The sequence below is a fragment of the Pyxicephalus adspersus genome, chromosome 1 (genome assembly GCF_032062135.1).
Source record: "Pyxicephalus adspersus chromosome 1, UCB_Pads_2.0, whole genome shotgun sequence".
NCBI lineage: Eukaryota > Metazoa > Chordata > Amphibia > Anura > Pyxicephalidae > Pyxicephalus > Pyxicephalus adspersus.
Genome location: NC_092858.1, coordinates 14,548,455 through 14,609,460, shown reverse-complemented (window position 1 = coordinate 14,609,460; position 61,006 = coordinate 14,548,455). Strand labels below are relative to the sequence as shown.

Sequence of the window (61,006 nt, the reverse complement as noted above, 5' to 3'; positions counted from 1 at the left end):
AGGGTGCACTGCAAGGTGCAAGCCACTCATAAGCCTCAAGAATAGAAAGGCTGGATTGGACTTTGCTCAAAAACATCTAAAAACCCAGCACAGTTCTGGACAAACATTTTTTTTGGACAGGTGAAACCAAGATCAACCTTTACCAGAATGATGGCAAGAAAAAAAAAAAAAAAAAAAGTATGGAGAAGGCGTGGAACAACTCATAAGCCAGTGTGATGGCTTGGGCGTGCATATCTGCCATGGCACTGGGACACTAGTGTTTATCCATGATGTTACACAGGACAGAAGCAGCCAAAATAATTCTGAGGTGTTCAGAGACAGTCTGCTCAAATCCAGCTAAATGCAGTCACATTGATTGGGAGGCATTTCATAATACAGATGGACAATGACCCAAACATACAGCCAAAGCAACCCAGGAGTTTATTACAGCAAAGAAGTGGAATATTCTTGAATGGCCAAGTCAGTCACCTGATCTGAACCCAATTGAGCAAGGCACATGTTGAAGACTAAACTTCAGACAGAAAGGCCCACAAACAAACGGCAACTGAAATCCACTGCAGTAAAGGCCTGGCAGAGCATTAAAAAGGAGGAAACCCAGCATCTGGTGATGTCCATGAGTTCAAGATTACAGGCTGTCATTACCAGCAAAGGGGTTTTCATCCAAGTATTAGAAATGAAAATTTTATTTTCAGCTTTATATTTGTCCAATTACTTTTGAGTCACTGAAATGTGATTGTGTTTAAAAAATACATTTTTATGCAATCTTTTTGTTCAACCCAAAATGTATGTCTTTTGTCTGTCCAAAAATTTATGGACCTAACTATTAATCTAAACAATATTTATGATTGATATTACATTTGAAGAGGCATAATGTAGGCCTAGCAAGCTCCATCTCACCTGTTAGCGTTCAGTTGTCTTTGGAACAGAAAGCAAATTAACTGCTGACCAATAATTTCATAGCATAACAAAACTGTCAGCAAAAACAAAAGGCCAATTACCAGAAAGTATGAAGAGTAATAAAATGCATAGAGAGTGGAACCTAAAAATGTACAATATTTACCATCTGGTCATCATTTCATAAAAACAAATATTGCCAAGTTTCTGAAAGATTAAGTCCAATATTCTGTCATGTCAAAAAGGTAATGAATCAATCTCCTTAGCTCTTTCTCCCACTTGGTTTGTCAGATGAGTGTTAAAGGAGCAGTTCATGAGAAGATCTAGGATCTGGCGGCTATCATGGTTGCAGCAGCCAGGTGAGGAGGTGCCAGACAGCCTTAAGTTTGTGCAATGATGATATCCTGTCTATGCTGGAATCTGAATTTGCTCTCTTTGCAATCACCTCCCACAGGACATCTCATTGAGCGTTCTAGGAGACCCTGTACATGGTGTATACACATCTTCATTAGTAACGTACACAAGATCTGGGTGAGTTTGCAAGAACTTTCTGGCCAAAGCTGGAGGAGGGAATCAAACATGAATAGGAGAGATGCAAATTGTGGAAAATTTATTTTTACTGGTTATGGTTATCTGTATTGTTGGAAAATTAAGATAACCTCTATCTTAAACTAGGATTAGAGGAAATAACCAAACCCTGGCATTTAGCAACCATACAAGCAATCCAGCCACCAGTGGTACCACTCCCTAGTTTCATCTTCATCACTTCAGGCCACTGGCTCTGGGTACCAGTTGGAATCAAGTGTCTGTGGGTTTCCAAAGTTTCAGATGATTGATGTCATCAGGGGAGTTTCTCCTGGGCTTCAAGGTCTGGATGCTGTTGCTTTGCCTGGGTGGAGGTGACAATCTCCCAGCTAGCTGGCGAAGAAAAAACAAAATAGGACTTGATAATGCATTTCTAAAGGTCTAAAACGGACCATACACAGAAATTAGATGGCTCAATATAAAATAAATGGGCATATATTTAGTTTGTACACCTAACAGACAATTGCTTGTGCAAGGATTTAGCAAAGCAAATCATTCAATTTACGTCTACAAAGTCATTATTGGTAAATTAAAGACTACTAAACAATGGTGGATATTACACAACAGTAACATAATACAAGGAAACCACACTACAATGGGGACTCTTAATAAATTTCACACTCTACAGCAACCAGGGTTCCTCTATAGAGTTTTCTAAGGATTCCTTGATGTTTTTGGCAAGTTACCATTATTTGAGGATGCCTACATCAGTCTGCAGCCACGTTAGTACAAACACCACATGTTAGTACCAGCCGCATAACCCTAACAATGTTATTAAAGGTTTTATTTTAGGCACCACTGTAGCATGGCATCCATTCCACTGGCCCTGTTTCAAACTAACCCCCAAACACTTAGCTTTATTAAGTCTTGCATACAAGAACAAAGTCTTACTACTTTAGGATCAGATTCAGCACCATAGGGCTTCAATGTTGGATTTAGGTGAACTAACACAAGCTGAGGCTATGATGAGCATCAAGTCAGATTATATTGTAATACAATTCTTACCTGTTCTTAGATTTGTTGGTAGTCTTCTCACAAATGTTAACAATTTGAAAGGTGGCTTTCAGATACCTAGGTCAAGATTTTGGCATCATGCAACTGGAATATCGATTTTTCACACAGCATTTCATCCCTAAAAACAATAAGACATTAATGCAACTAATGGTTGAGGCCTAAAGTTTCTTACAATCAGCACTATGCAACGGGCTCTTTACAAAAGACCCTAAACTTAAGCAGTGAACCCGAGACCAAAACATCAGTAAACACGGTGGGCCCCTGTGCAGAACTGACTTGGGTTCCAAAGCTTCTGTTTTTGATCCCCCACAGCAAACAAATTAGTAAATCATTTTCCAAGGTTAATAAAAAAATTGAACATTTGTACAAATTATTCAAAACATCACTACATGGATGTAACATGATAATGAATGATTTTCCTCTAAAACAAACTACATAACAGCTTTCTGCATGTTATATTATGTAATGAAGTTTTGAATAATTTGTACAACATGTGCTCAATTTTAATATTAAAGCCGTTTTTAAGGTTTGTAAATTTTGCCTCAAAAGTCCTTTTCCCCGCTCCTATTGTTCAGTTACATTGTAATATGGGATGTGGCAAGTGGTCATTGTATTTGGGAAACTGATATTTATTTTCATTGAATGATGTAGTAGTATGTGGCCCTTATTAGGCTGGAGCATTATTTAATAAACATTAGACTTCTCCATTCTGATAGGTTGCACAGTACATGAGTTTAACATGTTGTAATGTCATTTATTTTACACAAAAGCATATAAAAAGGTGTATTGTTAGATGCTGTGCTGCAAAAATGCTTCATAACCATTTTATTCTGACATTGCTGTGGATTGTTCTACCTCAATTCTACTCACTAGAACAGCAAGGTGAGAATGGGCTCCAAAAGTGAACATTCTATAAAATTTATACCATGTTAGAATAACTGTTGCAAGTAATATTGCAGAATACATACAAATGTACATAGAACAAAAATACATATTGGAAAGAAAGAAAAACATCAAAGGCTGCTATTTCCCTTCTAAGGGCTGGGTGTATGGGGGGAAAGGTTTGGTTTTACTTGGCTGCTGATTGCTCCATTTCTCAGACATTTTCATGATTTTGTCTAAGACTTGAAAGTGTATAAAAACCATTACCGATAAACATGTCCCAAATCTCTCATATTCTTTTAAATAAACTACTCAGTGTTATGTATTTTAAATAATGCCAATAATTGATGATCCTGCTAAAAAATGCAATGAGTTGATAGCTTTTAGAGCTCTTCTGCTGACTTATGGTGTAAATGCACAAAAACTGATAACTGTTGGGTTGCCTTGCACAAGGAAGGTTCAACACATTGATATCCTGAAACTACACCAACTTATCACATTAACCCCCCTAGCATTCCAATTCTGTCCAAATTTCCATGCAAAAAGCATTACAATTTTTTTGCATTGAAATTTTACATTGTAGGATATAATTTTTAGGCAACACTCCCCAAAATATGTCAAATAGTAATAAATTGAAATATTTAATTTAATAAACTTTAAAAAACTGAAAAAAAAAAGTTGAAAAATGTAATACACGTGTACAGTAGCATATATAAAATTACATATATTAAGATTTCTTCGTATTGGACTCAATACAGCTATTTTGTATTGAATCCAACACAAAATGACTTTTTTTTTAAATTTCCCACCACTCCGCCCACACCATTGTCATGGGAAACCCTGTTGATCTCAGCTCTACACTTTGCGGCTGGAGATTGGAGGAGCAAGATGTGTCCCCAGGATGACGGGAAATGAAAACTGAGGAAGGTAAATGGGTTTTAGCTTTAGGCGACCCTGAGTGTGACTTGGGATTACCGCTTTTGGTATCTAAAATCCACCTTGAGTCACTCAGGATTACTGCTAAGGGGGTTAATGTGCACTGAGTAAAAATGGTAAGTGTTGCCTTTAAACTAGGTGCAGCAACATTTTAATGTATCAGTGCAGTGCACTTTAGGGAAATTAAAAATATTTTGGTTTCTGCTCGTGGACATTACCAATAAATGCAACACAAGCAAGATGAGGAAGGTCATTATTGCAGAAAAAGATAGGTGATGTGCCTTCTGCCTGATGGCTCCAGGAAACTGTCAAAAAGCTGCGCATTTTTACATTAGCGTTGGTTGCCAGACTACTCGGCCATCTCGTCTTTCCACTTGCCCGTACTGAATTAACTCCTGCACACTTGCTTGGGAGTTGGTCATACTAACTCGACCAATCAGGATGGCTCAATGACATGTATAGCGTACCACTATGACTGCAGACTGAATTGCCCAAACAGTTAACAGCCAATCCAGCCACCAGAATGTAACAGCTGTCAAACACCTGGGCTGGTGGAACAATTACAAAATCTCATCTGGGCAGAGCTCCTGTCAATGGGCCCGTTTTAATAAGGCTTTCTAAGGCTGGAGGGGATACACTTTCAGTGAAGCTTGGCAATCAATCAAATCTGGAATTAAGTAATTTGCCATTTGTTAGCAAATGTTTCAAGCCTGTACCAGATCCGTTCCAGGTTTGCTGGTTAGTTAGGACAGTTACATTAAAGACATCTCTTGTCAACAAATAACCCGTTTGATACACTGAGTTGAGAAAGGGGAAATGGTTGTGGATTAGTGAGCTGACCCCGGGTCCCAAGTAAGTTCAAAGATGTAAAGTGTATCACGAAGAGTGCGCGTAAACTTATCGTTAATAATCCAGTTCAGTTAAGCCTTTACTGGGGCTAGCGGAATAGATGGCGATTTCCAAGACTTTGGCAAAGCAATTTTAACTGCCATCAGCACATAATTGCAAAATTTCTTAGTATGTTTTGACTAAAAGGTATGTCAATACTACTGAGAAGAGCACTGTACATTGGGGGAGATGGGAGTTTGAATTATTTGGGAAATGAGATCAAAGATTTTTCCCCAAGACTTCTTGTGCAACCGGGCAAGACCACCAAATAGGTTTCATGTCTCCTGTATACGTGCAACCTCTGAAACTATGAAGATCCGGACTGGTACCAAGTAGCAGCGCATTAAAGTTTTTAGGCTTACATTGAGGGAAAGTTCATTTAGGCTTACATTGAGGGAAATCTTCAATAGGTTATGAGCTACTTCGATCCACTCCTCCAGATCCCATGGTTAGATATAGATAATTTCCCCAAGCTTTCATGTATGGTAGCTTGAAGGAGGGGATGATAGGGCAGAGTAGAAAATTAAATCTGCCCAGGGGACTGCACAAATGTTTTACAAGCATTTTCAGAAGTCGTTTCGCAATAAGGGGGTTTACCTTGGGACATTTTAGAAGTTATGAATGAATGGTTTCTGGACATAATGAAGTATTCAGAGGGGAGTAATTACTTAATTTAAGATGGGGTGACAGACACGGCCAGAAAGCAAGGAGCATGTAAGGCGAGCTAATGTTTATATATTTTTTTTTATTCTGTCCCACAGTGACAGAATATTGGAGAGGGGCATGTAATCCTAGATCTTTTACCAGAGGACACCCACATTAGAGCATTTATGTCTACCCATTGGGGTTTGTGATAAAGCAGCATGGTGCAGGAAAAGTTGTGTAACCTGGGCAGCCCTGTGATCATGTCTGAAGTTAAGAACTCCTGGTCCTCCATGAGCTTGGTGGGTTAGCATTGTGGTAGATTTTTAGATTGGAGTATATCCAAGGATATACATGGTACTTGGATTAGAAGTGTTCTGAACAAGTGCAGGATCCTAGGCAAAATTTTTTTTTTTTTTTTTTTTTTTAAATTTAGGCAACCCTTCCCATCCAGGATGGTGGGGAGGATGACCATCTGCCAAAATCTGCAAAATTTTGTTTAAACAGAAGGCCAGAATTCAGGGGTGTCCAACAGGTGGATTGTGATCTACCGGTAGATTGCAAAGGCAACTCGAGTAGATTGCGGAGACCTGCATTTTAAAATAACTCCTGTTTGTGGTAGAGTTTAAGTCCCAAGCTTTTATTGTTGGTAGATGATTTTTACTCGGTCATTTTAAAAGTAGCTCGCAAGCCAAAAAATTGTGGGCACCCCTGCCATAATTCTTATTAGAGAGCTGGAGAGGATTGGGAGTCAGCCTAATCCCCAGATATGGTAAAGTCTCACTTTGCCACTCCAATGTAAAAGCTTGTTGCAGGGTAAAAACAGTAGTTTGACCTGTAAACCAAGGAGGTGAGCAAACAGTTTGAAGAGTTTAAATAAATTTGGGATCGAGGTTAATAGGAAGGTGATGTACATCAAGATATCATTTGTGAAGAGGGCGCACTTATGTTCCACCTCTCCACAAATGATACCCTTAATATTAGTACTAGACTGTATGGCAATTGCTAAGGGCTCAATTGCCAGAGCAAATAGTAAAGGGGGAGAGGGCAATGCTACCTTGTGCCTTTGATAGCGAATTTATCTGATTGGAAGCCTCCCAAGGAAACTTTTGCCATAGGGACAGTGCATAGGGTAGCCAGGAGTTGCAGAAAGATAACCACCAAAAAGTTTATCCATTTAAGAATATAGAACATATAGTCCCAGGAACCGCTGTCAAATGCTTTCTGGAAGTCTATGAAGAGAAGCATGGCTCTCCTGTTTGGATTACGGTCCCAATGGGTTAAGACTGCCAAGATCAAGTCGATGGATCTCCTTTTCATTGGAACGACAAAAAAGCCAGAGTGGCAAAGACTGAACAAGATCACACTAACCTAAAGGCTATAATTTAGCTTGATTAGTATTTTTATGTATAGATGTTTCCTAAAAGCTACTTTGTCCTCTATTCAGTTAGGAGAATTGAACCGTTTCATAATACACCTTGGTACAATACTCAAATCCTACCAAGTCAACATACTTCTTGTTAATAGGAGATTTTTTTAAATTTCTCACTTAATATATGCCATAGTACACTTATGTAAGATTTAGCTCCATAATCATTTCACAACTATTGTTTGAATCGTTGTCTGCCCCCCCCCCCCCCCCATTTCTTATGCTAAATATCTGTTCCACCTCAGCAGTCAACAATCACATTGGAAAGTGAGAATGGATTATACAATCTTTAATTCTAAATTACATAACCCATTTGGTTGTAGAAAAGGCTTTTGGTATTTTTTTGGAAATTGTATGCTTATCATCCTTTTTGCTTTACACCCTTTAGAGCCAATGTATTAGGATAAGTATGAACCCAACAACAACGGACAGGCACATTTTTCAAGTTGGGGACCCTACTACATATCTGTAAATCTTCCCCAAATCCTAATAGAAAAGAGTCCATTTAAAATTGTAGTGTAACCATGTTCATATATTAAGTTTCAAAATTGTCACATTAAACTCCAATATCTAGTGTCTATCCCCAGAAGAAAACTGAAACCTTATCCACCACCATCAGCCACTCATCAAGATCTCCGCTGCTAGGAATTTGTATGCATTCTGCATTCCCATCTTAGTCCAATGGAGACCGAGCATTTGACACTCCATTAAAACAAGTTGGAAATTCAGCTTACATGGATGAATGGCCCAGACAAGGAGTGTGAAGACCACCAGAAAACAGCAAATCTGTGATATCAATGGTATTTAGTGTTAATAAAATTAGTTAAGGTTTTATAATTTTTTTTTTTTTTTTTTTTAATGCAAATACCTGTTGATTTTGCTGAAAATGCAGTGAGCTAATATCTTTCAATGCTTTCTGCCAGCTGACTTGTTTTACACCCATAAATGCTGAATTAAAACAAGTCCAAGCACTCCAACACATCACAATGCATAAAACAGTGGACTTTGTGTAATTCAAGTATTTTGGTTTCTGCCGTGGGGAGTCCAACACACCATGTTAATTTTTATAATCATTAAACCCAACATCAATGGTGTAAATCTAGATGTTGGATTGTCCCCAGATCTCTTTGAAACTGAATCAGTCCCTTAGTTACAGAGAAGAGGTTGGTGTTCTACAGTCCTACAGTGACACCACTGTAAATGCATGTTATATCTCACTGTACTTTATTACTGGCACGATTATAAGATGAAAAGGTTGAAAAGGGTAAACTGATGCAGCAACCATATTTTAGTACTGGTAAGCTGTGAAAAGTTAAATTTTGACAATTTAAGCTATGGATTTTGAAGCTTTTTATTTTCTTAAGGTTCGTAAATGGCTATTCTCCATTTCTTTCAGGGGTCATACATGCAGGCTCTGGGCACATAAGGTCTCCTGTACTGCCACAACAGCTGGCAGAAATCTCCTTTGCTAGGAATTTGCATGCACTCTGCACTTCCAGTTCAGTCCAATGGATACTGAGCATTGGACACTCCATTGGAATGAGCTGGAACGAGCTGGAAATGCAGCTTACATGGAAACGGCAGTGAAAAACTACTAAATGGCTGTATGGCCCAGACAAAGCCAAACAGCCCAGAAAACCACAGAAATTATGAAATCTGTGATAATGAAAATTTAACAAAAATTCAGGTACCCTTTAAACCGTACTCTGAGGAACAAAGACACGCTAACATAGAATAGGCATACTAAATCCTTAACTCTACAAGCATTCTTCCCTTGTCTCTGAAAGACCACATACATTCTCCATAGCACACTGCACATCCAGGTGTTCCTTATATATGGTCATCACACCACATATTCCAGCAATTGCACAGTAAGTAAAGAACTAGATCCCCAAACCACATGGTGCCCTTCATCCCAACAGCCACCTGGTCTCATATTAGGAGTGGGTTTGGGAGAGATATGCAGAACTTGACTGCTGCAACAAGCCAAGGAGCAAATAGTTCTCAGAGGGCTCTTTAGGAGGAAGGTTTCCCCATCTGAGATGGTGGTAGTATGTGGCTATTCTCTTTGGGCTGAAGCATAGTTTATTAAAAGGGTCAGTTTATATTTCCATATTGTGATCTCCTGTACAGTACATTTACATGCTTTGAAGTCATTAATTTACATGAACAGTTATGCAGCGTCATCAAAAATGCTGCATGCCCATTGTTGTAGATCAGTCAAATAATTCCACTCACTAGAACAGCAAGGTGAAAATGAGCTCTAAATGTGATCATCATATATATTTTATACCATTTTAGAACAATGCAAGTAAAATTTTATAGCAACCAATTAAACTCGTTGGAAAATGATAAAGGCACTAAACATACTGCTTTTTTCTAACATTCCAAGTCTGGCTTGATTTGGTTGACGATTGCTCCATTTCCCATCCCTCATTTTTTAGTCTTGTTTTGAGTTAAAGTGTATGAAAACCTTAAAGATACACATCTTATTCTGGCACTTATATTCTGTTTAAGTTACCCTTTATAGTGTTCATAAAGTTGTTTAATACATGCAAATACCTGGTGAATTTGTTGGAAATGCAGTGAGTGGATATCTTTAATGCTCTCTGCCAGCTGACTTATTTCACACTAGAACTGTTGAGATGCATTGCTCAAGGAAGGCTCAACACCATAAAATGCTAAAACCCATTGTTTCCCCATTTTACAACAACATACCCTGATGCACTGACTGAAAATAGAACATGTTACATTTCAAAGTCCAAGCTCTGCAACACAAAACAAAGCATAACAAAACATAAGTGCACATTAGGGAAAGTATTTTGTCTGTTGTGAGAAAAAAAAAAAAAAGTTGATGTGCATTTGTATAAGCAATAAACTCAACATCCATGGTGTAAATCCAGACGTTAGATTGCCTCCAGATCTCCCACAGTAACTGACAAGAGGGTGGTGTTCTACCCTACCTACCATGACACCCCTGTAGATACAGTACAGTGAATTACATGACATGTGTTACTGGCAGGATTAAAAGGTGACAAAGGAAAAGCCACCACATCTTAGTACTGGTAAGCTTTAATCATTTTTGGTTGAATTTGAACACCTTAAGCTATGGATTTTTTAAGATTTTTATGGTCAATAAAATGGCTATGCACCATTTCCTACTATAATCCTCATACATGCAGGCTCTGGGTGCATAAAGTATCTGTGCTGCTTGGGCAGTATTCCACCTGCACAACTAATATACAGCCAGCAAAGTAGTGTGTATGCCAAGTGCTTCTAATTGGAAATTCATCAATTTATGAAAATAAGAAGAGTTGTGTCAAGGGATGACAAATGCAGCAATATGGAGGCCTTTTTCAACGTAGTCAAAGGTATCCCATTGGAGAGCTTCTCACATACCAGGAGTTGTTTAAGCAGAGCCTAACTCCTGATATGCAAGAGATTTCCCCAAAGCCCCTGGATCAGTGCTGGCAGGGTAAGCTGAGATTTAACATCAACCTCCACAATTCTCACAGGTCTGACCCCAATACAGCAAAACCTAAACCTCATCTACAACCCACAGCCACTCAGATCTCCTCCGCTAGGTATTTGCATGCATTCTACACTCCCAAGTCAGTCTAATGGATATTAAATATTTGACACTCCATTAGAATGACAGGTGAATACATCTTACATGGAACTGGCAGTGAAACATTTCTAAAGTGGCTGCATGGCCAAGGCAAAAATAGAGATACTTTTGGATCAAGATCAGTGAAGACTGTCACAGAAATCTGGAAACCGTCGATCAATGTGACTACAATGAACATGTAGTTCCTTAAAAAAAAAGGACAAAAAAAAACAAAAAAAAAAAAAACACACATACTAGTGGTAGTATGTGGCCCTTATCTTTAGACTGCAACATTATTATTAGGTCATTTTAGACTCTTACCATTCTAATTTACTCCACAGTACATGCATGGTGTGGTATCAATTTATTTTAGATGCACGCATGTCTTGTGTCCCTTATGCTGCATACCATTTTTTCTGGTATTGCTCCACACCAAGGGTGCCCAACACACTGCCAAACCTTCTGCCAGATCCAGACCTCAGCTCATTGTCTTGTGGGGATGGGGTGCACATCTTTTATGTTGCTCCATGAGATTGTGCTACCAGGAGAGGGAGAGTAAGTTTGTCCTATAGACCTGGCAATCAGCTGTGGCTGCTCCCCACCCACCTTGTACTGTGAGAATCCTAGCAGCAGCATGAGTGTCCATGCTGCTGCGATTACCTCCATGTCTTCTACACAGATCATAGAAATGTGACATTCAGTATATGCGGGGACTCTGCAGTTACTAGACCAAATTTCAGCTCCCTAAACATAGGTTGCCAGAAATGGGGTCACAAGCAGGAATATTTTAACATTAAGGGGGGCCAATTCAGACCAGGGTTCCCAAATTAAGTTTATGTTAGGGACCCCTGGGGATCTCATCCATGGCAATGAGCATTAGGGTACTCTCAAAGCTTTGTGCTGTGGTGCCCCAAATATATACTTGCTCATTGACAAACCGTCAAGACTGTGCTCACTGGCGGTGAGATTGTGGTGTGGTTAACGCTTCCTCTTGCCATAGAACCCTGCTTGGAGAAAGGGGTGAGATGCTTGGTACCGCTCACTGTTGCCTGGAGTCAAATCTGCAGACCCTATAGTGTGATGGACTGAACTTACCAACCATGACCCTCAATTCTCTGAAACAGATAGATGTTGGCCAATGGAAGTATGGGTGCCAATAGAAAATGCCTTTTGCCCCCACCCCAAATAAAGTTTTATAAGCATCATATGTTACCCTGTCACACATAGCTATCACTTTACCATCTATGAACCCTACTTTCTCTGTAAGAAAATGGGAATGTAACTGCAAATGCAGGACTCACACCATCACAAGATATGAAATCTATACCTGTCACATAGCTGTATACTTCCTTTCTGTGAACCTATTTCTCAGGAATGGGGAGATAGATATGAAGATGTAGTAGAAAGAACATATACCTCCTTGGCTATTGGTCACATGAATTGCATTTCATTGCAGAGATTTTGGGATACAAAGAAGGTTTGCCATCTCCTTTAATTGACAAGACACATTGTATGGTGTCTGCTTTTTGGGAATTGTGAAAGAGTTGCAGAATGACCAGCCAGCACTGTAGGATAGTTTTGTATCTTTCAATAATAAAATGATAAATGAGTGCAGAATTTCTTATTTGTCATCTTTTATTTGGTGCATGTACTTTACAGTAACTAGAAACATTTCAATTTTAAATTAAAACTAGTTTTAAATATACATCATTAATGTATGTTTGCATTGTGGCCTGCAAGTTTTATCTTAAATATTTTATATTTATTTATGTCACCTGTGGCCCCCAAATGAATAAAAGGTTGGCCACCACTGAAATATACCGATACAACTTTTTTCCTGGAGTGTTCAGTGTTAGGACAATCCCACAACAGTCAGGCATGATACGTACATCCCATCTAACACAATACCATCTTTCCATGACCTTCAAATCTTGGTGGAATTGTTCACCATGCTCATCACTGACTGCGCCATAGTTTTCTGGGAAGTTAGAAAGATGGCTATGCAGAAAATGCACCTTGCAGCCAAGAATTTTTGTAGTTCTCCAAAAGTTTCTGGACAATTTCTGTGTAAATATTTGTTTGTGTTTCCAAGAAAGTCCTTGACAATGGCTTTGAATGATAACCAAGCATTCTTTTTGATTTCTGACATTGTCCTGATGAAATGTTCATCTTTGATGAGCTGCCGAATGCGTGGACCAAACACACCGATGTTTATTTTTTCAAATGACAGGCTAGGAAATGCCAAAATGAGGTACTTGAAACAATTTCTTTCAGTTGGCAAAGCTTTAAAGAACTGCTTTATCAAACCCAGTTTCATGTGCAGTGGCTGGAATACAATATTCTTTTTTTATCAACAAGTGGCTCTTGTAGAATGTTTGGATCACCTGGTTTTAGGGCAGATCTTGGAGGCCATGTCCTTTCCACCCAATGCCTCTGACGAGCTCTGCTGTCCCACATGCACAGATAACAGGGATACTTGGTGTATCCGCGTTGCTGACCAAGAAGGAAGCATGCTATTTTAAGGTCAACACAGATGACCCAACTGTGTTGGTGATATTGCAACAACTCAATGACTCTTTATGTCTGCATATTCTTCACAAAGAGAAACTGAATGACCAATTGGGACTGACCCAAATATATTGCCATTGTGAAGGAGGACACACTAAGCTCCCCTTTGAGCCATTGATGTGAATAGTGGCCATTTCAGTCGAGTTATATATTGGAATTCACAATTCCTCCATTAAACCAGGTATGTTATGGCAATACACAAAGCCACTGTCAGTTCTAAAGTACTGCAGAAATGCAATTTCTGTGGTTCAAAAGTATGATGCCTTCATTCCTTTTTCAAGCAAGTTTTTCTCATGCAGTCCTGATGCTAGGACTTCTGAAGCCTTCAATAGTCCCAAATCACTTAACCTATGCTGATGAAATACCCTTACGAACAGAGACCTCTTCATTGTTGTCACCTAGTTCATCACCATAATTATGTTCAAGAGAGGGTGGCACTGGGATTTCATCTGAATGAGCCACTGGTCATATAGTGGATGGTAGACTAGGATACTCTATGTTACATCCTGAAGTATACTAAAGTAAATCACTGAAATGATCTCCTGACTCTTGCCAAACCATAGGTATACCAAATGGCATCCTAACATGTGTTCCCTTTGTCCATAAAACCTTGACACATTTGCACACCTTATTGGGAGGCCCAAGACTTATCCTGATCACCAAGTTTAACTTTGAAATATGCCAAATAGGCTTGCTCTACAAATGTGCTAATGTTCGCCCTTTGACTGGGAATGGTGAAACACAGATATAACAAAATGAATCAGGGTTATTTAGGCACTTAAGATGAGAAACAGCAGAGCCAGACATGACCTGAAAGAAAGGAAAATACATGTGCAAGTAGAAAAAAAAAAATACATTTTGTTTATTCACTACATAGAGCAGCATACAACCCCTGACCAAACTCATGTGTGTAAATGAATAGCCTATACAAATCCACACTACTGTAATCACATTAATATAAGTGGTTGAGAAAAAACCTGACATGATAGAAGAAAACTAACCGCGCATTCAAAATCAGCATACCTATTTTAGTGTAAATAAGCTTAAAAATTGAAGTCAACAAAAAAAAAAAAAATTCTTCAAAATTGTTCCCCAGTGTACCGTTTTGTTAAATATGTTTATTGCAAAAAAGTTGCACACCTTGCTTAAAATGCATCTGATATCTTTCAATGCTTTTCTCCAGCTGACTTTAACATCCATTTACATCATAACTGTTGTGATGCATTGCTCAAGGAAGGTTTTAACACCATAAAAAGCTGACCACCATTGATTCCAGTTTACATCAACATGCTACCTGGATCCAAGGACTGAAATTGAACATGTTACATTTCAAAGAGGTCCAAACATTGTAACACTACAATGCATAACAGTGCACCTTTTTGCTTTGTTTGTAACTCACAATAAGGGTTTTATACTGTAACTGACCCCACACTGACCAATATATTCAGACAAACATCTGTCCCTATTGTATTTATTAAAATGTACCTATTCCAACTTGCATACAAATTCAACTAAAGAACAAAGCCACAGTCCCCATCTCGTATGTATCCTGGTGACTACCTGTATATTGGTCTACCCCAACATAAGCCACTAGAATTAGGAAATAATGTACCCTGAACGTAAATATAGAATAACTCCGCAATTACATTTTTGTGTACAACACTTTATAGCAACTAGTTATGGATTTCAAAGCTTTTTTATTAATGACCAAAAATGGCAATTCTTACTTTACAGCTCATACAGGCAGGCCCTGTATGAGCTGTAACAGGTTTTAAAAAAAAAAACAAAAAACACAAAACACAAAACTAACACACCAGGTTGACTAGTTCATTGACAATAGCTGAGACTTCAATGATGTGCTTGATCCAAAAGATCAAAAAACTGAAATGCACCAACCCTGTCCAAAACATTCTAACAATATGGTTTTTCAATGCCTTTTATCAACACAGGCCTAATAAATGCTTAGAGATATCTTTAAGCCCTGGATGGGGATTATACACACCATTCATTGGTGCATCATACACCATCCAGATTGGATACAATTTTGGTGAGCCCAGATCTGCTTTCAAGACACCATCAAGCCATGGTTCCTCCATTCATTCTAATGGACCACTCACCAGTACCAATACATAGTCATAAAATCCATAGAGGCAGATGCTCATCTGGCACTTTCCTTGCCTCTTTATAAATGGCAAACCTTTTCAACAATACACAAGTGGTGGAAAAATTATACATATTTTGCTCAACAAATCAGATCCTCTTATACTGGGAAACAGCCAAAGCTGATCTTTGGGGGAAATTATGGCCCATAGCTCAGCATTGAAGTGTAAACCTTTACAAAAATATCACAAAGCATATCCTCATGCTAGGCAAGCCTATGATTGAGTTAAGACAACCCTCCAATTTGGATCCATGTGAAACATTTACATGATTCTCATGTTGCGTCACTCAAATATAAAAAGGACACAGACTTTCAAAATTTTAAAAAATGGGGCAAGCTAGAGGCTCAGCTGGCAAGGTACTGCAACACATTGTATCAAGGATTTGGCAGAGAAGAGCCATTGTTCACCTAAAGATATCAGATACCCCCCCCCAATTCACACATTACTGTATTCTTGTGAATGTGACTGATTTGGGACAGATTTTCCTTAATTCAGGGAAAAGTACTACATCATTCTACAGATGATCTGTCCTATATGATCGCTACCATTTATTCAGATAAAAACATATCCAAGGATCAGTTAGACCCCAGATCTTACTGCCCCTATATTGTTACCCTGTATTTCAAAAAAATCTCAGCCAATCTGGCATTTTTACTTTTTAGACCATTTTAGGTTTTATAGACCAGGCCCAGTGTGGCTTTGTACTTGGCAGAACACCAGCATTAAATATCTGCCACATCCTGATGGTGCGAGAACACACTCTGCTACCAATGACCTTGTCAGATGTAGAAGCTCTATTATCTCTGCACACCGAGAAGGCCTTTGACAGCATAGAGTGGGATTGGCTTTAAATGGTCATGGTTTAAGATGAAATGCAGCATGTCAGTTTATGTGGTTTCTCAAATCCATGTATACTTCCCTATTTGCAACAGTTTATGTAGCAGGGGCCTTGTCATCCACTATACAGAGGCCCCCTATCACCCCATCTTATATAGCCATTGCACCACTGGCTAGTTCTTTATTAACACCTGATCTGTTTTCTGGCAGCAACATTTCAAATAAGAGGAATTCAGGTCTGCTCTGTTAACAGAGGATTTATTTCTTTAAACTATGAAATGTGATATACCAGGATTATTTTCCCCATTACTGCATTTGGGACATTTTCAGGCATTTCTGTAAGTATTCTAAAAGCTAATCATTTTTAAAACCCAGGGATCCTCAAGACCTGTGGCTCTGGGCATATGCCTGCAAGGTGAAGTTGGCCCCATATAGTGCAACCTACCTAGGAATCCAAGTCTCTAAAGAAACTCCTGAGGTATACTCTAAACTTTACTGCTTGACAAAGTTGTTGGGGAAATTGGTAAATCATATGAATCTATTTTTATGGCAAATTGCCAAGTTACACACATTTACCCTTTTCAAACATTCACATTTCTATTTAGGCATACTGACATCCAAAAATATTACAACAATCTTTTCCATGGAAAAGCAAAAAAAGCCAGAGGCAAAGATTAAATGATATCACTCTAAACTACATATAGGGTGATGATTTCTAACATAAGGCTATAATCCGGCTTGTTATCTTTAGATGTCAGAATGGTGGAGACCCTTCTAGCTTTACATATGTAATTAGGGTTAACACACTTGGTCCAAAGAAAAATCCCTCTTCTCTTAAAGATACCCTTCTCAAATTCTTTTACTCTTCATAATTTCTTTATCCCCCTGAACCTGCCATTATCTATGGATGGTCTATTCATTAAAACGCTCAGCATGAGAAGCTCTCCACCTTACTATTTGTACAGCATTGGGCTCAATTTGTAGGTTTCTCTCCTTTGTCTACCCTGGAGGAAGCCTGTAACTTTATGCCACTTTCTACCTGGGACAAGGGAATCCATCAATCTTACATTTTATCATAATGCTAAAATGCAAAAAAAAAAAAGTGTTCAAAATTGGATGCAAAAAGACCCTCTTATTGGTCAGCTACTTCATAAACTTTGCAATATAGCATTTGTTTTGTCAATTAGCTTCAAAGACAGGTGCTTCTCAGTATCGCCAAAACATCCATAAATCCATTTCACAAGCTCATTCTCTTATGATTTATTGACCTTCAGCAATTCAACCACCAACCTCAAGCAACCTATTCACCAATGCCAGCACACCTATGGCCCCACACATTTGTAGGTCATGAGCAAGGAGTGATAAGTTCTTCATAGACTGGGGTAAGACCTTTGCATGGACAATCTGGGTCAGAAGACAACGATATTCAACCTCAGGAGACTACAATCCAATTGGAGAATTATTAAAACAGAAACTTTTACATTTTAGGTGATAACCCCATTGTGTTGTAGAAAATGTTTTTACTGGCTTCATGGAAAATGCATGCCTATTATCCTTCTTGCTTTACACCAATTTGAGCCAATGTACTAGGATACAGTGTGGCAACATCCAACATGCACACTTGGATACTCTACCATATATTATCTGTTATCCATCCCCAAGCCATCTAAATAGAAAAAACATTTAAAATTTTACTTTAAAGTTAACTATGTCCATTTGTCAAGTTCACAAATTTTACACTTAAGTATAATTTTTAGCCCCCATACAGCAAAATCTAAACCTCATCCAAGGCCCATAGCTACTCAAAGCTTCCTCTGCTAGGTATTGGCATGCACTCTGTAACCCCAGTTCAGTCCAATGGAGACTGAACATTTGACACTCCATTGAAATAAACCGAGGACTCAGCTTACATAGAACTAGCAGTGAAACATTTCTAAGTTGAAGACCAATATAAATAAGGAAATATGTAATTACCAACTTGATTTAAACTAAATACCATTGGGGATTTCTTACATTTTTAATTATGCAATTATCTGCTTATTTAAAGATATTGGCTCACTGCATTTCCAAAGCTTTCTGACAGCTGACTGATTTTTCACATCCATTTACACCATAACTGTAGGAATGCATTGCTTAAGGAAGGCATCAGCATTTTATTTACATCCTACCTGATGCACATTGAATGTAACATTTCAAAGAGGTCCAAGTTCTGAAACACTACATATTAGGAAATTTGAGTTATTTTTGTTTGTTGTGGAAAAAAGAACCCAACAATCATTAGTTGATGTGTATTTGTGTACGCATTAAACCCAACATCCATGGTGTAAATCCAGATGTCAGATTGCCCCCAGGTCTCTTTTGGAAAGGATTAATTGCCTTAGTAATTTAAAAGTGGGTGGTATTCTACAGTCCTACCATGACACACCTGTGGATACAGTACAGTGAGCGACATAACGTGTTACTGGCAGGATTGGAAGGTGGAAAGAGAAAAGCTTGAAAAAGGTAATGTGATGCAGCCACCACATGTTAGTACTGGTAAACTGGAAAAGGTTTTTGTTGAATTTAGACACATTAGGCTATGCATTTTTTATTAATTGGCATAAATGGATATCCATCATTTCCTACTATAAGGCTCATACATGCAGGCTCAGTGCATTAGGCCATCTGCTCTGCTTGGTAAGCATTCCATCTGCACAACATACAGCCAGCAAAGTATAGCAGAACTTGTCACACACACTTAATCGGAGATTCATCAATTTATGGGTTGCGGTTGCGTCAGTAATGCGTAGGAATACAGGGCTACCAATAACTATTACCAAGCCTCCATTGGAGAGCTTCTTACACATACCAGGACTCGTTTAAGCAGAACCCAACTCCTGATATGTGAAAGGTGGCCCCAAAGCCCCTGGATCAGCACTGGCAGGGCAAGCTGAGATTTACCATCAACCTCCACAATTCTCAAACAGGTCTGTCCCGAATACAGCAAAACCTAAACCTCATCTACAACCCACAGCCACTCATCAAGATCTCCTCTGCTAGGTATTTGCATGCATTCTGCACTCCCAAGCCAGTCTAATGGATATTAAACATTTGACACTCCATTAGAATGACAGGAACTGGGAGTAAAAGATTTCTAGAGTGGCTGCATGGCCCAGATAAATATCGCACAGATAATTTTGGATCAAGAACAGGAGAGTGGAAGGCTGTCAGGGAAATCTGGAAACCGGTGATAAATAATGCGACTAAAATTAACATGTAGTTACTCTTTAAAAAAAGACTAGTGGTAATATGTGGCCCTTATCATTGGGCTGGAACATTGACCTATTGAAAGGTCAGTTAAGACTTCTCCATTCTAATCTACTGCACAGTACATGCATGGTGAGGTGTCATTTTAAATGCACACATGTGTTGTGCCTTCAATAAAAGCTGCATGACTTTCTGGCATTGGTCCACACCAAGGGTGCCTAACAGATGGCCTGCAGAGCTTCCAGATGGGGCCCTCTGCTCATTCCCTCTCTGCTCCTTGTCATGCAGGGGATGGGGTGTGTGCACGCATCTCCTGTTCCTCTGAGATTGTGCAACCAGAAGAGAGAGCGGGTTTTTCCTATAGACCTGGCAACCAACTCACCGCTCCCTACACACTTGTACTGTGAGAATCCCCGCAGCAGCACAACAGTCGTGCATCTCCATGCTGCAATTGTTGCCCCCATGTGACCCTTCATGTCTCCCACGTTGATCATAGAAATGTGAAAATTTCAGGCTACACAGAGGAGCAGTTACTAAACCAAATGCCAGCCTCCTAAATACAGTTTGCTAGATACAGGGTCACAGGCAGGGCGGTTCATTTCAAGACCAGGGTCTCCAAATTGAGTTTGCATGTTAGGGACTCCCAGGGGCCTCTTCCATGGCAATGAGCAATAGGACACAATTCAATATGCGGTGGTGCCCCAAATATAAACTTGCTTGTTCACAAAGCTTCCCAAGACTGCATTCAGATTGGCAGTGACATTGCAGTGTGGTTACCGCTTACTCATGCCATAGAATCCCACCTAAAGGAAGATGCTCAGTACCACTTAATGCTGCCTAAGCTGCAGACCCTGTGCAGAGAGGGACTGAGCAGCTTCTGGGGTGCCCCCTACACATAGCTGACTACTTACCATCTATGGCCCTCATTTTCTCTGGAACAGAGGGATGTTAGCAAATGGAAATGTGGGTCTCAGTAGGAAAAGCTTATTGTCCCACCCCAATAAAATGTTATACCCATCATTTGTTACTATCACACATAGCTTTTCCCTTACTCCCTATGAACCTTACAGTTCCATGTTCTTGCAGATAAAGTAACTGCAAGTGCAGGACTCTTGTGACTAACTCCCCAAAAATTTTATCACTATGGCACCATTACAAGATATGAAAAACTTTACCTGTCATACCAAGCTAACCTGACACATTTAGCTGGACACTTACTTTCTGTGAACCCTAATTTCTCAGAAAATGGGGAGATGTTGGGGCCTGAAGATGTACTGGTAAAAACAAGTACCCCTTGGTTATCTATCACATGAATTTCATTTCTCTGAAGTACCCATTAAAGAAATTTTGGGTTACAAAGAAGGTTAGCTGCCCCTATAACTGACAGGACACATTGTATGGTATAGTTTCTGCTTTTTTACAATCCTGAATGAGGAGCAATATATTACAGCTTTAGTGTTTTATCTTTCATTATTAAAACGGTAACTGCAGAATGTCTTGATTTGTCATCTTTTATTTAGTGCATGTACATTATGGTAAATAGAAACATTTCAATTAAAAACTAGCATTTAAACATACATCTTTAATGTTTGTTTGAAACTGTTGCCTGTGAGTTTCATCTCAATGTCATCAGTGGCCCCCATATGAAAAAGGGTTGGACACCACTGGTCTACACTAATACAACTAGAATAAAAGATGAACACTGCACACAGTCATGCAATTGTATAATACTAGAATAACTGAAATATTTTACAGAAACAAATTAAACTGGAAAATTGGAACACGGAAAAACAAGAAGGAAAAAAAAAAAAAAAAAAGTAGCTTAAGTGTATGAAAACCTTACATATAAAACTAACCAAGAAAATAAGATGTTAAAGCACTATTAATGGTATATTTAGTAAAGTTAGTTTAATCCAAAAACCTGCTGACCTTGCTTAAAATGCAGCGAGTTGATATTTTTAATGCTGTCCCCCAGCTGACTGTTATTTACCAACTATTTACACCATAACTGTTGGGATGCATTACTCAAGGAAGGTTTACCACAATAAAATGGTGAAACCCATTGTTTACAGTTTACATCAACATGCTACCAGGATCCAAGGACTGAAAATTGAACATGTTACATTTCAAAGAGGTCCAAACATTGTAACACTACAATGCATAACAGTGCACATTAGGGAATAACTATTTTTGTTATGGCTGGGGGAATTCTTTTTTATTAACATTAAACCCAATACCCATATCCAAAAACTTAACCATACGATTGTACCTCTTTACAGCAGAACTCTTAGTTACATAGAAGTGGTTCTTTAGTCCTATGGCGACACCCCTGTAGATACAGTACAGTGAACAATGTTATAACAGAATTAGAAGGTAAAAGGAGAAAAGCATGAAAGTCAACTGATGCAGCCACCACATCCTAATACTGGTAAGTTGTAAGTAGGTTTTTGTTGAATTTAGACATACAGTTTAGGGCTCATACATGCAGGTTCTGGGCACATAAGGACATCTGTTCTGCTTGGGCAGCATTACACCTCTACAGTTAACATACAACCAGCAAAGTGTGCAAACGCTTGGCATACACAAAGGAATGCTGAGACTTTACACCATCAACCTCCACAATTCCCACAGATCAATGTCAGTCCTCCAATACAGCAAATCCTAAACCTCATCCAAGACCCACAGCCACTCCATATCTCCTCTGCTAGGCATTCGCACGCATTCTGCATTTACATATTCTCTATACCTCACATCATGTTCCTTCTGTACAGTCATACCACCACATAACCCAGCAACAGGAAATACTGACTAGCCTTCCAACAAATTTAGTCTCATAAATTCCTCTTGTGGATGTAACTCATCTGTGACAGATTTTCCAAAATTCCTAAAGACGTTCATGCCCAAAAACCACGACAAAATGTGACAACTATTACCACTGTCTTCACTGCCAGTTACTGGGCCTGCAAATTCTCAGCTAGTTTCTGAGAGAGGATGCTAAAATGTATGAAATGAGTGGTTGGGATAGCTCTCCCACTCTGCCTGGTATTTTGTGCGTTTGGCGACTGGTCAACTATGCAGGAGGTGGGACTGGGGAAAGGAAAAAGCATGGATAGACCTGTTTATTGGCAGCAAGATGGGCTGTTATGAATAAATTGGTTCCAGCCCAAACCGCCTATGCTGGAGATGGTTGGGGTGTCCATGTTAGATGCCAAACAAAAATCAAAGTTTTGGAGCGAATAGTGTCATTTCATTTACAAAGCTCTACCGAGCCTAGAAAGGGAGTAAATTTCATTTTACTTTCAACATACCTCCTGGTACATTATACATGTGATGTACAAGGACACATTGCCTTCCAAACAATAGCTGGATGCCAATTTTGGTGGGGCAGAAGGTACTTCAACCTCCCTGTTGGGTAGATTATGTCCAAGGGATTTTACTATCCCACCACTATCCATAGCTAGTTCTGGAGTAGAGATGTGAAGGGTCCAGCAGCTCCTACCAATAGGCATGTCCAAAAGTAAATGGCAAAATTTAAAGTTTTAGTGTCTTACTGATGTGAGAGATGTCCTTCCCCACCCACCCCTTCGCTCCCTAATTTTCACCCCATGTTATTGTGTAGTTATGTAATTGCACGCTGACAAAATGCTTCTTATGTGGCAACACCTGACAGGCATACTTTATAAGTTGGGGACCCAACCACATATCTGTATATCTTCCAAGCATTAATGGAAAAGAACCCTTTTTTCTTAAAATAGTTAGACTATGTCCATATGTTAAGTTACACAATTTTCAATTTAGGATGTAATGTCTTTCCTCTATCTATGACCCACAGCCACGCAAGATGTTCTCTGCTAGGAATTTGCATGTACTCTGCATTCCCAGTTCAGTCCAATGGAGACAGAGCATTTGACACTCCAATGGAATGAGCAGGAAATGCAGTTTACATGGAACTGGCAGTGAAAAAACTTCTAGTGGCTGCACAGCCCAGACAGTCAAAAAGCCCACATTTCTCCTTATCAAGGAGTGTGAAGACCATAAGAAAATAGAAAATCTGTTATCAGTAGTTTGTTTTAATAAAATTAGTTATAAGTTATTACTAAATATTTTTTAATGCAAATACCTGTTGATTTTGCTGAAAACAGTTAGCTGATATTTTTCAATGCTTTCTGCCAGCTGACTTGTTTCACACCCATCTGTTGCATTAGAAGAGGTCCAAGCACTCCAACACCTTACTGCATAACTGTGCACAAGTATTTTAGTTTCTGCGGGGTATTTTAGTTTCTGCGGGGGGGGGGGGGGGGGGGGGGGGGGCAGGGCAAGTCCAACACACACCACATGTTAATTGATCAGCATTATTTTTTTTTTTTAAATCATTAAAAACATCCATGGTGTAAATCCAGCCGTCAGATTGTAGAAGAGGGTGGTGTTCTACATTGACACCCTTGTAGATACAGTACAGTGAGTGTTACGTGTGTTAACCAAAATGAAAATTCAGTTACCCTTAAAACTGTACTCTGATGGACCAGGAGACCCCAACATAGAATAGGTTTACTTAATCCTTAACTGTACAGTCATTCCTCCCTTGTCTCTGAATGACAACATATCCTCCATAGCACACTGCACATCCAGGTGTTCCTTATGTATGTTCATCACACCACATAATCCAGCAATTGCACAGCAAGTACTGACTAGAACCCCAAACCACATGGTGTCCTCCATCCTAACAGCCACATGGTGTCATATTGGGAGTGGATTCGGCCGAGTTGTCTAGAACCCGACTGCTGTAACAAGCCAAGGAGTTGATCACTGTCAGAGGGCTCTTTAAGAGGAAGGTTTTCTCATCTGACATGAAGTGTAGTATGAGTATCTTATCTTTGGGTTGGAGCATAATTTAATAAAATTTCAGACTTCAGCATTCTGATCTCCTGTATGGTACATGTATTTGCATGCTTTGGAGTCATAAATTTACATGAACAGTTATGCAGTGAGAGATGCGATATCAAACATTCTTCGTTTCTTGGCATTGTTGTGCCTTGAACTACACTAAGACTAATACAACTCAGAGAGAATGGGCCCTAAATATAAATATGGCATAACTTGTACCATTTTAGAATAACTATGCTGGTTAAATTTTATAGCAACCAAATAAACTGGCTGGAAAATGATAAAGCTACTAAACACACTGCTATTTTCCAAAGTCTTAAGTGTTGGCTGTATGGGGGAAAGTCTGGCTTCATTTGGCTGATTGTTTTGCCTTAAAGTGCATGAAAGCCTTACATATTCACATCTTATGTTATTCCTTGTTTTCCTAATTATGTTTAAAAAATGCAAATACCTGTAGATTTTGCTGGAAATGCAGTGAGCCAATATATTTTATTGCCGCTTGCCAGCTGTCTTATTTCACACCATAATTGTTGGGATGTATTGCTCAAGGGAGGCTCAACACAAAATGCTAAAACCCATTGCTTTTAGTTTACAGTAACATCCCACCCTGATGCACTGACTGAAAATAAAACAAGTAACATGTTTAAAGAGGTCCAAACGCTACAAAACAATGCAGAACAGTGCACACTAGGGATTTTTTTGAAATTTTGTTTCTTTTTGGGGAAAAGAGAACCCAACAGTCATTAGTTGATGTGTATTTGTGTAAGCATTAAACCCAACATCCATGGTGTAAATCCAGACAACAGATTGCCCCCATATCTCTTTTGGAATGGATAAATTCCCTTAGTAACTGACAAGTGGGTGGCGTTTACCAGTCCTACCATGACACCCCGGAAGATACAGTAAAGTGAATGCCATGACATGTTACTGGCTAGATTAGAAGGTGAAAAAAAGAAAAGCTTGAAAGAGGTAAACCAATGCAGCCACCACTTTAGTACTGGTAAGCTGCAACAGAAGTTGTTGAATTTAGATACATTAAGTTACACATTTTTATTTGTTATAAATAGCCATAAATAAATAAATAGCCATAAATTACCTACTATAAGGCTCATACATGCAGGCTCTGGGCATAATAGGATCTGTTCTGCTTGGGCAGCATTACACATACACAACTAACATACAGCAAAGTGTAGCAGCACATAGCATAAGAGATCCATCAATTTATGAAAAAAAAGGGGAGGGTTGCATCAAAGGATGAGGCATTCAGGGCTACATTTGACCATTAAAGGCCTCCATTGGAGAGCTTCTCAAACATACCAGGAGTTGTTTAAGCAGAACCCAACTCCTGATATGTAAGAGATGTCCCCAAAGCCCCTGGATCAGCACTGGCAGGGTAAGTGAGATTTAACATCAACCGCCACAATTCTCACACAGGTCTGTCCACAATACAGCAAAACCTCATCTATGGCCCACAGCCACTCATCAAGATCTCCTCTGCTAGGAATTTGCATGCATTCTGCACTCCCAAGTCAGTCTAATGGATACTAAACATTGGACACTCCATTAGAATGACAGGTGAATACATCTTACATGTAACAGGCAGTGAAACATTTCTAAAGTGGCTGCATGGCCCAGGAAAAAAAAAAAAATTTTTGGCTCAAGAACGAGTGGAAGGCTGTCAGGAAAAACTGGAAACCGGTGATAAATAATGCGACTACAATTAACATTTAGTTACTCTTTAAATAGTACTAGTGGTAGTATGTGGCCCTTATCTTCAGACTGCAACATTATTAATGTCAGTTAGACTTCTCAATTCTAATTCACTGCACATTGCATGCATGGTGTCATTTATTTTAAAGGCACACGTGTTGTGCAGGACCCTTTTCTGGCGTTGGGACACCAAGGGTTCCCAACATACGGCCTGCAGAGCTGCCAGATTGGACCCTCTGCCCATGTTCTTGTGGGGGATAGAGCACACATCTCCTATGTTCCGCCATGAGATGAGAGAACAAATGTACCGTAAAGAGCTTGCAATCAGCTGTGGCTGCTGCCCACACACCTTGTACTGGGAGATAATCCCAAGCAGCTGCATAAGAGCTGTGTCAGTGTCCATGATGCCGTTATTACCATCCTCTGTAAACCTTCATGCCTTCTACACTAATTATCATAGAAATATGAAATTTTCAGTATCCTCAGGGGACTCTGCAGATAATAAACCAAGTTTCAGCCCTCTAAACACAGCAGAGATATTTTCACATTAAAGGGGTCTATTTCAAGACCAGGGTTCTCCATAAAGAATTTGCATGTCAGACTGTCAGGGTCCTCTTTGAATGAGCATTAGGGTGCTCTCACTTTGCTCTGTGCTGCTCCATATATACTTGCTTGTTGATAAAACTTTAAAATTGCATTTAGACTGGTTAGGTTGCCATGTGGTTACCCCTTCCTCATGCCATAAAACCCTGCCTAGAGGAAGATGCTCAGTACCGCTCAGCACCTAAAATGTCATCACTATGGCACAAGATACAAAAAACACCGTCAAACTGTGCTAAACTGTCACATATAGCTAGACACCTAAGTTCTGTGAACCCCATTTGTAGGGACCTGAAGATGTAGTGGTAAGAACATGTAGCTATCCATTACATGAATTGCATTTCTGGAAGTATCTATTGTAGAAATGTTGGGCTACAGGGAAGGTTAGTGGGCCCCGATAACTGACAGGACACATCTGGCTGTCACACAGGTGGTTTACAGACACTCTGCATTGGGTCCCGCTTTACTCCATTTCAAGATTTTAGGAAGGCATCATTCCTCCCCTCCAACTTACCTTACAAACTTCTGATGGATGTATATACCATTGTCACCTCCCTCCTAGAAAGGATAGGCCTGGTACTCATGAAGGACTTCAAGCCAAAGGTTCCATCATCCCATCGTTGAAGTTAGGAGCGTTTCTTCTGACTTCTCATTTAGAAGACTGACAATGAGCCAGTGATCTTGACGCTGGCAGCACTTCCTGGGTAATGAAGACCCCCCCATGTCACTGGGCAATAGAGACTAGGCAGAGTCCTCGGCTCCCTAAAGATTCTGGCAAATATCTAATTCACCAACAACGAAACTGAAACAGGTGCTGGAACCAGAAGTCCTGATGTAGGAAGTTGCCGATTGTCTTAGCTCGATCAGGGATGAATTTCTGGGTTGTTACACCTCATTCTACCCCCCCCCAGCTATGGAAAGGGTAGATATGGCAACTAGGTTATGGGGAAACTTCTGTTATGTGGGCCTTTATCACAACTCTCCCAGCCCCAGATTAAGGAAACAAATGCTCCTGTTTTAAACCACCCTCTGAGGACGTAATTCACAATCTAGAAAGGTCAAAAATAAATAAATAGCTGCAGACTAAAAACATCTGGCTGCAGAAGTTGCTGCACAACTTCCATCTATAATTGATAAGGTGACAATTCACGATACACATAATGGATTTATAACAGGCTATGCAATCTGGTAAACAGACCTACTACTACCTCAATGTGCCAACGTGATTACCAGCCATACATTAAACATACTGTATCCAATAACTACTCATTTTTCAACGTACAACAACATTTTTCAACATAACTACTCACGTGTTCAACGTACTAATATTTTCCCAATTACTTAGCAGATATGATGAAACTGTTCTAGTTGGCACATCAGATGTCCTGTACTCCATCTGGTTACCCCATAAATATTTACCCCCTCTGCTAGAATCCATTCTCACCGACGTCTCAAATGCAGCCAGGGAACTCTAGAGGAAACACCATCACTGTACACTAGTCACCTATTCAGCAATCCTCATCAACCTCTTATCCATCTGCTGGTACATCTACCTTATATTCCGTAGACATTTTGGCTAGAATTCCATTGCCATCTCTGCAGATCTAACACTTCATTCTCTGAGTGTTATACTTGGAAAAAACAAACAAATATCAATATTTACAACCTATTCCATAATTTTACCAATTCTTGTTTTCTCCTACTGTTGGACATTTATACACTTTCTCCTCATGACCAATTTTTTTAGCTTTATTGTCTTCTCTTTAGTATATCTTACCTAACACTAACTAATAATGCAATTTTTTTTTAGCTAGTATGTGAATGAAACTTGGATTGAGAAGCGAGTTTCCTGCAACACAGCCACCATTTAATGTAGAAGTTGTGGGTAGGCGAAGGCGTATGTATCATACAAATTATTGTAATGCATGGGTGAGGAGAGATGGGTGGCTGGCTCTTCAATTTGAATCTTTAAAATCCTATATGTAATTTTTGGACCCAATACTAATATAGTAAAAAACAGAAAAAAAAAGTTTCAAGTTTGGAAACAAATGGGACAAGCCAGTGGCTCAGCTGGCAAAGTATTTTTCTATTTCACATCACATTGTATCATGGATTTGGCAGGGAAGATCCATTATTCACCTAGAGATATAATGGATACTTTGCCCAATTCGATATCACTGTATTCTTGTGGTTGCGACTCATCCAGGACATATTTTCCTTAATTCAGTGAAACTTCCACATCTTTCTAAAGATGTTAGTACCTAAACTCTGCTATTCTTTCAATTCCATTTACAATTTTATATACTATATTATTTTAATAGTTTACATTTCAATGTACATACCTTTAATTGGCTCCAATCCAATGATCACAGACCCCAGGTCTTACTGCCCTATATCATTAAGCAGGATTTAAAATTTCTTTGAAAAATTCCAGCTAATCAACTGGCATCATTACTTCCAGGGTTTTAGAACAGACCCAGTCTGGATTTGTACTTGGCATAACAGCAGCATCCAATATCTGCAACATCTCGATGGTGCTAGAACACACTCTGCTACCAAGAGCCTTCTCGACTTAAGAATCTGTATTATCTCTGAAGCCGAGAAGGCCTTTGACAGCATAGAGCGGGATTGGCTTAATATGGTCATGGTTAGGATGAACTTCAGTGGTCAGTTGAGGTCATTCCTTAAATCCATGTTTTCAACAGTCCATGTAGCAGGAGCCCTGTCTTCCACTATACAGACGCACCCCCTATTACTCTTACTCTTTAATATAGCCATTGACCCACTGGCCAAAATTCACAACATATCCCAAGACAAATTTCTCATTACATCTGAAATTTTTTGCAGACTAAGAAATCATACAATTTACAGATCTCTTTTATGGGAAGATACCATTTTACAGGCATGATAAATATTGTACCCTCTTCAAATGCACTAATTCCTATTTAAGCATTCTAACACCCAAAAATTACAGCCAGCTTTAAACATTTTCTATGAAAAGACAAAAAAGAAGGCGAGACAAACCTCAAAGCTATATTCTGGCTTGTCTTTAGATATGTCACAATGGTGGAGACACTTCTGCCTTTACAGATATAACTAGGGATAGTACCCTTGTATACCCCTGGTTCACCAAGGGACTAAAGTCCTCTTAAAAGTTATCCCGTCTCAAATAAAATGTCCTTTTAGCCTTCATACGGTCCTTGGTCCCTCGAATCGGCTATTATCTACAGATCTACTTATTAAAATGCTTACCATGAACAGCTTCTCCACCTTACCCTTTATAAAGCATATGGGCTCATTTTTTGGGCCCTCTTCTCTTTTTACCCTGGAGATGGTGAACAAGGAGGGTTAATGAGCAGATACACTTTGTGAGCATTGGCTTAAAATAGTGTTTAACATTGATCATAGATCTGACACAGATGCCATCAAATATTAAAATTTGTAATAATGCTTTTAATGGCTGCCAAAACGCAAAACTGTTCTAATTGGATACACAGACACTCCTTCAATTGGTTAACTAGCTCAGCTACAAGCAGATGCTGATTGACAATCTAGGGGGTCTTTATGTAAGACAGTTATAGTAAACATCCATACATCAACAAAAAGGCTACTTTTCCTCTATTCAGTAGGAGAGCTGAACTGTTTTGTAATAAACCTTGGTACAATACCCAAATTCTACTAGGGTATAATCATTATACTTCTGGTTTACACTAGGGTGACCCTTTTAAATTTTATCTCACCTAATTTATGCCATAGTACACTTATGTAAGATTTAGATCCATGCTCACTTAAAACTAGTGTTTGAATTGTCATGCATCCCCCCCCCCCCCCCCCAACACACCTTTTGCTAACTCCCCCCACTCCCCCTAATGTAAAAATGAACATGTATGTTTTAGTTGAACGTCATGGGATACAAACGTAAGACCACAAAGGCAGGCAAGCCAAAACATCCATATTCAGTTTCACATGTCCATTCTCTCCTCATGGGTTGAGCACCTCCAGTACTTTGACCCTTCCACTAATGCCAACACCAATGGCTTGGCACAAAATGGCCATGCATATATTTGTATGACTCCTTATTCATGACATAGATACATCATAGTCTGACAGGGGAAAGACCTTTGCATGGACATTTCGGGTCAGAAGACAAACTATGATTTCTACCTCAACAGACTACAATGTCATAGGAGAATTGGAGTGGATTATGCAAACTTTAATTGTAAATTACATGAACCATTGTGTTGTAAAAAGACTTTTGGTAGCTTTTTGGAAAATGTATGCTCATTATCCTTTTTGCTTTACACCCTTTTGACCCAATGTTCTAGCATAAGCATGCAGCCAGCAAAGAGTGGCGACACCTGACAGGCACATTTTGTCTGTCCACTATAGAGAAACAATGAAACCTTATCCACGACCCCGTCACTCATCAAGATCTCCTCTGCTGGGAATTTGCATGCATTCTGCACTTCCCAGTTCAGTCCAATGGATACTCAGCATTAGACACTCCATTAGAATGAGCTGGAACGAGCTGGAAATGCAGCTTATATGGACCCGGCAGTGAAAAAGTGGTTGCATGGACCAGACAAAGCCAAACAAGACTTTTCTGGAGCAAGAAAAAGGAGAGAAAACCCATCAGAAATTAGCAAAATTTAACTACAATGAAAAATCAGTTATTCTATAAACTGTACTCTGAGGAACTAAGACTAACAGAATAGGTTTACTTAAATCCTTAACTCTACAGGCATTCTTCCCTTGCCTCTGAATGACAACATATATTCTCTATAGCACACTGCACAGCCAAGTGTTCCTTATGTATGGTCATCACCACATAATCCAGCAATTGCACAGCAAGTACTGACTAGATCCCTAAACCACATGGTGTCCTTCATCCTAACACATCCAACAGCCACCTGGTCTCATATTGGGAGTGTGTTTGGCTGAGGTGTGCAGAACCTGACTGCTTTAACATGCCAATGTCAGAGGGCTTGTTAGTTTTCTCATCTGACATGAAGTGGTAGTTTGTGGATCCTTTTTTAAATATATAAAAGGTCATTTTAGATGTTGTCATAATGCTGCATACCCTTTTTTCCTGGTATTTTGCGGATCAGTAAACACATTCATTATACCATATTAAAATACCTATGCAGGAAATATTTTATAGCACACAATTAAACTGGCTGGAAAATGATAAAGGAACTAAACACACTGCTATTTTCTAACAATCTTTAAGTATTGGCTGCATGGGGGAAATGTCTAGCTTCATTTTGCTGCTGATTGTTCCATTTCTCAGCAGTCATGTTTTTGTCATTGCTATGAGTTAAAGTGCATGAAGACCTTACAGGTATACATCCTATGTTATCCCCGTATATTTTGTCAAATATAAACTTTAAAGCATTTTGGTAAATATGTTTAAATGCAAACACCAGGTATTTTTGCTGGAAATGCAGTGAGTTGAACTCTATTAATGCTGTCTGCCAGCTGACCTTTTTCACACCTATTTACACCATAACTGTTGGGATGCATTGCTCAAGGAAGGCTCGACACAACAAATTGCTGAAACACAACATTTCCAGCAAAATCCTACCCTAACAAAAAAAAAAAAAAAAAAACCCCACACACATACTACATGTTTTTATTTCAAAGAGGTCCAAGCTCTGCAACACTACAATGCATAACAGTACACATTAGGGAATAAAAGTTTTTTAGTTTGTTGTGGGGAAAAAAAAAAATCCAACCACCATTAGTTGATGTGCATTTGTATAGGCATTAAACCCCAACATCCATGTTATAAATTCAGATGTCAGATGCCCCCAGATCTCTTCTGGAATTGATTAACTTAGTAACTGAAAAATAGGTTGTGTTCTATAGTTCTACCATGACACTGCTGTAGATACAGTACAGTGAGTGACAATCTTTTTTTGTTGAGTTTGGACACCTTAAGCAATGGATTTTTTAATTTTTTTCTTATTAATTGTCATAAATGACTATTCACCATTTCCTCTTTTAAGGAGTATACATGCAGGCTCTGAGAGGATGCAGGGCTACCTTTGACCGTGTTATAAAATAGGAGTTGCTTAAGCAAAACCCAACTCCTGATATGTGAAAGGTGTCCTCAAAGCCCCTGGATCAGCACTGGCAGGGTAACTGAGATTTACCATCAACCTCCACAATTCTCAAACAGGTTTTTCCACAATACAGCAAAACCTAAACCTCATTTACGACCCACAGCCACTCATCAAGATTTCCTCTGCTAGGTATTTGCATGCATTCTGCACTCCCAAGCCAGTCGAATGGATACTGAATATTTGACACTCCATTAGAATGACAGGTGAATACATCTTACATGGAACTGGCAGTGAAACATTTCCAAAGTGGCTGCATGGCCTATGAAAATATCACACAGGAATAATTTTGGATCAAGAACAGGAGAGTGAAAGGCTGTCAGGGAAACCAGTTATATATATATATATATAAAAAAAAAAAAAAAAAAAAAAAAAAAAAAAAAAAAAAAGCGACTACAACGAACATGTAGTTACTCTTTAAAATAGTATTAAATGGTAATAAGTGGACCTTATCTTTAGATTGAAACATTAACCTCCGGGGCGGTTCATTTCTGTCTGGTTTTATATGTCTAAAAGCAGTACATTGTTTTTCATGAAAATGTATTTTACTGAATATAGTATGAAAAAGTTTGAAACACAAAATCATGTCAAAATAATGAATTAAACTTTAAAAAAATTATAGTCATACTATTATACTGTAAAATAAATGTTCATGAAAGACAATGTACTGCTTTTACACATGTAATTCCACTGTATTGCATACAATAGTTATTTTATATTGAATGCAATACAACTAGATTTGATTTTTCCACCCCGCCGGCAGTGTCCTCACCAGGAACTCCCCCGCTGACAAATCGGATGCAGAGGAAGCTAGCCGGAGGAAGAAAGACGGACATCGTAGGACGCCGGCGGATCAGGTAAGTAGCGATTTACTAATGTTTCCTACAGGTTTATCTACCCCCGAGCGACTCGGGGTTACTGCTTTTAGCATCCTTTTTCTACCCTCAAATCTGTTCAAAGAGGACTTAGCATTTAGACACCTTAAAACTACAGATTTTAAAGCTTTTTTTAATGGTCATAAACAGCTATTCACCATTTCTTACATTAAGGCTCACACATGCAGGCTCTGGGTACATAAGGACATCTGATCTACCATTACACCCCCACAATTATCGCACAGCCAGGAAAGTGTGGCAGCACTTGGCATATGCACTTTAAGCTGTAGATTCATTAATTTTATAAAAAAAGGAAGGCTTGTGGCATGGATAAGGCATGCAACAATATGGGTTACCACTGAATGTATTAAAATGCCTCCATTGGAGAGCTTCTTACACATGCCAGGATGTGTTTATTTTTTGTTTCAGCAGCACCTAACCTCTGATAACTTAGAGATGTCCCCCAAAGACCCTGGATCAGCACTGACCACACAAGCTAAGACTTCAATCAATTGCCACATTTCACACCATAGACTTATACATGTCTGTCCCTAATACAGCAAATCCCATCTATGACCTACAGCCACTTACCAAGATCTCCTCTGCTAGGTACTTGCATGCACTCTGCACTCCCATGTCAGTCTAATGGATACTGAGCATTGGACACTCCATTAGAATGATACGGGTGTGCAGCTTACATGGAACTGGCAGTGAAACATTTCTAAAGTGGCTGCATGGCTCAGGAAGGACTTTACAGAGCAGATTTCTCTGGATCAGCAACAGGAGAGTGGAAGACAGTCAGTGAATCTGGATATTAGTGAACCAAATAAATGTAACTATGCAGTTAGCATTTTAGTATACAGAACCAAAGACAGTTAATGAAAGAAAAAAAAAAAAACTAACCTTACTTAAAACCTTTACTTTGTGGTCATCCTTCTCACATCTTGGTATGACAACTTACATAACCTCCATTTCACACTGCACAAGCCAGGTAGTCTTTACAAATAGTCATTGTACCAGTAACCACTGCCTAACACACCAACCCACATGGTGCTTTTCATCCCAACATTTCCTTATAAATAGGATGAGCCACCTGGTCTCTTATATTGGGAGAGTTTGGTTCTGAACACCTGAGTCAGATTGCTGTTAACTCTCCCACAGATTGCTCAGTAACAAGCCAAGGAGCCATAGCCAGCATGTTTTCCATATTACATCACCTGTCTGTATGTCAGGGGTTCATTTGGAGGAAGGTTTCCTCACCTGACATGATGTAGTAGTATGTGGCCCTTATCTTTATACTGGAGTATTATTTATTAAAAGAGTCAGTATAGACTTATCCATTCTGATATGCTGCACAGTACATGGGTTTCCATGCTGTAATGTTATTTATGTTACATGAAAGCACATGTATTGTGATATGCTGTGACATCCAAAATGCTGCATGTCCATTTTATTCTGGCATTGCTGTGGATTGTTCTACCCTAATTCAACTCACTATAACAGCAAAGTCAGAATGAGCACCAAAAGTGAACATTCCATATAATTTATACCATGTTAGAATAACTGTGCAAATAATATTGCAGAAAATATATATACATACAACCCAAATACATATTGGAAAGTAAGAAAGTAACACCACAGGCTGTTATTTTCCATGTAGTCTTTATAAGCGTTGGCTGCATGGGGGAAAGGTCTGGCTTCACTTGGCGGCTGATTGCTCCATTTCCCAGACATCATGATTTTGTCTGGGACTTGAAGTTTATGAAAACATTGTGGATAAACATCTCCCATTTTTTTCACTTATATTCTTTTTGTTTCTTTTTATTCATTTTATTCGTTTTTAGTTTTGTTATATATTCTAAACAATTCCAATAATTGTTGATCCTGCTGGAAATGCAATGAGCTGATAACTTTTAGTGATCTTTGCCTGCTGTTATCAGTTTTTGTGCATTTACACCAAATCTGTTGGGTTGCACAAGGAAGGTTCAACAGTGAAAATGGAAAGTGTTGACTTTAAATTAGGCGCAACACACTACAATGTATCTTAGTGCAGTGCACATTAGGGAAATTAAAAATCATTTTGGTTTCTGCTGTGGACAATATTATTAATAAACACAAGCACCATGAGGAAGGTCTTTATTGCAGAAAAAGATAGGCGATGTCCCCTCTGCAATAATCCTTCCTACCTGCCTGATGGCTCCAGGAAACTGTCAAAAACCCGAGCTGCTCATTCTTACTTTAGCGTTGGTTGCCAGACTACTTACCAATATTGGCTTTCCGCTTGCCGATACTGAATTACCTCCTGCACACTTGCTTGGGAATTAGGTCATCCTAACCCGACCAATGAGGATGGCTCAATGACAGGTATAGCGTACCACAATGACTGCAGACTGAATTGCCCAAACAGTAAACCCAGCCACCAGAATATACCAGCTGTCATCATCCAAAACCTGGACTGGCTGAACAATTACAGAAACTCATCTTTGTAGAGCTCCTGTCATTGTGTTCAGGCAAATTAGCACAGGGTAAAGCTGGAGACAAATATCCCTGGCTTATCTTTTTGGTGGATTGGCTGAACAATGACAGGAACTCTGGCCATCCCTATGTCCTATTAAAGGAGGCCCAAAGCCTAAAAAAAAAATAATTTCCTTTAATTTTAATACATTCACTTGCAAAATGCAGTAACCCCGTGTCACTCTCGGGGTAAGAGAAAGAGCCCCTCTTACCTGTGCCCCGTGAACCAGCGGCGTCACGGGGCACAGATCCAATGTAATCTGCTTTTAAATGGTTTTTACAGTAAAATACACAAAAAAAACATAATAAAAGTAAAAGTACACATTTTAGTGCACCAAACATCATTTCCCAGTGCCCTGATTTACATTTTTCACACTATTAGCTATGACCTTGATCTGACCTGACTTATAATGTATGAATGTATCATTTGAACACATTGTCTTTGATCTTGATTTTTCCTGACTGATTACTGGAGACTTGACCACATGGCATCGAAAAGGCATCTCGCCGGCGCAAGCGCTGTTTTGGAGGAACTTGAAAGCAGCGATAGCGATTTGGAGTCCCTTGTGAAATCGAGCAATAGCGATTCACTAGGAAATGTATCATCAGACAAAGAAAGTGAAATGAGCGAAAATTCTGAACCTGAGCTCCATTGACCGCCAAGATTTCCATTTTCCGGCGCACCTGGGATGAAAATTGAGGCTGAATGCCACAACCCACTGGCATACCTGAAGTTGTTTTTGACCGATGAAGTTATCAAAAAAATTGTTGCGGAGACAAACAGGTAAGCCGCTTTGTGTTTGCAAATTTTTAGAATTTTTTTGCTAAATTTTTTTTATGCAAACATGTGTGCTACTCTGCTAACTTTTTAAAATTTTTTGCTAATTTTTTTTTTTTTATGCAAACATGTATGCTGCTCTGTGTTTGCTAACATTTTACTTGCAACCTTCACACTATAAAAGAACATATCCTAAAATACATTTTTTATTTTGTTTTATGCAGGTACGCTGGACAACAGTTAAGGTGCTGCACACCTGAGGTTTGCAAGAAGCAGAAAGTGAGAACCTGTGACCAAGGATGACATTTGGCTGTTTTTGGGCTTGGTGATCCTGCAGGGAGTTGTGGGCAAACCCCTGCAGAAGTGGTACTGGTCCAAAAACAAAATGCTTGCCACTCCATTCTTTGGCACAGTCATGCCAGAATACCGCTTTTCCCTCATCATGAAGTACCTGCACTTCGCAAACAATGAAGAATTTGATCAGACTACCCATCCTGCACCCAAACTGAAAAAATTTGGGAAGTTTCTCAAATGATTCTAAAAAATTTCCAAGAGAACTATGTGCCAGACAGGGACATCAGTATTGACAAAAGTCTAATGGCTTACAAGGGGAGGCTCAGTTGGGTGCAGTATATTGCGTCAAAAAAGAGGGCAAGATTTGGCATGAAAACGTAAATGCTCTGCAAATTCTCATCTGGCTACATATGGAATACCGTACTGTACACTGGAAAAGGGACACAGTTCAACCCCAGATACAGCCATTATGGTTTGGCAACATCTTCAGTGCTATCCCTCATTGAACCATTGCTAGGTCAGGGCTATTGTGTCATAACTGACAATTTCTACACCTCTCCTGAGCTTAATGAGTTCCTTCTGCAACAGAGAACAGATGCATATGAAAGTGTTAGGATTAACCGGCGCAACCTGCCATTAATGTTTGCAACAGGAAAGCTGAAGACAGGAGAAATTGCTGCCTGGCAGAAAGGCAAAATGATGGCCCTGAGATGGTGTGACAAGAAAGATGTGTGCCTGATGAGTACAGCCCATGATGCCTCCACCGTTCTGGTACACACAAAACGTGGGAAAGAAGTGATGAAGCCACAGGTGGTGATTGACTACAACAACACCATGGGAGGTGTGGACAGAGCTGACCAAGCCATGACATTCTAGCCAGCGATGAGGAAACAGCAAAGGAAGATACATTGGTATCTTTGGTATAAAGGTACTACAAGAAGATTTTCAGGCATCTAGTTGAGCAGTGCCTATGGAATGCCTATGTTCTGTACAAAAAAATGAATCATTCAGACTTCATTTTGCAAGTTTCCGAATCCATAGTCAAGAACCACCAAACACCATCAGTGGCTATGAATAGACCTGGACGTCGTGCTTCCACTGTTGTCAACCCAGAATGGCTCACTGGTCGTCACTTCACTGAATACATCTCGCCAACCCAGAAAAAGGCGGCACCTTCAAGGATATGCGTGGTTTGCTGCTCAAAGACCGATGACAGAGGAAGAAACGCAAGGAAACCAGGTTCTACTGTCCTGACTGTGATGGTGGACTTTGTGCAGCATCATGTTTCAAAATCTACCACACCCGGGATGTCTACTAGGAATGTAAATTTTTTTTTTCCAAAGTCTACGATTTATTTATATTATTATTTATCAATATTATTTCACCCTTGTTTGGACAAATTTCAGTGAAAATTTTTTGATAAAATAGTTTTTTTTGATAAATTACATTGTTGTGGTCTATTATTTCATTTTTTTAAAAAAATTTGTATTTATAATTATTTATTATTTTGTAATTTATGATAATAAAATAAATACATATAATTATCATATTCGGGAGTTAATCCTAGAAATTACAGGCCCACAATATAAACAACAAATTTCTATGCAAAAAAAAATTGTATCACTTTTTGCATCAAAAAACTGACAGAATTAGAACGCTAGGGGGGTTAACTAGGAGTTGGCCTGGTTTGTCTGACCAAGAAAAAACCTGATAATCCTTATGCGATTTAGGGATGACACTTATGTGGACTAAATTGGCCTCATTTATTAGATTCTACCCTTCGTGTAGTGCATTAAAATATTCTATCAAGTGAGGGCCTAACTTAAGCCAGAATTTTTTTATAGAATGAATAGGAATAACCGTCAGGGCCCAGAGCACTATTTATTTTCAGGTGCTTCAAAACTTGGAGGACTTCTTCCAAAGTGAAAGGTTCTTATAACTTCTGTTTATGAGCTGTTTTAGGTTTGGGAAGATGTAAGGACTGGAAAAACTCCTCAGCTGCCTGTGAGGAAGGAGGGACATTAAAGTCAAAAAGTTTTTGGTAAAAATCGTTAAATTCCTCTAAAATCAATTTTGCAATTTGGGTGCTCCTTCCTGATCATGTTTTCAATTTGGGCAATGTGTGAGTTTTACGGTGGGGATTTAGCCTAGTACTAGGAGTTGGCTTGGTTTGTCTGACCAAGTAAAAAACCCATGACCTGACCGACGGAGAGATGTTTCAGCTCTAGCGGTTCCACATAAATTTATTTCCATCCTTAGATCTTCAATCTGGGGGTGATAATCTAAGAGTGCGGAATCTAAGTCTGACGATGAGGAAGATTTCGGTACATATTCATCTGAGATTCAATAACCTAGTTTTGAGTGTTTTTGAGTCTAGAAGCCTATTTAATGACTTCACTTGTGATGGTGACTTTAAACACCTCCCAATTGGTAGAGTAAGATGTGTCACAAAGATTATTATAAAGGAAGAAATCATCAACAGCCGCCTCTATTTCAATACTCACTAATTTATTTTGTAGTAAGTTATCATTCAATCTTCAGCAGAAGCTAGACTGTCTCCCCCAAATGTAACAACCAGAGGGTCATGGTCAAACCAGGTGAAAGACAGAAAATGGGTGCTGGAAACAAGGCGTACTGTGTGAGCTGGTGTAAATATATGATCTATTCTAGAATATACTTTGTGAGAAAAAAAATCATTTTTAATGGACTTTTTATGGAATCAACTTTGACTGGGTTTCTACAAATACTTTCAAGTATAACATCCGTCATTCTGTGTTTGACATTGATAATTCAGATAATACACACTTTGTGTTCTTCATAAAACCACTACCAATTTTAGTAGTGTTACTAGCACCTTCATTATATTGTAGTTTACTCAGTACAGTTATATACAGAGGTGTAAGTGACTACTAGTGAGTAAGTGGAAGGCAGTAGTTCCAGTGGTGGTATAGAGGACTCATCTTAGGAATGGTGTTCCCAGACTGGTAAAAAGGAAATGGTAAAGGGCAAATTTAGTGGCCTGGAAAAGGTCTGCATAGGGGGAACATCAGGGGGGCAGAAATTTCAATCCATTGTAGATTTAGGTGGCCAGAGTTCATTGGAGCCAGGAAAAGCTGGAGGCTTATGTTGTTTGTATGTAGATTGGTATTGATGTAGATTAAGGTATTTATGAATATGTTATGTAAAATAAAGACATGTTGATTTGATAGCTTTGCTTAAAGAAACAGCTGTTCAGCCAAATTGTTCTATAATACTATGCCTGCAGAAATTTATTAGGGGGGTGTAAATGCAGTAAGTTGGGGCTTCTGGCCTACCCTGGTCATGGGAAGATATATGTTCTGCCGCTCTGGTCCTCAAACACTTTTCCATGTCCTCAGTCCCCAAGTGACAGTAGTCAGTGAGATATACACCTGCCTGAATGGCAAAATAGCTAATGGAATTTTTAGTTTTCCCTCCAGAAGACAGAAAGAACAATTAAAACAAACACATTTTTTAACATACTTATAACAAAGTCAAAAGGTTCAGCATACATACAAAAAGTATCAAATTACTCTGATTTAACAAAGAATTGATGTGGGATACAGTTTAAGGGTCTTCAGGTCAGTTAACATAAAACAGGAGAGTCATTGTCCAGTAAGCGATATGTGTACCATGACGTTTGGACAACCGTCGCCGCAACCCATTTTCTGCAGGAACAATAGCGATGTATGATTATTATGTTACAAAGAAACTCTCTACTCCCGTCTCCTTATCCAATCCATCAGGAACACATATCGTAATTTTTCTAGGTGACGTAAGAAGTAGGAGGTTCTACATGCATCCACTTTTGCAAATTGATCTTTTTGGCTACTAGAGACAGAATGAACAGGAACCTACCAAACTCTTTAGAAATTTGCATTCCCCGAGTCCTGGTCTTTCCAAAAAAATGGGCCAAGCTGGTGATAGCGTTATGTAACTCACTAAATGACGGTGAGCATTTATCACCCCCCTCTAAAAGTGCATCATTTTGGGACAGTTCTAGAACATGTGGTAAAATCTACTTGGACTGCATTTTAGACACTTGGTTGGCGCCAAGACAAACATGATAAAAACAGATCGGAGAAATAAATACCCCCGTAAAAATAGTTTTATTACATTTAGGAGAGCATGGAAAACAAAGTTTTTTTTTGATTAGTAGACCCATAAGAACATGTATTATCATTAAAACAGAGGTAACTGAATAAGAATTCATATTGGTTTCCTGTAATTCTCCAAAGCTGTACTCTTGCAGGGAGTTGCCTATAAACAAATTTGCAGGAGGTCAAAGCACAAGGATCGATTTATCAGTGTATTGCCATTCCTTCATTGTCCAAACTGTACAGCTGGAACAAAGGATCTTTGAAATCTACACCATATTTTATCAGGTTTCGATTTTAGGATCGGTATTTAGGGAGAATGTCGATTGAAAAGGCAAAGGCTTTATGCTTCTTTTGTGATTGCGTAGCCATTATATTGAGCAATAGGTAAAATTAAATAAGATCGTTCAAATAAGTCAATAACCAAGTAGATAACATTTTAAATATCTATTAATCTCAACAATATATATGATTGATATTTCATTTTGATTTAGGAGGAATAATGTATGCCTAGCAAGCTCCATCTCACATGTTCGCTTTCAGTTGTCTTTGGATCACAAAGCAAATAAAATGCTGACCAATAATTTAATAGTGTAACAAAACTGTCAGCAATTACAAACAGAAGAGTGCCAGTCACAAGCAAGTAAAGAAGAAGAATAAAATACATAGGGAGTGGAACCCTTTCCAAAAACGTACAATATTCCCTAATTTCACTAATGTGGTCATCATTTGATAAACATAAATATTGCCAAGTTTCTGAAAGATTAAGTCCAATAGTGTGTCATGTCAATAAGGTAGTGGAAAAAATATCAACCTCCTTAGCGCTTTCTGCCACTTTGTTAGTCAGATGAGGGTTAAAGTAGCAGTTGGTGGGAAGATCCAGAATCTGGTGGCTATCTCAGTTCGCAGCAGCCAGGTGCAGGGTGTCAGACAGCCTTTAGTTTGTGCATTCATATCCACTCAATCTTGGAGTCTGAAAGACACAATGGCGGTGTTGTTCCATTTGCAGGAGCTGTGCAGTTGGATCCACCCATCCAGTGTAATTTCATGTACGTTTGCTCTCTTTGCAATCAGCTCCCATACATCTTGCTGAGTGTTCTAGGAGGCTCTGTGATGCAAGGATGTTCTGGCTGAAGCTGGAAGAGGGGAAAAAACAAAACATATGAATAGTAGAAATGAAAATTGTGGAAAATTTATTTTCACTCCGGTTATGGTTATATGTACTGTTGGAAAGTTAAAATAATGGAAAATTTGTTGTCATACTTACCTGTAATTTTCCTTTCCTGTAAACTCCTCCTGACAGCATGTACACATGGGTAATCTCCACAGGACCCCTTTACCAAAGCAATAAAAGTAACCTCCCTCTCCTATACAGGTGTTCTGTAACAAGCTCATGACAGGATAAGGGAGGGAAACATGCTGTCAGGAGGAATTTATAGGAAAGGAAAATTACAGGTAAGTATGACAACAATTTGCCATTTTCCTGACACTCCTGCTGACAGCATGTACACATGGGATGTAACAAGCAATAACATAAAGGGAGGGAAGAAAACCACAAAACGCCACGGAAACAAAGTTACTCTTTAGAAAGAACCACTTGTCAAATGGAAGCCCCAAGTGGCTGAAGCTCCAACCTCTAAAGCTAAACGAATGTTGGATGATTTCCAACTGTTTTTTCACTTCCATAGATACTTCTGAAAATGAAGTCTATAAGGTTGCCTTTTCCCTAGTTGAATGTCTCTTGACTTCCTACAATGGAATCAAGTTCTCATGATGTAAGCATACCACATGGTAATAAAAAACCCTAGAATCCAAAATCTGTCACAGATACTGCAGTGCTCCATAGTGGATTGCTAGAGAGGCTGACTAGAACATCCACAACTATAAAACCATGGTTTTTCAGAAGGTAAAAAAATGGAGAAAATCTTCCTCATTTTCATGAGAACCTTCAGAAAATGAGTTTCCCTATGTTGAGGAATTACTTCTCAGTTGAAGTGATACACACGATAGACCTCAACCACCTGGGCGTTACACTGAGGTCTAGATTTCTGTACCAAAAGTGTTACAGGTTTTCATGAAAATATAAGAGTAGGGAAAAAGATTTCCTCATGCCAGGGTGACGGCCAGTATTTGCTGGCACTTGGACATAACTGGAGATGCAAGCAGGTCTATGGACTTAAAAAAAAAAAAAAATGTTTCTGCCCAGAGGCTACTTGTGGTTGAGAAATGATCTGCTCATATGATCACCCAACAGATTTTAGGCTGGTGGTTAATGTGAAAGAAAATTTGAAATTCTTTTTTTGTCCATAAACAGAAAACACGACTGACTTGATGGAAATAGAAATCTTTGTTCCACTTTGTCTGGTAATGAGCAGATCTGACCTGCATAAAAATAAAAGTAATGCCTTTGCTGGCAGTGTCAACCCCTTTAAGAGTCCACACCATCATTTGTGCAACTTTGTACATATGCAACAGTGTTCTAGATTTCACTGTATGGAATATTATCCTTGAATTTCTATTCCCTGCAAAGGCCCTAACTGACTTCTGATAGTTCACCTGAGTTTGCAGAATTGTCTTCTTGTGATTCTGCACTTGGTTTTGGATATTGTCAGCAAAGAACATTGTTCAAACAGTGACATAGGCAGACTCCCTAAACCACAGCAAGGATATCACTGTGACAAATGTTTATTAAACATCTTTGTAGCTGTGGAACGAGTGAAGGGTAGACAGGTGAACTGCAGGTGTTTGAAACATCTCAGACAGGAAGAATGTCTGGTGGCATTCCACAATTGACAGGCTTGTAATCTTCTGCTGGATCTATTGAAATCATCCAATGAGCCAGACTGACAAAGGTAACTGCAAGATGATCATACAAAACCTTCTAGTGTAAAAAGGATTTAAATCCTTCTGGTCCAGAAATGACCTAAATCCATGAGAGCTAATTTACTATGAAAAGTTTGGAATGGAATCCTTTTTCTTGCTCTCCTATTGATAGCAGCACCACTGCTTGTCCCATTCCTTGCATATAAGATAGAAGCACATTGCACTTCTATGAATCTCCTGGAACAGGTGTCTGAACATAGCAGGATCTCAGAAAGCCTGACAAACTCTATCCGGTAACCTTGTCAACTGACTGAAGTCACCCAGGGTGTCCGCATGCTTTTCAAAATGTCGGAAACCTGGACAAACTTGTTTCTATTTTCAACGTGTAGATGGATACATCCTCAAAAGATTTTCTTTGGGCTCTTTTTAGACGATCTGACTACAGAACCTAAGATTTTTAGGTTCTATTGCTTGAGGGTAAACAAAATTTCTTAACATGAAATCTCTTGCCTCCTGGACATTTATGTAGAAGAGCTACTAATGCCTATGCCACACCTTGGCAACTTGCCCCCTGTGATCCTCGGTATACCTTTTTCCAAATACCATCTTGGCAGCATACAGGACCTGTTTATCTTCCCCCAACAACAGGACACTAATCCGAAAAGTACTGCTGGGCAACAACCAGACCTGTTGTGGTGTAGATTCGTTTTAAGTCCCCATCTAGACCCCGAGGATCCTAAACAAAAAATAATTGGACTTTAAAGTATAAAATGTGTGACACCAATTTATGTTTTGGCTGAGTTAGCCGACATGAGAGGAAGAGATTGCACTTTGCTAGTCAGTGTGATGATCAGTAGGATAAAGGACTGGCCGCATTGCTGCCAGTGGGAAGAATGTCACCTTTACAAAGAGCCAAAACATTAACTGGTGTCAGTGTTAGCTGACCTGAGGGGCCCATATTGCAGTTAGTTGGATAAATGCCCATTTGCATTGCCACATTGCATTAAAAAAGCCTTAGCACCCATTACATCCTGGTATGCTTTCTGGGAGGGCTTTTATCCCACATCAGAAAAAAAAAACAAAAAAAAAAAAAAAAAAAACACAACACACACACACACACACACACACACACACACACACACACACACACCACTCTTAAGGTGGCGGCCATCTTCTGAATCCATCCCCTACCTGTGCTGTGGTTTTCATTCCTGTGAGGTGAGATTAGGTGAGCCAGCAACTAAAACAAGGAATATATATCTTTCCTATATATGCACCCAACACAAAACACACACATAAAACTTCCTATCAGCATAGCAGCTACAAAGAAGTAAAAACAGAAAAAGTAGTTCAAAATGGCACCTGCTGTAAGCAAGACTGTAATATACACCTAACAAAGGCTGCTACCCCTGCTGAAGTAGTTTGAAGATTAACAGTGTTATGATAGCAATTGCACCCATTAACATCTAATTATTAATAAATGTACAAGTAACCAGGAAAAAATATCCAGGGGGGTGTCCCAATGATGATAAACAGGTATGTATAATTATAGAATAAACAGAATGCTGGTAAAAACACACCCTCAGGCAGAATAGTGCTCTAAGCCATATTGTATGTACAAAAACAAAATTCTACCAAATTAAATGCAATGCCTATTATTTGAGGACAAAACTGAAATTTCTTGGAGCCATACAGAAGGGGGGCCCAGAGATACAAAGCAAAGACATTCTTTCCTTTAAACTCATCTCTACTACTACCACCTGTGCAAAGCACCGAGGAACTGTTTTGACAGCAAATGGAAACGTAAGAAAAAAAAAAACAAAAAACAAAAAAAAAAACCTTGCTTGCTGGTCACCTACCCGCAACAAAATGGCTATTGAAGCTCCATATGCTTCTATTCTTTAGGCCACTGGCTCTGTCTGTGGGTTTCCAAAGTTCCAGATTAATGTCATTGGCGGAGTTTCTCCTAGGCTTCAAGGTCATCCTCTGTTGCTTTGCCCTGGGTGGAGGTGACAATCTCTCAGCTAACTGGTCATCTAAAAGCCACAGAAGAAAAAGCAAAAAAAAACACACACAAAACACACACAAAACACACATTGTAATTCTTGGTTGAAAACATTCAAAGACCGAAACATCAGCAGACACTGTGGGCCCCTGTGCAGAACTGACTTTGGGTCTAAGCATCTGTTTATCCTGCAGTCTTTGACACTCCTCTATAGCAAACAAATATGTTAATCCTTTTCCACATCCCTGCACTCAGGGCCATAATTCAAATTTAAGGAAGTCTATCTGCCTGGTGTTCTTCCCCTGTATACTCATCTGGTATACTGGTATGGCCACCTATCAGGTGATATCCTCCATAAGGTTTTAAGGAATACCCAAAGGTATACCTCACTGTGTATGAAAAATTCAAATCTTTTGAAGACACACTGCATCAGTTGCTCCGAAGTATGCCAAATATTCCCTGTTTGGATCATAAGATAGATTCTGGATACTACCTGATGGCATGCTGGCAAAGAAATCAGTGAAAATATATTTTTATTGTATACTACGAGATAGCACAATATACAAATGCATACCTTTTTCTCACAAAGCAGACTTGAGCACAATGTTTAACTATACCAGGTGTTCAGAAATGTCTGGTATTGCAGACAGAAGTGCACCGACTCCATCTCAAGGCATGAATATATAAGCAATGAATTTTACAAGTACCTGGTAGAGAATTAAATGAACCACTCACTAAAGTTTACAATTCACTATACTCCCATTACTTACCTTCAGTTGGTTTTAGAAGCAAAAAAATAAATAAATCCAAGGATCAGTTAGACCACATCTTACTGCCCTATATCATTAGCCAGGATTTAAAATTTCTTAAAAAAAACCTCAGCTAATCATCTGACATCATTACATCCAGGTTTGATAGACCAGGCCCAGTCTGGCTTTGTACTTGGCAGAACAGCAGCATCCAATATCCACAACGTTCTGATGGTGCTAGAACACACTCTGCTACCAATGACCTTGTCGAGTTTAGAAGCTGTATTATCTCTGGACGCCGTGAAGCCCTTAGCAGAGTGAGTAGAGCGGAACTGGCTTTTTATGGTCATGGTTAGCACGAAATTCAGTGGTCACGTGGTTTCTTAAATCAGTTATTTTTCATTGAATGCAATACAAATGGATTTTGAATTTCCCGCCCCACTGGCAACGTACACACGTACCTACATCACTGGGAACTCCCCCAATGACTCATCAAGTGCAGAAAATGCCAGAGGAAAAGAGAAGGCGACAGAGGTCGTGGCGATGGACGACGGCGGATCGGGTAAGGCTGTATTTAATATTACTTCCCAAAGGTTTACCTACCAGAGTGTGACTCGGGGTTACCGCTAGGAAGGTTAATCAAACATATCGAACCCCTGGATAAATATATTAATTTTAGGCAATGGAGGTCAATTTCTCATTTATCATGATGTAAATAATTTTCTGTCGTACGTTCTTGCAACTGAAAGAAAAATGATTTCCCAAGAGCTTGCAATAGTCATTTTTGTAGCACAAAATACAAAGCTTAGTATTTTTTTTTTTTTTGTTTGCTTTGAATAGGTTTCCTACCTAACAAATCTTGGCCAGCCACAGACAAGGTGAGGTCATCTATATGGTTTCTAAGATTACTCAGAGGGAAGTCTCACTGCTGGTGCCTTGAGGCATCTGTTCCCAGGACACACAATGTGCATCCTGGTATTTATGGTATGATGGCGAGACTTCATATTTTAGCATTTACTAGGAGACAATATACAAATTCATACCTTTTCCTCAGAAATACTACAGGAGCACGGTGTATAATTATGCTATGTGCTCAGGAGTATTGCTGATCCTGCTTCATCTCAAGGCTTGCCACTGGTCTCCTGTGCCATTCAGACCAGAGGAAGCTATGCCAGATTGTCCGGGTGTTGAAAGGCTGATACATCTGGGGTGCTGCAGGCTCATGGTAGAAACCCCCATTAGTAACAGAATATTGTACACCAATTCTACCTGCATTGGGTGGAAACATTTTTCAAACTTTACAGTCCAATGGAGACAGAGCATTGGACACTCCATTGAGTTGAAGCGGTTATGCAGCTTACATGGAACTGGTAGTGAAAAGTTTCTAAAATAGCTGCATGGCCCAGGCAAGACTGCACAGCTCAGAATGCACTGGATCAAGAATAGGTGAGTGGGAGACTAAGGGAAATCAGGAAACAGGTGATATATACATATAACGAGCATGCAGTTACCATTCAACAGTACTCAGAGGAAGCTAGACACCTGAAATAAATTAGACTTACTGAACACCTTCATTCTGGGACCATCCTTCATGTGTCCTAGAATGACAAGTTGATATTCTTCATATCGGAATGCACATCCCAGTGTACCCTATGTATAGACATTTGCAACCCAACAATGGCACAGTAAGAACAAACCACATGTTGCCCTTCATCCTAAAACTTCACTGTAAACATAACCCACCAGGTCTCTTATTGGGAATGTGGCAATTTCTGGACACCTGAGCCGTATTGCAATTTACTCTTGAATACACTACTCCGTAAAAAAACCAAAGGAGCCAAAGCCAGTATTTAAGGACCATGGACAGTACCCATCATCCATGTGTATGTAAGAGGACATACTGAGGAAGGTTTTCTCATCTGGCAGCCGTAGTATGTGGTCCTTTACTGTAGGCTGGAGCATTTAATAAGGGTCCGGAGTAATACATTCTAATCTACTGCACAGTACATGCATTTCAATACTGTGGTGTCATTGCATTAATTGTCATTGTTGTGGATTTAGATGGTCAACCTTAATGCACTAGAACAGCAGTGTGAGAGTGGGCCCTTAACATGAACATTGCATACAATAGTAGAATAACTCTGCCAGTAATATTTTAGATCAGATATTTATAATGACTGGGAAGTAGGAAAGCAACCCAGGCTCCTGTTTTTTCCTGCAGTCTTCATTCATACATGACTGCATTCTTCTTTTGCATGTGACTCATCTGGGACAGGTTTTCTTTAATTCAGTAAAACTACCACATTTTTCTGAAGAGGATATTTCATTTCTTAACGTTTAAAAAAATTCAACTAATTATCTGCCATCAGTACTCCCAGGTTTGATAGTCCAGGCTGGATTTGTACTTGGCAGAAAAGCAGCATCCAATATCATCAATGTTTTGATGGTACTAGAAGACGCTAGCAACGGCCTTCTTGGGTTTAGAAGCTTTATCATATCTGGATGCCAAGAACGCATGCCACAGCATAGCGTGGGATTGGCTTTATATGGTCATGGCTAGGATGAAAGTCAGTGGTCAGTTTAGGTCGTTTCTTAGATCCGTGTACTGCAACAGTCCATTTAGCAGGAGCCCTGTCTTTCACTACACAGAGGCACCCCATATCACACCTACTTTCATATAGCCATTAAAACACTAGCCAGATCCTTATTGACACATGATCTGTTTTCTGACACCACCATTAAAAGTGAGAAAACCAAATCAGCTCCATTGGTAGAGGACTCAGTTTTTAATATCTGCAACATGATATCCCTACTGCATTTGGGACATATTCAGGCATTTGTATTATCTATTGTAAAAGCTAGTCAAATTTTTTTAAAAACCAGGGTTCCTAAAGTACTGTGGGTTTGGGTATCTACATTGAAGGTCAAGTCAGCCCCATTTAGTAATTTGAATTCCTAGGTAGGCTACACCAGGCAAACTCCTAAGATGTACTCTAAACCAAGTTCCTGATTATTAAAATTGTTGCAGTATTTTGGGAAGATGTCATTTTACAGGTATGATAAGTTTTGCATGTTTATCTTATCTACACCCACTCATTTCTATTTAATCATTCTGACATCCAAAAGTTACAATAAGCTTTTACACATTTTCTATGGAAAGAGTGGTAATGACCCTTCTAACATCTTGCAGATCTAACTAGGGATAACACCCTTGTATACCCTTGGTACACCAAGGGACTAAAGCCCTTCTTCCTAAAGATTCCTTCTCAAATAAAAATGTCCTCTTACCCCTAAGTTCTATGGTCCCTTGAGTTAGGGAAGATAAAAGATTCATTATACATTTTGAGAATTGGCTTACAACAAAATCATAGATCTTATTAGGCTTTTAATAAGCACTCTGTGAACCATACTTGATTATTAATTGCCCCAAATTCCTAGAACCAAGGAGCGGTCTGGAACACTTGCTATGGAACTGCCCTGCTGGAATACAATTTTTGGAAGCAAGTCTCCCTACATGAACATGACTCGTATTACTAGGGAGATGGAACCCTGTCCAGCTTTATTCCAAAGCTTTTCTCCTGGGACACAGATGCCAACAAAATGTAAAATATTTTGGATAGCCCATTTATTTGGATTGTACACCCTGTTGCTTTCGTTTTTGAATTTTTCCTTATTTCCTCTGTAAAAATAAATTAAATTTAAAGTTTGTCACCATGTATTTTTTGATCGCTAAAATGCAAAAAAAAAAAAAATTCAAATTGGATACCCAGAGACCCTCCCTCAAATGGTCAACTAGTTAGGCTACTTTACAAGCTGATGCCGATTGACAAGCTAGCAGTCTTTATGCAAGATAACATTTGTTTAGTATTTTTTGATGTATGGATGTTTGCTAAAAGCTGATTTGTCCTCTGTTTAGTTAAGAGAAATCAACTGTTTTGTAATACACCTTGGTACCATACTCAACTCCTACTAGGTTATGATCATCATATGATAATGCATTTTTTGTTGTTAGATCTTAAACTTGTTAATTTTACCAATTTGAGGGTGGTGAATCCAGAAATTACCATAGTTTTTGCCATCACATCCAGTTTTTACGATAGAGGGTAATCCATTTTTGTCAAAAAAAAAAAAAAACATACAATGAAAAAAATAATGAAACAATTTCTTTTACTTGAATGTACTATTTACATTTCCTTTGTTCATACAAAGCATTTGTTACTCTGACATTTGAAACATTTGAAGTTTAATTGGATAAAAGGTTAGGGTAAAAGATTACACCTATGGCTTTTCCTGGCGTGTTCAGTTTTAGAACAATCCCATGTGATGCTCCAACAATAGTCAGCCATCATATGTACATCCCATCTACCCCGATACCGTCCTTCCATGACTTTCAAATCTTGGTTGAATCATTCCACGTTGCTCATCACTGACTGAACCAAGGTTTTCCGGACAGTTAGAAAGATGGCTATGCAGAAAATGCACCTTGATGCTCATATTGCAACCAAGAATTTTGTAGCACTCCAAGAGTTTCTGGACAATTTCTGTGTATTTATTTGCCTGTGTGTTTTCAAGAAAGTCCTTAACAATGGCTTTGAATGAAAACCAATCAAGCATTCTTTTCGACTTCTGTCATTGTCCTGATGAAATGTTCATCTTTAATGAGCTGCCAAATCTGTGGACCAGCAAACACACCGGCCTTTATTTTTTCAAATGACAGGCTAGTAAATGCCAAAATGAGGTACTTGAAACAATGCTATTCGCCATTTCTTACTTCAGGGGTCATACATGCAGGCTCTGGGTATTTGCATGCACTCTGTACTTCCCAATTCAGTCCAATGGATATTGAGCATTGGACACTCCATTAGAATGAGCTGGAAATGCAGCTTACTCGGAACTGGCAGTGAAAAACATAAAAGTGGCTGCATGGCCCAGACAAGGTCAAACAGCCCAGGTTTTTCTTGATCAGGAGGAGACAATCAGAAAAAATGAAATCTGTGATAGCCAAAATGTAACTACAATGAAAATTCAGTTACCCTTTAAACCGTACTCTGAGGAACCAAGAGACACTAACATAGAATAGGCTTACCTAAATCCTTGACTCTACAGGTATTCTTCCCTTGTCTCTGAATGACAACATACATTCTCCATAGCACACTGCACAGCCAGGTGTTTCTTATGTATGGCCATCACACCACATAATCCAGCAATTGCACAGCAAGTACTGACTAGAACGCCAAACCACATGGTGTCCTTCATCCTAACACCACCAACAGCCACCTGGTCTCATATTGGGAGTGGTTTTGGCTTAGGTGTGCACAACTGGACTGCGGTTAACTCTTCCACAGATTGCTCTTTAGGAGGAAGGTTTCCTCATCAGACAAAGTGGTAGTATGTGGGCCTTATTATTGGGCTGAAGCATAATTTATTAAACGGGTCAACTTATACTTCATTCTGATCTCCTATACAGCACATGTTTTTGCATGCTTTGGAGTCATTAATTTACATGAACAGTTATGCAGTGTGAGATGCTGCGTCATCAAAAATGCTGCCCGGCCATTGTTTTGGATCGTTCTACAATAATACAACTTCCTAGAACAGCAAGGTGAGAATGTGCTCTAAATGTGAACATTGTATATAATTTATACCATATTAGAATACTTATGAGTGCAGAAGGGCATCTGATCTGCTTGGGCAGCAATGCACCTGCAGAACATACAGTAAAGTCTAGCAGCACTTGGCATACACACTTTCTTAGTCAGAGATACATCAATTTATGAAAACAAAAACAAGGGTTGCATCAAAGGATGAGGGATACAGGGCTAGTTTTGACTGTAGTAAAAAAGGCCTCCACTGGAGAGCTTCTTGCACATACCGGGAGTTGTTTAAGCAGAACCCAACTCCTTTTATGTGAGAGATGTCCTCAAAGCCACTGGATCAGCACTGGCCAGATAAGCTGAAATTTACCATCAACCAAAAAAAGATACTGGAAGCGGTAACCCCAAGTCACACTCGGGGTAGGTAAACCCTGCGTAAATAAAGCACTTTCCTGGTCCACCGGAGTCCTCCATCACGATACCCGGCTTTCATCCTCTGCACCTGATGAGTCACCGGGAGTTCCCGGTGACGTTGGTGCGTGCGGACATTATGTTTGGGGCGTGGCGGGAAATTCAAATCATTTGTATTGCATTCAATACAAAATAACTGTATATTATTTTTTGTGTCAAAAAATATATATTTGTATGTGTAAAAGCAGTCAGTACATGTGTAAAAGTGGTTACTAAACCAAATTTCATATTTTCACATTAAGGGGGGCCATTTCAAGAAAAGGGTTGCCAAATTTGTTAGAGACTCCCATGGCAATGAACATTAGGGTACCCTCAATTAGTGCCCTAAATATAAACTTGCTCATTGAGAAAACTTCACGATTGCATTTGGACTGGTGAGGTTACAATGCGGGTACCCCTTACCTATGCTATAGAACCCTGCCAGTACCGCTCACTGCCACCTGTAGTCAAATCTGCAGTGTGATGGACTTAGCAAGTGGTGAGGTGCCTGGTACACAAGCTGATTTACTTACCATCTGTGGCCCTCAATTTTTCTGAGACAGAGGGATGTTTGCAAATGGAAGTATGGGTCCTTTTTGTCCCCCCCCCCGACTAAATTTTATACTCATCATATAAAGTTTCCCTATCACACATAGCCATTACTTTACTCCCTATGAGCCCCACTTTCTCTGTAAATAAAGGGAACTGCAATTAAAGGACTCTTGGTGCCATAGTGATGAAACTTTGGAGGGAGTTAGCCACATACCAAGATATGAAAAACAATACCGGTCAGACCTGTCACATAATGCTGGATACTTACTTTGTGTAAATCCTAATTTCTATAGAATGGGGAGATGTAGGGAGCTGAAGATGTAGCAGAAAGAACATGTTGCCCCTTTGGCTATCTGTCACATGAATTGCATTTCTCTGGATGCATCCATTGCAGAGTTATTCGGGTACAAAGAAGGTTAGCCACCCCCTATAACAGACAGGAGACATTGTATGGTGTCTGCTTTTGGCAATTGTGAATGAACAGCAATATGACAGCTTTAGTTTTGTATCTTTCATTAACAAAATTATCAAATGGCGAGTGCAGAATTTCTTGATTTGTCATCTTTTCTTTGGTGTATGTACATTATGGTAACTAGAAACATTTTGATTTACTTTAAATTAAAAATAGTTTTAAACATACATCTATTGTTGTTTGCATTGTGTGCTGTGAGTTTTATCTCAATGTCATCAGTGGCCCCCAGATGAAAAAATGTTGGGCACCACTGGTCTGCACAAATACAACTCACTAAAATTAAATAAATGGCTCTAAAGGTGACCGCTACACACAGTTGTGCAGTTGTATAATAGAATAACTGCAATATTTTAAAGAAACCAATTAAACTGCAAAAGGAACACAGGGTCGTCCCGGCATCCGTCCGCAAGCTGGTGCATCAGGATCTTCCTCTCTTTTTCATCCTACATCACCCAAACTAAGTGTCACCCAAGCCAATCTCACTGCGCATGCATGAGATCAGAACTTTTTTTTCTGATCGCATGCATTTCTGAGCCCAGGAAAAGGCTCCGTCTGTGCATCTCGGGCATGCAAAATACTTATGTTGCGTCACCCAAATGTTGTAAGGATGTGCCATCTTTTTAAAATTTGGCAACAAATCGGGCAAGCCACTGGCTCACTTGGCAAAGTATTTTTCTATATTGCAGCACATTGTATTAAAGATTTGGCAGGGAAGATCCATTATTCACCTAATTACAGATACTTTGCCCAATTCACACATCACGGCATTCTTCTTATGAATGTGACACGCATCTGGGACAGATTTTTCTTAAATCCGTAAAACTACCACATCCTTCTAAAGATGATCAATCATATCTAAACTCTTTTTCCTCAGATAAGATAAAGAAAAATATCCAGGGATCAGTTAGACCAAAGATCTCACTGCCCTATATCGTCAACCAAGATTTAATAATCTTAAAAATAAATAAATAACTCACAGCCAATCAAAAATCTCAGCTAATATTGCCTAGTCTGGCATTATTACCTCCAGGACTTATAGACCAGGCCCAGTCTGGCTTTGTATTTGGCAGAACAGCAGTATCCAATATCTGCAACATCCTGATGATGTGAGAACACAATCAGCTGTCAAAGGACAGCTCAAATGTAGAAATTGTATTATCTCTGCACACCAAGAAGGCCTTTGACACCATAGAGCAGGATTGGCTTTATATTTTGGTAATGGTTGGGATGAAATTCAGTGGTCAGTTTATGTGATTTCTTAAATCCATGTTTTCTTCCCCATTTGCAACAGTCCATGTAGCAGGAGCCCTGTCATTCACTATACAGAGGCACCCCTTATCACCACTTTTCATTAATAAAGCCATTGAACTACTAGTCAGACCTTTATTAACACCTGATCTGTTTTCTGGCACAAACATTACAAGTGATTGCCAATATCTTTAAAATCTGCAAGGTGATATTCTAATATTTTTTCTCATTGCCGCATTTAGGACATTTGTGGCTTTGGGTATATACATGCAAGGTGAAGCTGGCCCCATATAGTGCAAACGACCTAGGAAACCACATCACTAAGAAAACTCCTGTGAGATGTACTCTGAACTATACTGATTGACAAACTTGTTGCAGAAATTGGTAAATCATGTGAATTATTTTTTTTCTTTATGGGAAGATTCCATGTTAAAAATTTCTTGTATTTTCTTCAAACTCTCATTTCTAGTTAAGCATTCTGACATCCAGAAAATTACAACCATCTTTGTACCTTTTCTACAGAAATGCAAAAAAAGCCAGAGAGGCAAAGACTAAATGATATTTAGTCTTTTACTCTAAACTAAATATAGAGGTGAAGGTTCCAACATCAGGGTTTAATTTGGCTTGTCTTTGGATATGTCAGAATGGTCGATAGACCCATCTACCTTTACAGATGTAACTAGGGATAACACCCTTGTATAACCTTGGCCAATCAAAGAAAAAAAAACCCTCTTCTCTTAAAGATATCCCTTCTCAAATAAAATGTCTCTTACCCTTACTAAATTCTTTTGTTTCTCAAATCTGCCATCATCTATCAATGATCTATTCAATAAAACGCTCAACATGAACAGCTCTCCATCTTACCATTTGTATTGCATTGGGCTCAATTTTTAGGTCTCATGCCCTTTGTCTACCATGAAGATGTTGTAATAAGGAGGGCCTAAAGGATGATTATACTTCATGAGCATTAGCTTAAAATGATGTTTAATATCGATCATAGATCTTATTATGCTTTTAATAAGCACCCTGCGGATCATCCTAGATTAATTAACTGCCCCAAATACATAGAACTGAATAATTGCCAGGAACACAACACATTTTTGGAAGAAAGTCTTTTACATGAAAATTACATATTTCTAGGGAGAACCCACAGCTTTATGCCACAGCTTTCCCCCTGGGACACAGATTCCATCAATTTTTTTGTAACGTATAATGCAAAAGTGTTGAAATTGGATGCACAAAGACCCTCCTATTGGTCAGCTAATTCACAAACTATGCTATATAGCATTTGTTTTGTCAATCAGCATCAAAGATGCTAGATTGACACACCCAGATTGAGAAGTGTATTTATCTACGGCTGTTTCCCAAATGATGTTTTTTCCTTTATTCCATTAAGGTGAGAATTGAAGTGTTTTATAATACACCTTGGTACGATACCCAAATCCTCCAGTTAAAAGTCATGAGATGCAGTTGTGATTGGCAAGCAGAGAGGCCCGATTGTGTTACAATGAAATCTGTGCCCTTGTCATAATATTCCTCTTTGGAAGAAGGTGGTTTGTGCCCATATGTATCTCTGTATTGGGATATGTTTTCAATTTAAAATTACAATAAAAGAAACACCCCAAGAGAGACCAGAAAATCCTAAAGCAATTCATCAGGCAAGACAGCCACTTCTCAGTATTGCCAAAACCTCCATAAATCAATTTCATATTCCCATTCTCTTCTCATTGGTTAAGCACCTCCAGCAATTCAACCAACAACCTCAAGCAATCTTTACACCAATGCCAACAGACCTATGGCTTACCACAAAATGGCCACACATATTTGTAGATCATAAATAAGGAGTCATGGTTTCCTATAGATTGACAGGGGGAAAGACCTCTGCATGGACATACTGTGTCAGAAGACAGCATTGTGATATTCAACCTCAGCAGACTACAATCTCATTGGAGAATTATTAGAATGGATTATGCAAACCTTTCAATTCTAAATGACAACCTATTGTGTTGTGGAAAAGTCCTTTGCTAGCTTTATGGAAAATACATGCTTATTATACTTTTTGCTTTACACCCTACTGAGCCAATGTACTAGGAATAAGCATGCAGCCAGAAAAGTGTGGCAAGACCTGCCATGCATACTCCCCTATATTTTATATGTTATCCCTCCCCAAACCATCTTAATAGAAAATACAGTTTTATTTAAAATTTTACCTTTTCTATGGCCCACAGCAACTTATCAAATCCTCCTCTGCTTGGTAATTTGCATGCACTCTGCACTCCTAGTTCATTCCAACGGAGACTGAGCATCTGACACTCCGTTGAAACAAACAGAGGACGCAGCTTACATGGAACTGGCAGTGAAACATTTCTAAAGTGAAGACCATTGGAAATTTGGAAACCTGTGATACCCAAATTAATTAAAACTAAATACCGTTGATGGGATTTTTTTTAATATGTCTAATTAAAGGAAATTCCAATTCAATTAGCTGATGTCTTTCATGCTTCATGCTTTCTGCCAGCTGACTGTACTCACCACATTTATACCTTAACTGCTGCATTTCATCAAAGACATCTATGCTCTGCAATAATACAACTTAACAGTGCAAGTATGTTGGTTTCTGTTGGGGAAATATAAAAAAACCTAACACACCCACATGTTAGTTAATGGGCATTATTTTTATTATAAACATTAAAACCCAAAATCCATGGTGAAAAATTCATATCCCCAAATCTCTTTGGAAATAAACTCCCTTAGTTATGGAGAAGAGGGTGGTATTCTACAGTCTTACAATGACCCCTGTAGATACAGTACAGTGAGTGACATAACATGTGTTACTGGCAGAATTAGAATGTGAAAAGAAATAAACTGATGCAGCCAGCAAATCGTGTGAATCTGGGCACAATTTAAGCTACGGATTTTAAAACTTGTTATTATTGTTAATAAATGGCTATTCACCATTCCTTACTTTAGGGCTCACATGCAGGTTCTGGTATGTAAGGACACCTGTTCTGCTTGAGCACTATTACACTCCCACAATTCTCATACAACCAGCAAAGTGTCGCAGCACTTGGCATATGCACTTTATAAGCTGTAGATTCACCAATTTGAGAAAAAAAGAAGGGTTATGTCATGGGTAAGACATGCAGTAATACAGGTTACCTCTGAATGCATTAAAAACAAAAAAATATAAAAATAAATAATACCTGCATTGGAGAGCTTCTTGCACATACCGGGTCTTATTTACAATTTGTTTCAGCAACAGCTAACCCCCGATATCTGAGAGATGACCACCAAAGCCACTGGATCAGCACTGGCAGGGCAAGCCTACCATCATCACCACACATTTTTTACACTATAGACTATACATGTGTCTCCAATAATGCAAATCTCATCTATAACCTACAGCCATACATTGAGATCTCCTCTGCTAGGTACTTGCATGCACTCTGCACTCCCAAATCAGTCTAATGGACACATTATGTGTCCATTATTACATTACTCCATTAGAATGATACGGGTGTGCAGCTTACATGGAACTGGCAGTAAAACATTTTTTGTGCAAACAAAGTGGCTGCATGGCTCAGATCACACATAACAGATTCCTCTGGATCAGCAACAGGGGAGTGGACGACTATCAGGGAATTTGGATACCAGTGATAACCAAATAAATGTAACTCCAATGAACATACATTTGGCTTTTCAGTATAAGGAAGCAAACAAAGTTAATAAAGAAAAAAATCTTCCTAAAACCTTCACTTCAGATCCATCCTTCTCATATATTGGAATGACAACGTACATATTCTTCATATCACACTGCTCATCCAGGTGGTCCTTAAATATAAGCATTACACCACATACACCAGCAATATACTACAAACCACTAACTAGCACTCCAACCCACATGATACTCTCCATTCCAACACTTCCTTATAAGCAGTATGAGCCACCTGGTCTCTTATATTGGGAGTGTTAGGTTCTGAACACCTGAATCAGATTGCTGTTAACTCTTCCACAGATTGCTCAGTAACAAGCCAAGGAGCCATAGCCAGCATGTTTTCCATATTACATCACCTGTGTGTATGTCAGGGGTTCATTTAGAGGAAGGTGTTCTCATCTGAGATGATTTGGTTGTATGTGGGCCTTATTTTTAGGGTGAAACATTTTTTAATAAGAGTCAGTTTAGACTTCTCCATTCTGATATGCTGCACAGTATATGGGTTTACATGCTGTAATGTTATTCATTTTATATGAAAACACATGTATTGTGATATGCTGTATCATCCAAAATGCTGCATGCCCATTTTATTCTGGTATCGCTGTGGATTGTTCTACCGTAATTCAACTCACTATAACAGCAAGGTAAGAATGGGCTCCAAAAGTAAACATTCCAATTAATTTACACCATATTAAATTGACTCTGCAAATAATATTGCACAAAACATACATACATACAACGAAAATACATACTGGGAAGTAAGAAAAAAACACCACAGGCTGCTATTTTCCCTGTAGTCTTTATAAGGGTTGGCTGTATGGGGGAAAGGTCTGGCTTCACTTGGCTGCTCATTTCTTCATTCCTTAAACATCATGATTTTGTCTGAGACTTGAAGTGTATGAAAACATTGCAGAAAAACATCTCCCATTTGTTCCCATATATTCTTTTAAATATACTATTTATGGTGTTTCATTGTTTTGTTATATATATTAATACATGCCAATAATTGTTGATCCTGCTGGAAATGCAATGAGCTGATAACTTTCAGTGCTTTTTGCCTGCTGATTGTTATCAGTTTTTGTCCATTTACATCATATCTGTTGGGTTGTGTTGCACAAGGAAGGTTTAATACAATGATATCCTGAAACCCATTGTTTGGAGTTTACACCAACATGCTACAATAATATGCATTGAGTGAAAATGGAAAGTGTTGCCTTTAAATTTGGTGCAACAAACTACAATGTATTATAGTGCAGTGCACATTAGGGAAATGAAAAATATTTTGGTTTCTGCTGTGGGAAATATTTCCAATAAACACAACACAAGCACGATGAGGAAGGTCTTTATTGCAGAAAAAGATAGTCTATTTCCCCTCTGCAATAATTCCTCCTACCTGCCTGATGGCTCCAGGAAACGGTCAAAAAGCTGAGCTGCGCTTTCTTACCTTAGCATTGGTTGCCAGACTACATAGCAATTTTGTCTTTCTGCTTGCCGGTACTGAATTAACTCCTGCACACTTGCTTGGGAGTTAGGTCATCCGACTCCTCACCAATCATGATGGCTGTGTATCCAGGAAGTAAAGGAAGAAAATGGTACCATGGAACAGGGACAGGTGAAAATAGCCAATTTAGTCCCACTTTAATTTCATTCAATGTAACGTCCAAGGTGTAAATCCAGTCTTACGATTCTCCCAAATCTCTCTGTGGGACACAAGTCCTTCTTTTGTGATGGAGGGGAGAAGGTGGTGTTCTACAGTCCTAAAACATTTCCTGTGCTAGGGAGACCCCTTCATAGATACAGAACAGTCTTTTGAATC

At 39.1% G+C, this 61,006-nt stretch overlaps 2 long non-coding RNA genes across 2 annotated transcripts; both read right to left on the bottom strand.

The window, feature by feature from the left end:
- Positions 1-595: 595 nt before the first annotated feature.
- Positions 596-34,914, bottom strand: LOC140343033 (uncharacterized). Its single transcript, XR_011923239.1, has 3 exons — positions 34,785-34,914; positions 2,485-2,611; positions 596-1,812 (listed from the first exon to the last, which is right to left on the bottom strand). It is a non-coding gene; the product is annotated as an uncharacterized lncRNA (long non-coding RNA).
- A 6,689-nt stretch (positions 34,915-41,603) lies between these two features.
- Positions 41,604-54,178, bottom strand: LOC140342991 (uncharacterized). Its single transcript, XR_011923226.1, has 3 exons — positions 54,024-54,178; positions 46,265-46,441; positions 41,604-42,718 (listed from the first exon to the last, which is right to left on the bottom strand). It is a non-coding gene; the product is annotated as an uncharacterized lncRNA (long non-coding RNA).
- Positions 54,179-61,006: the final 6,828 nt, after the last annotated feature.